Below are 67,142 nucleotides of genomic sequence, written 5' to 3'. Positions count from 1 at the left end.
CAGCACCGCGCGTGCGCCGGCCGGGCCGCCGCGGCACTCGGCTCTGCTGGCTGCGCATGTGCGGAAGGCGGGCGGGGCGGGGCCTTGGAGCGGGGCTGGTCCCGCCCTCAGGCGCCGCCCCTCGGCCCGGTCCCGGGTGCCGGTGCCGGTGCCGGGAGCTCACGGGAGCTCACGGGTCTGATTAGCGATCATCGAGTCCAGCCGCTGGCCCTGCACAGAGCACCGCCCAGGAATCCCGCTGTGTGCCTGAGAGCGTTGTCCGGACACTTCCTGAGCTCTCGTCAGGTTTGGTGCTGTGGCCGCTTCCCTGAGGAGTCCGTTCGGCCCCAGCACTCTCCTGGGGAATGGCCTGCTACCGACACCCAGCTTTAACCTGCCCTGGCTCACCGTGATTCGGCCCATTTTGTGAGGGCGTGAGCCAGGTGTGCTCCCGGGCCTGCTCAGTGACACCTGCACTGATGGATGTGGAATATAGAAGGGTTTGGGTGGAAGGAACTTCAGGCCACCAGTTCCACCCCCGGCCATGGGCAGGGACACCTTCCACTGTCCCAGGTTCATCCAGCCTGGCCTTGGGCACTGCCAGGGCTGGGACAGCCGCAGCTTCTCTGGCAACCTGTGCCAGGGCCTCCCTCACACGGGGGAATTTTCTCCTAACATCTAAACCCACCCTCTTTCACTGTGAAATGTCAGTGATGCTTTCTGGGTTTGGGTGCGGGGTTTTTTTTTTTTTTTTGTTTTTTTTTTTTTTTTTTTTGTTATTTTGTTGTTTTCACAGCCATGTGATGAATTCAGTGAGCCAGCTGCTGTCACAAGGCAATGCTTGCTTTGCCTTTCAAGCAATACTTGAGTTACATAGTGAATCAAAAATACACTGTTCAGGTCCAAGTTACACACAAAACCATTTTGCAAACATTTCCTAGGAAGAGCTTTGAGATAAATTACCATCATGACACTTTTCAAGTAGGCAAAAATGTCCCAACAGATGAACAGTTGACCAATATAATTTTTGGACATGGCCCCATTTGTTTTGGCCCCAGAACTGTTCTTTACAGTTTCCATTCAATCAAGTTTCAATAACTGAAATGAAACAGAAAAATTAATGCATTGACCTACACTTCTTATTTTATTGACACAGAATCAAGCTGATGTATAGAGAAAGAATAATTCCAGAGCAGGACATTTAGCAGCTTTCCATTACTAATTGGAAAACCATGCAGGATACACAAAGGTTAAATCAGGAAGCAGATTACCTTTATATTTACCAGTAGATGTCTGCCAGTCTCATTAGTTCTGGCTCATGTTGCACATTGCAACAGATGTGACACGGTATCAATTTTAAAATCTTGATTAAGAGTAAATTACTTTCTACACTAAAATAGGCAATATCATTACTAAATTAGGTCATAATAATAACAAGTTATCATCTGTATTTATTTGGATCTAATTATTTCATTAAATAGTGAGATTGATAAAACACTCTTTAGCTTTCCAACAAAGAAATTAGCAGATAATGCAGTTGAATACCAATTGAAGAGATTTACCAGATTTTGTCACGTGAAGATTTGGAAATCAGCTAATTATTTTGGTAGTGAAACTAAACCTCAAAGGCATCCCACACTTCCTCTTTTGATTTCAGCTCTGTCATGGTGGTAAAATCATTTTCAATTTGGCCAAAACACTGATTACTTTAGTATGCAGAAGTCCAAAACTATTGACATGCAATTTGCAGCTGATGCCTGAAGGGATCATTTTCCATCACTTTAATGCCATCATCTCACTTTTGCTTCTCAACCCTGACTTGTGTTTTTCTGTTGCATCAGAGAACATCTTTATCTTTTCTTAACTGTTCATGTTCTATTTCATTTTAGCTAAAATATCTTCTCAGGTGTTCAGATATTCCTCTATTCAAAGAAAAAATGTTGTGAGTCAATATTACTGAGTTGTTACATTTTCAAAACGTCCCCTTAAGCTTTCTTAGTGTATATCCATAATATTTAGTAGTTCCTCATAGGTTTATGAAAAAATTCCTTTTCTTGGCTCTGCAGCATGACAGAGAACAATCCTTATCCTTGAGATTAGATCTCGAGGCCTCTCTCCAAGAACTAGAAATGACACAGATAAACTGTGAACAGTGAGTGTGCAAATGAGACAGAGTTTAGGGTTATTTATGCTTACAGTTCTTTCTTTCTGGTGCCTTTCATATCCACTGCTATGAAGGCAAAAATTGCATTAACTGATTGCAAAAGCCCAAGTTCAAACAGGCATTTGGAAGAGGGGAAAAGTCAAATATTTTAGATTGAATAGAATGGAAGTTCACTTAAAAAAAAAAAAAAAAAAAAAAAAGCCAGAGAGTTCCAGCAAACCCCTTCTTGTGAGTGGGGTTTTTAGAAGTGAAAGAAACCTTGTCATCAGTTGTGGTGGCTGTCTGCTGCCACCATGCTTCCTTCCCCAGCAGTGACCTGCCAGGACACTCCCAGGCACACCTCAGAGAGTTTATTGTCCCTGGTGACAAAAGCACTGAGTCTGTGATGACATCGGGCTGAGAGCCCTCCCTCTCCAAAACCTCTTAGAAAATGATCAGCACAACACATGGATTGGCACATGACACGTGCAAGTGACAGTCACATACAGGGGACACCAGTGCCAGCAGGGACAGCTCCCACACCAGCTGAACAGTGTTGCACACAGAAACACAGCGACATTAAAAAGGCACAGCACAGGTATTTTTGATCCGTTTATTAAAGGCTAGATCTCACAATAATTCCAAATACCCAAGTGCCAGCAGTAAGCAGAAATACCCAAAAATACCCAGCTGCATCTCTTGGTAAAACAGGAAGGTGGTTGATGTATGTCACTGTTAGCCTAGAGTGTTTTACAAACAGAACAATTTTGTAATTTTTATATTTAGGAAGTGGGGAGTAAATCAAGTACCTTATTTTGAGAAGTTTTCCTCTTCATCAAAATTGTAACTTAGCAGTTTATCAGTATAAAATCACTGGGAAAAAAAAAAAAAACACTGTAGGTTTTCATACAATTCTATTTATGCTAAAATAAGCTATTTTGTATTTACTTATTACATCTATTACTCTTAAAAATTCTTCAGAATTTCCAAAAATGGTCCCAGTGAGTAATAGACTCCAGAGTATATAATCAATTTTTGACAATTATTTCTGTAATAAATGTGCATTTCTGTTTCAAGTGTTGACCATGCTACATGATGGACCCCTGGTTTTAATTTCTGGCTTTGATCTAATGCATTATTTGAAGCTGTCTGCTTTTTGTCTTGCTTTCCACCCCAAGAGAAGCTCTTCAGTTGGGATGTGAGTCACAGCTGTGCAGCATGACAGGAGGAAGTAGGCTTCTTCCCATTCCATCTGTTCTCAGACAAACCAACCACAGAAGGTTTGGTCCTTTTTTAGGTCCTAGCTCTGCTGAAGTCCGTAAGCTTGTCTGCAAGTCTGGAGCAAAACAAACGTGAAATCTTTCTAAGGAAATCGGGGCACATCACAGCTTGTAGCTGTTTTATTCATGTGAAAAATGACTGGACAATGGAAGGCAGCAAAACTAGTGATACCAAATGGGCTTAGGTCATGGTTAAACCTTTATATAATTTTTCTTGCTATTTTAAGGCTCATTTCTGTGAAATGCTTGATGTCAAGACAGAAGTTGAAGGGCACTTGCAGCTTCCATGTCTGTGTGTTTCAGCAATGCCTCTCCTCGGGGCATGATGTGATGCCTATGAAAGGCTTATTCCCATATTTCTGCTGAGGGAGTTACAGCGATAAAAAACTGAAGAGACACAGAGAGAAGTCTCAGGTCCTTGTTTATAAATATATAATGATGCCTCTATTCCAAGAAGCTCACAGCCATACACAGGGATTACTGTGTGTAGTCCCACAGCCTTCCACAACAGTTGAAGCACTGTCTGTTGCTGCTTGCTAAACCTGAGGGTAGACATCAGTGAATGCAGAGCCTTATGTGGTTTTTGTAACTGCAATTCCTGACAGAAGAGAGATTGATCAGAAGCTACCTAAAGAAAATACAGGACTTGTTTCTGTTTTATTCATATACCAGAGAAATCATCTATGCTAGAATCACATCAATGGGATGCATTTATTTTACAATGCTTTATTAATAATGTAAAGCTTTATATACTACCATTTGATTTTTATGCTCATTTAATCTGTTCTCTCTGATGCAGCAAATGCTGACATTTAAAAGTTGTGGTTCCTTTTTTATTGCTGGCTTTGGTTCCTCTAGAGCAGACTGACTGCTATATTTGAACAGTGTACATATCACATGCAAGTACAGGGTTTTTTCAACACTCAGGAAACTAATCATGCCAAAACTGTTTGCCTGGAATATCTATCCATTACTTGTGGATTAGACTATTTTCTGACATTAATTTTATGTCATATTTAACTCTCCAAGTTAGTGAAGATACTCTGAATTTCCTCCACACCAGTAGTGTCACTTTCCCCAGTTAAAAATCTGTCATTCATTAGCTTGAAAAAGAGATACCAACTAAAGAATTCCAACATCATTAAGCAAAAATTTGGAATCTCAGGCCACTGTTAGGTGAGAAGCTTTAAGTGGTAGCTCCTGTCCAAACAGCTGGAATAAGTACTACTGTCTGGATTTAAAAACAGGAGGGCAGAGGGGCTCAGAGAGTGGCAGGGCAGAAAGGTGGATAACACCACAGGTGGAACTAGAGTCCAGAAAAGAATTTTGGATGCTCACTGCTGTCTGACATTGACTTCTTTCTGCCAGTTACTCTGTACCTAATACTACATCATTAAATACCTGATTTTTACCACCAACTCAAATTAGGGTCAAGCCTTAATTACAATTTTTAAAGACAATTATGTCAGCTCTTTTAAGATGAAAAAGCATCTGGAAACCCCGTTTTCTCCAGTAAGGTCTCTCTGTTTTGTGTGAGGTTTGGGGGGTTTTGCTTCTGATTTTAATAGAAATTATCTAAAGAAAGAAGAGTGCAATATGCTGAAAACTTTATTCTACCCTCTGACACTTCACACCTTTGCTTCACATAAAATTGGCTTTTGCACTTCAGTCCAAGCTCCGGTTTCCAGTGATTGTGAATTCCAGTTACAGCTTTTCACCCTGAACAAGTTTTTCCATTATTGTTAAGGACAGAAGGTTACTTTTGACCTCAGAATTGTACATGCTGTGTCCTGCAGGCAACTGAACAGAACCACTGTCAGCTGGAGGTGTCATCTGTGAGTAAGGAGCACACCTATGAATCACTGCCAGGTGTTCTGCTTGTTTCCCTGTACAGAGTGTACACTGGGCCTTCTCTACTCCTCTGTGGCTTCATTCATGAGCTGTCAGTACAGAGCACAGTAAGAGCTGGGGATGAAAGATACTACAAAAGTGCCAATAATTATTGTCTCTCTAGTGTTGATAGTCTGTGTCATGGTGAGTAGAACTTTCTGGTATTGCATCAGCGTGATTTCCCTGCCACTCCCCATCCACAAAGGAGAATAATCCTCTCTCAGTGCCAGCACACACACAATACACACATTCAGGCAGTATCCCAAACAATCTTAAATAATGATTTCTTATTGTTGTCTCAGAAAAAGGCTTTCAACAACAATTGTAATGGTGAGAGAAGACAAGGTGATAGAGCGTGGAATAATATTAAGACTGATCTAAGCCTCAGCTGTATGATTCATGATTTTATCAGAGGTATGGAAAGATTTATAATGGGTTATTGTCAATGCCATTCATTATTTTCTTCCATCCTACTCCTCTGTGAGGTGCATTTGTAACTATTCTGTATACAACTCAGCACTGCAGTCATATGTATCAAACTGAGACTTCTTCTAATAAGTTGTCTGTTATTAACTTCCCACTCCTTTGCCCTGTGTTTCATCCTATAAGTTTCTTTTGTTAAACTAATGTTTCAGAATATTCCATGTTGCTCTCTCTTCTCACTCTCAGGGGAAAATCCATACCTGCAAAGTGTTGAGTATTTGTAGCATGATGTAACTTATCTTTTTCTCTTTAAAAACAAACACACCACTTACTAGGTAAACCAAAAAAGATGCAAGAGTAAAATAAAATGTAGCTGAAATATAGTAATGTTTCACAATAGAATAATTATCACATCATGTATTTTAAGGAGCATACACACAATTGTCTGCCAGGACAAATAAAGCTAGAGTAAGAGATATCAGCTACAATTCCAAATGCAAAATTTAAAAATATTCCAAATGGCTCTTTTATAACATTTGAGGAAGTAAATATTTACAAATGTGGAGGAAAATTGTCTAAATATGTTACCATTATCATCATCTACCCAAACTGTAATATTGTTTTTAATGACTAACAATAAGTATTTCTCTAGGTATTTTCTAATGTTGTCAATTATATACCAAATTCAGTATAAAACTGTCAATTTAAAACCTGTTTAAACCATGCCCTGTGTTTTAACTTAAGCAATTTTTGACAGTGCAAAACAATTGATCCCAAAACAATAGGGTGGATGAGCACTGAGAAGAACATATGTAAAAAGACAATGCTTGTCTCATGACAGGATCATAAAACAATTAATGCTAAAGTGTTTTGTCTGCTACAGCCTTCATCCTTGTCCTTGTGTGCTATTTTGTAATTATATTGTAAATGCTGTTGTACCCCTTTTTCACAGAAAAAGCTCTAATCATCCCTCTCTTATACACTGGATAAAAAAAGAACCGGTGAAGGAAGAGATAGGTGGTGGAAAACCAGAAGCAGTTTTACGTATCCCTGGAATCTTCCCGTGTCCTGGCTCTGCCATCAGGCAGACACTGGCGGTGCTGCTCTGTTCCTGTGCAGGATCTTGGGGGCCCCAAGGCTGTTGCAGCAGCCAGGAGCAGCAGGAGGTGACTCTGCCCACACCTCCCTTCCGCAGCTCCCTCCTGCTGGGCACAGAGCGGGTGCCAGGCATTGGCTTTAAAGGTATTGAACTTACATGAGAACTCATTTCAGATTCCATCTGTGCCATGGAACACCGACATACGAGTGTTGCAAAAATACCTTTAGGTTCACAGTGATAATTAGGATTTCCTCTCTGATGGAAAATATCTGAGAATTATATCTGCTCAATGAAAGAAAAATGAAAGGGAGTAACTGTCGTGGAATGTTCTGTCCACTGATGAAGTTGCATTGTGTGGTATCAAAATAACTTAGAAATGTTCTGGAAATAAGAGGAGATCAAATCACTGGAAAACCACCTCTGATGGTGGTTTCATTCATCCTCACTTTGCAGGAGCAGTGTGTGCATGGGTCCTCTCCTCACACTTCCTTCCAGGAACAGATGGCAACGCAAACAAAGGATACAGTGCTTCTGTGCATCAGCCCAACCAGGACATGCTCTGGCAAATAGAGCTATGGCAAGAACTAATTGCAGAAATTATGACTCTTGGGATCATCAGATCTGCTCTGCTTGACTTCTGCTTCACTATTTAATGGAAATAACTGGTTTGCTTGAGGGAAAAAAGAAACCCGAAGCTCTGTGAGCCCTGACAGTCCCTCGGTTCTCCCATCTTGAGAAGGCTGGACGTGCACTGATCTGATCTAAAACTTGCCAGCACAATTAACGTCACACACAGCATATTCAGACGAGGGAGGATGGTGTGAAGATCCATGGATGAAGGAAAACAATCTGGCTCTGCAGTGGCGGCACAGGGAGAGAGATGGTCCCATGGCAGGTGCCTGGCTGGGGAAAGTGGGCACCTGCCCACAGCAGCATTGCGGTGACCTGAGTTACACGTGCTCAGTACCTCTGGGGGGTAAACACATTAACGTGCTTCAAGAGATGCCAAGAATGAGGCTGCTGCATGATGGGTGCCAGGCAGGATAGACGAGATACATGGCGGTGTCAAAGGCAGCTCTGTGTTCAAGAGCGACTTGTTACACACGACAGGGCTGCTGTGGGACGATGCCCTGATCCCCTGACCGGGCTGCGGGCTTGTGCCAGCAGTGCCAGCGCTGACATGCCCGCTCAGAAGGGCCCCGCCATGCACGGACCGGGGCCGAAGCCCCGCTCCTGCACTGGGTCAGTGGCACAGCCCCGGCCCTCCGCCCGCTCCCGCCCCGAGCCGAGGCACCGCCCGCGAGGCGGCCCCGGCGCGGCCCGGCCGGATGTGAGCGCGGCGCCGCTTCCTGCACCCGCAGTCCGCCCTCTCCCTCCCCGCCTTGGGTGGTGCCGCTGCCTCGTCCCTGCTCCAGGCTCAGGGCGGAGGCGGCCGCCGCTCCCTGCTCCGCTCAGCAGCAGCCCCGATGCAGGCCATCAAGTGTGTGGTGGTGGGCGACGGGTAAGTCCGAGGGACCCTCGGCCGGGCCCGGCCCTGAGCCGCTCCGCCGGCCCTGGGGGTGTCGGGCCGCGGGGCGGGAGCGGCGCCCGGGCCCCGGCGGGGCCGGGAGCGGGGTGCGCAGGGGTGCCCGGGCCGTGCGCGTCTCCGGGCCGAGCCCCGCATCGCCGCCGGGCCGGTGCTCCGGGGCCGGTGGCGGTGGCCGAGTGTTTCGTGTTGTGCGGGCAGAAGCGGCCGCCGTGAATGAACAGGGTGTGCTGGGCTGTCCGGGCAGGCCGGGCCGCGTCCCTGCACTGCCACTGCTTGCTGGTGTTCTTTCATCACCCCAATGTCTTAAAATAATTACTGTGGTTTTAATTATATGAGAAAATTAATATTGGTTTGAAATACCTTTTTTTGTGAAAGTAACAAACTTGCTATCTTTTAAGATCTTGATTTTTGACTTCTGACTTTTGTAGTAAAACTGAGTGAAATGGGCTCAGCTCTATGCAGAAACTGATTTTTTGCCTGCAGACATCTGGTCTCGTAAGGTTCCTGTCTAAAGGAGAATGATAGGCCCTTGAAATACAGATAGTTAATGATATACTTGTCTGTAAAGGGCTGTTACACCTACAGTATCTTAATATGGTGTTACTTGTATGTGAAACAAGTTGGGGATGCTTTTTAGAATTAACTCATAAGTTTAGCAATTGGATTTCAGTGTGAGGAGTGCTGGAATTGAGAAAAAAGTTTGTGTTTGGTATTTTTGAATATTCTCCACAATACTCTTCTGCTTAGCTCAGAGGGATTCTCTCTCTTCCTGGATGTCAGAGCTCAGGGGAACATCCCAGTGCAGCTGGAAAACAAGACTTGTCTTATGCAGTTTGAGTTGTTGGTTTTTTTTTTTTCCTTTTAGAAGAAACAAAAATCCTAGTGTAGACTGAGCATAATTGGTATCACAGCAAACTTCTGTAGATTACAGAGGAGTGAAGTGTGGCTAAATGGACTCAGTACAGTGGCCTGTAATCTCACATGGTGCCTTATTTTTGAAGTTGTTTGGGTGGGGTTGTTGATTTGTTTTTAACAACGTAGAATCCCTAAAAAGGCAGCAAAGTATGGCTGAAAGATAAACCTTAGAGTGTGCCAAATTTGTTTTGAATCGCTGTGTAAGATTTGGGGCCATATGAGCATGAAAGTGGTATCTCAGTAAATCATTGTCATAACAGTGTAATTCTTTGATGCCAGATAGGATAACTGTGGACTGCTCTTTTGCTTCTATTGAATTTAAACCCAACAAAATTGCTTTTCTAATACATACATATATATCTATATCTATATATGGGGTTTTTTAATTCATCTGCACTCTATTTATAATGCTGTAAATAAATATTTAAACCCAACAAAATTGCTTTTCTAATACATACATATATATCTATATCTATATATGGGGTTTTTTTAATTCATCTTCACTCTATTTATAATGCTGTAAATAAACGTGATACATCATGTTTGGGTGGGGAAAAGGTTCAGTCTACTTCCTCCTCTAGAAGGGAGAACTCAGCACACACCAGCTGTATAATGTTCAGTAATTCATTCAGCAGAACAGTTCTTTGGGTCATTTGCTTTATAAACCATCCTTCCTAGCATTTCTGTAGTTCTGTCTTGGAAATAAATGTAGGTGGTGTAGTTCTACCTGACTTTTGTGCATATGTGTGACCAAAATAGTAGTTTAATTTATTTTCCTTCCTCTTTAGTTAGAAATAAATCTTTTGTAAGGTTCTTGTCAGATACTGTTGTTCATTTTTGGTGGCTTTGTATCATTCTCTGTCCACTGTTTTTAAAATACATTTAACTATTTGTCGTTCTTTGTGCTGTTGCTGCTTCAAGAGCTCCAGCACTGCAGGTATTCTAGGAAATGTCTTGTTTGGCTTAGATAAGGCCAAAGTTTTAGTGTTCCTGTAAAACAATGCAGGTTAAAGATTTGCTTATGTAATATAAAACTTGGGTATTGTTTTACGTACCCTCCACAAAGATCTGCTAGGAACAAAAATAAATACCTGTGGTTATTTTTCTAATTTGTTAATGAGTAGGCTGTTTCTCACATGTTGTAAGTCCCTTTTTGTTCTTGGCGTTTTGACTAGTGTAAGTTTGGACAGTCTGCTAGGAACAAAAATAAATACCTGTGGTTATTTTTCTAATTTGTTAATGAGTAGGCTGTTTCTCATATGTAAGTCCCTTTTTGTTCTTGGAGTTTTGACTAGTGTAAGTTTGGACAACTAGTCCAAGTTGTCCAAATCCAAGTTTTGACTAGAAAAGTGTGGCATGTGTGCTAGTTTGGGCTATCATATTCCCCCCCCCCCCCCCCCTTTTTTTTTTTATTTTGCTGTGGGGATTGTTTGGGGGAAAATAAATGACAACTGTTGCTTTGAGCTGTCATGATGGAGAGTAGGAGGAATGTGCAGGACAGATGAAGAGCAGCCGCTGGAGTAACTGCAGGAGTTGCTGTTGATTGACACTTGAGAAAAAGCATTGGTGGAAGTTATTTTTAGCAGCTTTTCTTTTCACTCCAAAAAGGCAGCTGTTAAGTGGTACAAAATCTCCAGTGATGTTGTGTAATGTTAGGAGAAGTTCTGTGTTTGGGAGAAATTACCAATTGCTAGATGCCACAGAAGTTGTCGCACTTCATGCTCTTTTGTTGTAGGCATTTTTAAATTGTGGAAATACTGTAAGAGCAGTGACTTAGGAGTCCTTGTTTGGAATTCTGCTTGATCTGAGGCCTTTGCTAAAGCTGTACTTTTTTTGTGTGTGTTTGCTTTGATGGCTCGGGGAGAAGGGGAGGGTGTGTGCAGGGTAATTGCCTTCTTACTGAGCATAGTGCAGTGTTTGTGTGAGACACTGAGCACCTCAGATCCCTCCCGTGCCATCTGGAGAAAGTGCAGTGACTTGAACTCTGGTAACTTGTGTTACTGAAAAAGTTCTTTAAAAAGTAGCTGTTTCTAAGTACTGAAGAGCGTATTTGGGAGAGGGTGTGGCACCGTGAGTAATAGAGCTTATCTGGGAGCTGTATGTAGCTAAACCTCCTATAGCAGCAGTACTGAACTCTGGATCTGAGGGTGGCACTAGGGAAATCTCAGCTACTCTTTAGTGTCTGAGCAAAGACCTGGGCTGTTGGGCATCATGTCTGCCAGAGGGGTAGGTCATGTGCATCAGAGAAAGAAAGAAATGGCACAAGCAAAGCCTTTTATGAAGGTTAGCACCTGTTTGCAGGTAAAACATGGCTCCAAGGAGCTCTGCTACAGTGGGGAAATTTCATAAAACTTGTTAGCATAAATAAAGAGAAGGTATGTTTTGTTTTTAGGAATTAATCCATATGTGGTTATACTTCAGTGATAATACATTGATTTCTGGGTGCTACTCAGAATCAAAAAGCGACTCAGTGCTGTCTTTTGTTAAGGTAGTTCTGTTAAGCATTTAAAGCTAGATTTCTGTAGGCCATGTTTTTAATGACAGTCAAATGTTGCTAGTTTCATTTATGTAATAGTGGGTGGACAGAGCTGTGATTAAGTAGTTGCTAGAAATCTTATGACTAATCTTGGTGTTATTTTAGATTCTTAGTCTCAGCCTTTATGTACAAGGATTTAAACTTTGCCAAACAGTTAGAATTCTCTTTAGAGGAGGTGCTTTATTACAGAAATTAGTAGTCCAAAAAAGTTGATAAAGCACTTAGAGGATGTACTTTATAAAGGTAGGCATTAGTGTTTATTTTTAAGACTGGTGACCATAACGATCTGATTCATGTGGCAGTGAGCCAGAAGGCAAGGAAAGCAGGAAACCTGGATGGAGTAAGTCTGAAATGGGGTTGTTGAACGTGTTTTTTCTTGTTTAAATGACTCTGGCTGATTGGTGCTGCAGAAACACACTACAGGCACTTCTGAACTTGAATGAAATCTCTCACCACCTTCCCGTGCTGTTTTGATTAGCCAGAGCAGACTCGGGAGTTTCAGTGCCAGGTGGGCAAAGGAGCCTGGCTGCACAGAATAGTTCTCGATCTGCCGCTGAAAACGTTAAGTTCAACACTAATTTGTTGGAAGCTCAAATTACCTGTAATGATCTTACTGGAAGCTGGCGTGTCAGCCCAGACAGGTTCCAGAGGCATGAGAATGTGTTGTCTCTGTGCCTCAAGAGATTTCCCAAAGCATTTGGCTGTTGTTCTGCTGGGGATCCTGAAGGTTTTCCCACCTGTCCTTTGTGAGCTGGCCCAGCACAGCCGGCTGTGTGGTGTTGTGAGAGCAGCTCAGCAGCACATCCAAACTGATCTAACTCATCAGCAGGCAGCTAAAATAGCAAGTTGTCCTTATGGGGGAGGAATAACTTTCCTTAACTCCTTGTTCTGGCTTGCTGGTGTTAGTTCAGCAGCTAAGATGGGATCTCCTCTTTGACAGCTGTTAAACAGGTAGCTGTGTGGTGAACTGCTCCTTGATTGTTTCCCACACAACTTTTTTTTTAAGGGTAAATCCATCTACTTTTGAGCACAAGTGTATCTCAGACCTTTTACAATGACAGAATGTTCAGAGATTGTACTTAATGAGAACAGAATTAAATGCCTCCTTTCATGATGCTATTATAGCTTGGTAAAGAGAGTGTGTGCTGGAAGGAAAAAACCCAGACTGTGTGTGGAGCTGGTGTCTTAGAGGCAGGTGAGAAAACCAGGGTGGAAAACTGCATGGAATGATCAGAGCTGCAGCAGATGGGGTCTTATGGCAGGTATTAGCTAAGAAACATAAGGCAAATTTCAATTAAAAATGGGTATGTGAGACAAAATCCCAAATAATTTTGCACTCTGAAGTGTCTCTTCTGTAGCTCGGGCATTTCAGGGGGTGTCAGAAGCTGCTATCAAATACCTTCTTGGGCTAAGGCAGTGAGGAACTGCTTAAAGCTGAATGGAGAGACTTCAGTTAGGGATTGAGCCGTGACTTGTGGATATGACAGGGCTCAAATTCACTTGTGAAAGATTTGGTTCAGGAGGCTCATGAGTCAAACCTCGTACTAACGACTCGATTACGTGTAGGTGCAGCAGGGATTCAAAGTTACTGCTGACTGGCTTTGAGCGAATCGCTGTGGTGATGGAACAACTGCAAGACAATGCAGTTTTCCCTGCCCAGGAGCAGGAAGGGGGATCGGGCTGGGAGGCTGTCTGGCAGCATCCCTGGAATCTCTCACAGGGTCTAAGGATTATGCACTGTAAGTGGGAAGCCTGCAAAGGAACCGGTCTGCAGTGTCACACTCTTTGCAGATACTATTTTAAAAAGAGAAATAAGACCAAATTTCAAGTTTTCCAACACTTAATTGAAAATGTAACAAAAATTGAATGCTGTCATTAATCAAATGTTTGACTCCAGATAAGATGTGGGGAGGAGGGTAGAGAGGGAATGAGCTGGCTGCCAGAGTTTTGAAGGAATCCTGGAACAGAGCCTTGTCCTGCCCCCATTTGAGGCTCTTGTGAATTAGATCAGTAGGAAGAGGTTTGCTGTTCCAAGTTTTCCAATCCTGGAATGTAATTTATCTTCAAATCAGTTAATGAAATGTTTGAGTAGTGAGTGAATGCATGTGGGGAGTCACTTGGTAATAGCAGTAAATAATGCGAGAGTTATCATTTGTATTCATTCCTTAAATACTCCAAAGTAGCGATGTGTTGAGAAACTACACTTTTCAAGCTTTCTTTAACTTCACTTATATGCAAGTATACAGTTTTCTGGAAAAAATATGAGTTTGAAATTGTGTAAGGGTATCTGGAAATACTTCTCAGGGTTTTTTAATTTCAGAGAGTTGGAAGAGGGCCATCTTTCTGAGTATTCAGTCAGGTGACTAGGAGATGTTAGTAGTCTCATTAATACATGTGGGTTTGTTGGGGGGTTTTGTCACTAAAAATTAACAAAATTTGGTAATTTGTCACTTCACAAAATGGATGTTTATACTAGGTGTGTTTTCATTGCCAGTAATTTTAAAGCTGCAGTCTGTCAGCTGTTTTCCTGCACAGTAGTGTCTGGAGATGTTCAGTTGTCCTTAGGTGTCTGCATGTAATTAGTTTTCTTCCCCCTACAAGGAATATAATTTCTTGTTATTCAAGATGAATGTGTTTTACATGTGAACTTTCTTTCTTTGCAGTGCTGTAGGTAAAACATGCCTACTCATCAGTTACACAACCAATGCATTTCCTGGAGAGTATATACCCACGGTGTAAGTACTTGTAAAATCCAAAGAACTCACTTCTGTCAGCTTCTCAGTGCCTGCTGCCATTCCAGATTCCTTAACTGAATTGTTTGATTTGGCTGCAAGCACCCCTCAGGTGTGTGTGAGGAACACTTTGAGCTTTTGCTGTGGCACAGTCACACCAGTGCTTGCTGATGGTCCCTCAGTTTTGGCTCTCTGTGCCCTCTGGGCCTGGCTGGTTACGGACTAACATTTGCTAACATTTTACCAGATGTTGTTCTCTTCCAAAATAGTGTGTTTCTGTCTCTAATGTCATTCATAATAAGCAGTCCCAAGGCTGAACAGCTTGTAAAACATTATATCATGGTCAGAAATAGTTGTCTTACATGGCTGGTGATTTTTTGTTTATTTGTTCCTTCCACTTTTTGTGCTACTGCCAATCCTGTGCTAAGCCAGCCACAGCTTTTTGGCTCCTCAGGCGAGACTGTGGAGACTCATTTATTCTGGTGCTTCCCTTTTTCTTTCACAGAAGGATTTGTCAGTATCAGTATTAGTACAGTTCTCTTTTCTAGGGCCTGTTGGGTGTGTTTTATACATGTACAACTTCTTTGCCCTTTTCAGATGTCTCTGTATTTTCATCTGGCTATGCTGCTGTCTGAAGTATTGATGAGTTTTGTCAGACAACAAAATATATTCTAATAAGGTTTATAGATTACTTTTGTTACCTCTCCAAGGCCTTGTTGCCTTAGTTACTGTTGTTTCCTTTTTTTTTTTGGTCTTAAATTCGAGTTTTTGCATTAGTGTCTTGTGTTCCCAGTGAATTTAAAACCTTTGCACCCACAGCAGTAATGAGATAAAAACAATGCCTCCACTGGCCCCTGGTTATGAGCTTTGATATTTCATTGGAGGGGGTTTTGATTAGCAGGATTAATTAGCTTTTTTTCTTACCTACTGTTGTCATTAAGGATTTCTTGGTTGTTGCTCCTGTATCTTCTGTTCTAAATCTCACACCGTGAGATTAACTTGCTGAATGTCCCACTAAGACTGGAAAGTGCTTGCTAAGTACATCACCTGCTTTCCTGTACTCGCTGGGATTAACACTTCCTTTGGAAGAGCCATGGCAGATCACTTCTGCTCAGACTGGACCAAGTCTGTTGTGTATAATTTTTTATTCCATTACCCAATGTCACGCTTGTTATTTAAAGAACAACTTCACTGTCTCTGGGGAGCCGACGGGTGCCGTGAAAATGTTCCCTTCCCCAATTTTCCAAGTTTTTCCCTCTGTGAGGGAAAAATCCTTGGGTGCCTTATTTTACTGTGAGCTAATGCAGCTAACTCTCTCTTTATTTTTAGTTTTGACAACTACTCTGCCAATGTAATGGTTGATGGAAAACCGGTCAACCTGGGTTTGTGGGACACAGCTGGTCAAGAGGACTATGACAGACTACGCCCGCTCTCCTACCCGCAAACAGTAAGAGCTGCAGGGTGGAACCCAGAGCAGCCTCTGCAGCCTTGTCTAACATAAAGCATTTTTCTTTTTGAACATAAGGCAAACATTGTCACACCTGGAGTTGTATTTATTAGTAACAGTGACCCTCTTTCGTTTCTTGTGCTGTAGCTGTATTTTATAATCTCTGGGGTGTGTGGAGTTGTAAAAAAGTTAAAATTTGCATGCCCTGTGTATTTGTGTGCACTGGTACTTGCTGGGTTTTGTGTAGTTGCAGCCTCAGAATTGTCTAGAATGCTTGATTTAAAATAAAATAAAACACCCCAAGACTACCTCAAAAAATCTTGGTGAATAGTCCCATCAGCTAATCCATTGATGTTAAGGTTAGCATGCCTGCCAAAGGCAGGGTTTGTTTTTGGTTTTAGGCGATGTTTGGCTGCAACCTGACACTGTCACTGCTAAGCACTTGATATTGTTTAGTCTGTGTGAAGATGTTCTACATGTGAAAGAGGCAGCACTGAATGAAGAGATTATTGGTATTGACAGAGGCTGTGGTGTCCCAGCTTTCCAGTGTACTTGAGCCTGTGGGTATTCCATTGCTTGCTGTAGTTTGTGCTGTGACATCGATACAAATGTGCTTCTGTCTTCCCTGTGTGCAACTGGTTAAATCCTGCCTGCATCCTGCATCTTTCCATGTTCAAGGAAAACACTGAAGTGATCTGCTTTCTTCTTTCCAGTGTGACTTCAGCTACAGTTAATCTTTGTAAAGGTGGTTTTGTAATCTGTTTAGAGCAGTGGCTTTTACCTGATGGAGCTGTGCTAGGGTAATTTGCAGGGGTTTTTTGGCACTGATTACTCTTGCTGTTGACTGTCAAATATATGTTAAATGCTGGTAATATAAAATGCAAAATTGTTTCACTCTACAGCATAACTGCTCTCTTGAATAATGTGAATCTTATTTAAGGAACTGTGGTGCTATTTTCAGTAATCTTTCCTTAATTCACTGCTCACTAACTTACAGTCATTAGGCTTCCCCATCAGTTTTGGTGCACAAAATTGATATGAACTTGCCAGCTGTGGGCTAGTATAGTTGAAATGAAAGAAATACCTGTCTATTTTAGAAGGAGAGACAATGGGAAAGTGGTTTTCTCTAATACTTAGATATTTATAGGATACTTAAAACTTCAGTTTTGCTTAACATCATAAAAATATTTTCTGAAAAGTAGAAGGTATGTTGAAAGATCTTTAGTAGGAACAGAATGTATGTGACAAAGGGACAGAATGCACATACATGTCTTCAGCCTGCCAAAGTAACTGTGGCTTTCTGGTAGACTGCAAAATAATTCCTTGTCTAAGCATCCTAGGGAAAAAGTGTTGTCTGTGCAAGGATGTGTAACTGTTCAGTACAGTTATATTTGGAGTACTTTGAGTTATTTGGATGGGTTTTGCAGCAGAAAATGAAAAAACAGGGCTGTATGTCTTCAAGTTCTTGTGAAGAAGTCTTCAGATTTCAGACTTGTGCAGTATCAAAGATTCATCACCCCCACAAAACTAAGAAAAAGCACTGAGGAAGAGAACAGTGGTGCTGACGAAACCTGACTTTTTTTAGGATCTGTGTTCAGCCTCCCTTCTCCTTCAATGTGCTATTTAAAGCTCAGTCTTTGCATGTTCTCATGGCCATCCTTTCCCTGTTTGTGCACCTGAAGGATGTTTTGGGCAAGGTGAAAGCAGCAGGTGTTGGTTACTTGGGTGTGTGCTGAGATCAGCCACCCAGCAGTTAACAGCTGGTAGCTTCCCAGTGAGGCATTAGTTTGTATCTCTTTCTCCTTATTCATATTTTTATTTTATGCCGTAAAATATACAAGAATTTAATATCTTCTTAATGCATTTGAAATCTACTACTGTTTCCAAATATTTGGGGAAGGAAAAATTGGGACAGAAAAGGTGGTCACATCTGTTCCCTCAGGGGACCAAACCAAAGAGAAATTGTTAGTTGGGTGCTTTTCGGGAGAGGTTTGATCTTGCAGGTTTCCCCTGGCAGTGCAGAACTGCTTTCTGGGGAAGGCTGGTGTCTGCTCTGGGTGCAGTTGGTTGTGCTGAATTACAGGGCAGCGTCTCTCTTAAGAAGAAAATCCTCCTTCAGAATATCTGTGAGCAGAAATTGCTGACTGAAAACATTCTCCCTTAAACCCATTTGAGGAGTAACTTTATCTCCTCCTGTTATTAGGTTGGAGGAACCAATGGTAAGAATATATCTTCCAGTCTGACAGATCAACCTATTGCCGTATGTAAAACTTTAAATAAACTTCAGTTCCAAGTTCTGTCATCTTGTCTTGCCTATGATAGTGATAAATTGGCCCCTATTTTTTGAACAAATACTTTCCTTGGAACTATCACATTGCTAGATCTGAGAGCTCTGTTACCAAATTTGTATGAGTTGCTAAGATTAAATATTTTCTTGAAAACAAATAGCTTTTCCTACTAGTGTGCAAGACACCTGAGATCTTCCAATAATTCCTTGTGCTTACACCAAATCTTTTGATCTCTGGAGCTAGTGGAGGAGAGAATCTCAAGTGCAGCCCTTGAGTCCCCACAAACCAGCAGAATTGGAAAACAGAAGTAGTGGCCATAGTATCACATTATTTGATGTTGTTTCTTTCTTCTTCTGGGACGCTGCTACGGAAACTTGTTGGGGTGATGCATGAACAACTGGGTTGCAAGTGCTTAGCAGTGAGATGTCAGCTGCTGACCTAACAAAATGCCTTGAAATGCAGCACAATCAACTAACACTCTGCAATGCCTGATTCTGTAGCGCGATTGGTACCGGAATAAGTGCGGATGCAGAGGTAGGTTGGGGAGAGTTGGGCTTGTTTGGGAGACACCTGCTGAGTTTTGGGTCACACAGCAAGTTTACATCAGCACAGACAGAGGAAATGAGTGTTGGGGTTGTTCTGAATGCCTGCAGACCTGGAGCGTGTCATCTGTGAAACCTGAATTGTATCCTGTGGTTGCTATCAACACGTGCTCTGAAATGTTTTGATCTGCTCTTACTTAGAATCTTTGTCTTCAGTTGAAAAGCAAGATGTGCAAGATCCCCAAAAAATACCCTTTTTTTTTTCTGCTTTCTCATTATTTAGAAAGGAAAGGGAGGAGTTTTGATATTTTTAAGCCCTTTTCAATCCCCATTTGGTTATAGAAAAGTTCTAAATCTTTTTTTCACTGGCATTCAGTAGGAGTGAAAGTTCTATAAGAAGTTCAACAAGCTGCTTCTGATTTGGGTATGAAAGCAATAATTGTAGACATTCTTGACTAATTTTTTTTTTTTAATTTCATACTGTTGAAATTGGCCTTGGCAATTTACGACTACTTTAGGGTTGTGTATTAATAGCTAACACTTTGCAACATCCTATGCTGATGAGGTCAGTGAAGAAGAAATGACATTTAGAGGAAAAAACCCTTGAAAGGCAGTATTGGTGTCCTAGTTGCTGGCTACTGCAATAGCTGATTATAAATTTCACTGCAATCTATTTGTTATTTTCTCCCCTTTCTCTCTGGCTGCTTGTAGCTGCCTGGGAATGGATTTCCCACTGGGAAAGCTGCCTCTGATTATCATGTGCAACTGTATTGCTGACCTGGCCTTTTGCAAGTGTGGTAGAGCTGGCAGTGTCATGGTGGTCACTGATGATATTGGCCTGTTCATGACACTCTGCAGTGGCTTTTCTGTTGGGCTGACCTCTATCACCTTGTTTTGTAGGATGTCTTCTTAATCTGCTTTTCCCTCGTGAGCCCAGCTTCCTTTGAAAATGTCCGTGCTAAGGTAAGGACGAGCTGGTACTGTTTTATTTCTGAATGTTCATCACACTGTTCACTTTACAGCAGAGCTTGGAAACTATTAGGTGCTTTTTTTTAATTGTTTTTCCCACAGGCCCCATGAAATGCAGTTTGGAAAAGCAGAAATCCATTTGCCTAACTTGTGAGTCATGGAAGTTCAGAGCACATGACACACTTCAGTACGAATTGTTCCTTGATGCATTGATAACAGTAATTGAAGTGTTCAGCCAGCAAGGTGCTGAGAGCACAAACAGGAGCTTTCCTTTTAGTACCGTTTGAAACAAAAGAGTTTTAAAACAAATGCATTTAAAACTTGGGTTGATAGCACTTGTTCCTTGCATCAGCCATCCTTCTGCACGTGCTCTGTGACTGCAGGAGTATTCCATGTCCTCAGACAACTCAGCTGCACAAGGAGGTGTCTCCGTGGGCAAGGGGGGTCAAGGGCATTTCTGGTGTGTGAGGAAATACAGCCCTTAATGGGCTACATTTTAAAGTATATGGAAATAGCTTCACTAACAGTGATGTGCCCTTTCCTAGTCCTGTCCTGATGGGACCTGGGTGCTCCCTCTGCTCCGACAGAAAGTGAAGGACTGGGAGCTTTCAGCTGTGATGTTCCAGGGCCTGCAGGGGAGTCTGCCCCCACACAAGAGACCCCATTCTTAGTTTGTCTTTTCCAGTGGTATCCTGAGGTGCGGCACCACTGTCCCAACACGCCCATCATTCTCGTGGGCACCAAACTCGATCTGCGGGATGACAAGGACACCATCGAGAAGCTGAAGGAGAAGAAGCTGACTCCCATCACCTACCCACAGGGCCTTGCCATGGCAAAAGAGATCGGTATGGCAGCAGGGGGTTGTTGTGGGCTGCATCTGGCTGTGTTTCTGGAAGACCTTGTACCTCTATTAAATGGAATGCCTGGCTCTTGTTGTGGAGCCAGCTGGGAGCAGTGCTGGAGCTGTGCAAAGCTGCTCTGTAACTGTGTCTCTGCTTCCCCCAGGCGCAGTGAAATATCTCGAATGCTCGGCACTTACGCAGCGAGGCCTCAAGACAGTGTTTGATGAAGCCATCCGAGCAGTGCTGTGCCCCCCTCCTGTAAAGAAGAGGAAGAGAAAATGTCTGCTGCTGTAAACTCACCCTCCCCCAGCCCATCAGCCCCGTGCTTTGCTCAACAATGGAGCATTCACATGCCAATTTTTTCTGTTATAAATTAGTTCTCTTCCATCAGTTCTTCAACCAATTGACAATTTCATGGTTTCATTTGTTTAAGTATGACCCTTACCTTGCATCCTTCTAAGAGCAAACTCCTGAAAAGACACACCTGTGTAAAGCCTTATTTTTAAAATCCTCTTCTTGCTCAATTAAATGTTGCCAAACTATCTGCTGAACTAAGTCGCATTGTTGTGCTACAAACACTAAGCACTAAACTGTTTTTTAAAGATTCTTGTTGAAAATGACTCTAATTTCTGGTAGGAAATGCAAAATCTCTTTCTAGTTTTTCACAGTAAGTAACAGTACCGGGGAATTAGCAGAACATTGCTCTAACGTGTTTTATTCTGAACTGTTTTCCCAGCACAGCCGTTGCCTCGTGGTGCATCCAGCACCCATCTCTGGCAATGACTGACACGCCTGAGTCACAGTGTAAATGCTTTATCATTGGTAAGGGCTTGGTTGCAATCTAGTTCTTGCTGCTGTGATTGGAAAATTAACTATTCTTACTGAAATGTATCTAGTCCTTTTGACAGCGTTGTATTGTGATGAATAAATGAAATATTGGGTTGGATCAGGAGCTAGTGCCAGACAGTATTTTGACACTGTACAGCTGACTTACACTACACTGCCAGAGTAGCTCAGCAACCATTTTCCCAGAGGTGCAGTAGTGGAGAGAGGTTGGTGTTCATGGGTAAATTCCTTTGAATTTCAAGTAGGGCATTCATGTAGGTACAATTCTGAATCAGTCATTCCCACTTTTATGTAGTAAATGCTTTTCTTGTAGAATCTCTTCTTACTGAGCAATATAACTTGTATTTTAAAACCTTCTGATTGATAGAAGTTTGCTTTTTTTTCTTTTTTTTTTTTAGAGTAGAATTTTCAAGCATATCCTCATTTTCCTGTTATTTCTGACCCAGTAAGTTATGCTTTCTGAGGCGCTTTTAGTCTATTAACTAGGTGTAAAAATCATGTGAAGCAGCTTTACACATTTTAGTAATTTTTATATTTTAAACCTCTGTAACTGACAAACCTTTCAACCATCACTATTTGCAAGGTCCCCCCACTGTACCATGACTAATGCAGCCAAGTGTTCTTTCTGTCACTCCATGTGCAGCATCGATTGCGTAACGGTAACTTGGGTCTGTGAGGTTCTGTAATTAGTGCTCATGTTCTGTACCTCCCAAACTGGCAGGAATATGATGTTGAACTACACCCTTTCAACCACTAAAGCAAAATTTAAAAATAAAAGTTGCAAAATTGTGAAGTTTTTACATTGATCTTTTGCTAATGCAATTGGCAGTATGTTTTGCATGTATGACTTAATAAATCCTTGAATCATAAGTGTGGCAATGTTTGAGTTTCTGAACAAGTGTCTCATTCCTGTGCCACTGTGAGCACACATTCTTGTTCTGTGCCAGCAGCCCTGTGTGCACGTGTCTCCTCAGGGCCAGTGTGCAAAGCCCAGGCTGGCAGTGCTCCCCTGAGAACCCAAACTAAACACAGCACTTGGCAACAGCTCTGCAGAGGCCTTGCCCTCTCAGTGCAGTTGTTACAGCTCCTGCTCTGCTTGTGCAGTGGCTTAAAGCTGCTGGCAGCGGGGGGCAGGTTCCCTGTTCCACTCCCCTCTATGTGAACAGAAATCCTTTTCCTCTGAACCAGTCAGTTTGTGCTAAAATGCCCCAGATTCCAGGCTTTTATTTCAAGCCCTGCTCTGTGTGTTGCCTCCCCTCCTCCAGCGTGGCTGCACCCAAGGCTGGGGCCCTGGGACCCCACAGGCCCCGAAAGCAGCACGATCCCTCCTGGTGCTGCCTGACCTCATTGCTCTGACAGCCAGCACTGGTACCTGTCAGTGCACAGGAGCCAAGGTTTTATTTAATTTCCTCTCCATATCAAGTATCACAGCAGGAACATCCACACAGCTAATTCTCAACCACATCATATTTTACTTACATCAATTTCTTTTAAATAAATGCTGCTGAGCCTTAAAAAGGAAAAAAAAAAAGTAAAATAGTTACACACTAGAAACAAGGAATCCACTTTTTCAAAGTCATTACAACTGGTTACACATTCTTGGCAGAATCAGAGTGCTGCTCAGTAGCTGGAACTAGAGCAAGTGACCAACATGATGCCAGGGCCTGAATGTTACTATTTTTCCTTCTCATTAAGTAGTTTTAGTTAAAAATCAATAAAAGCAGTGATGTACATCAACACATACAAAAGACAGGTAGGTTAAGGAATATTGCACATGTACATCCAAGCAGCATTTAACCACAACAAGCCCTCCCCTGCAACCCTGGGATCCCAGCACAATCTGTAAGAAAAAGTAGTGCAATCACTGAGCCTGCCCAGCCCCAGCCCCAGCCCCGCCCGGGCCGGGCTCTCTGACCCTGCAGCCCTGAGCTGCAGCCCCTCGGCTCGGCCCAGGCAGCCAGGAAGGGCCGTGGGAGCAGGAGTGGAGCTGCAGGGGGTGGATGAGGTCTGGCAGGGCTCTGCTCTGACACCTGGCCACGTGGTTCTCACACACATTCACTTTGGTCAAGCGTTCAGCTGCTGTGCCAGCACGCACGGGCTCGGCTGGAGCTTCTCCTGATCCCTCGTGGAAAGCCCAGCCTTCAGCACACAGCCTGTGCTTTCACCAGCACAACATTCCCCGAGGTCCTGCAGGGCACTAAGACCCTTGTTCATTTTATGCAATGTGAGAAAAGTACTGAAATCCACTTAAGCGTGAAAGTGGAATGTGTCCTGAATACCTGAAACCTGCAAAAAAGCCTCCCAGGTCGTCCTCGAGCTGTGGCTATACTGCACTGGGGTTGTATCCTCGTGTTTGACAGGACAGACACGATCCATGTTCCTGAGACAAGCTGTTCAGAGCTTTGAGCACAACATCTGGCATGTGGTCTGTGATCATCTTGGGACTTATTAAAATGCTGCTGAAGACAGTTTCGTTTGACCATCTTGCTGTGTATTTAATATCTGAAGAACACAACCTAGGGAAAAAACACACCACAGATACAATGGCCCTGTCAGAACTGGAGCAGGCAACCTGGAACCTCTGGCCATGGCTGGGGGAGGAACTGGAACCCTCTCACAGCTGGTCTGCCCTTCAGCAAACAGCTGGAATTGCTGCCATGAAGTGTCCCTGAGGGCAGAGCTGCACCACGTTACACTGTGCTTTAACAGGGAAAGAAGCCATCAATGATTCAAATAATTCTGCTCCCAAAAACATGGAGAAGAGCCTGAGCAAGGAGGAGGAGGGCATTGAACACTGCACATTCACGTGGTAATGTCAGATTTAGGGAATAAGTCACAGTGGTATCAATAGGAGAACAGGCAATACATTTCATGCTGCACATAGGATGCACCAGTCTGTAAAATTAAATCCCAAATACATGATGGGGGCTTTTGTGTGCTAGGCCTACTAAGAAAAACTGCCATTATTAAATGCTGTGCTGTGGAGTAAAAGAAATTAAAAGAAAATAAATTAGCTCAATAAAGGAGAAGAGCAGCCATTGGGAAAACCTGCCCAGGTCAGAGGTGTTCAAGTATCTAACCTGAGTATTAAAATTGTTAGAAATTAAAGACATGAAGCTTAAAACACTGATCTACTGAATGGGAGGAAGGAAGTGAATTTCTTCTCCAATCCTTTTTTTTCCTCTCTGTAAGGGGCAATTTCTCTTTTCTTCTGTAAGACAGCCTTGTGCAAGTTAACAATGCTCTGACATCTGTTTCAGAACACGAGAGGCTATCAGGGCCTGCCTGGCTTATGGGCTGTTTCAGGTTGCTTTGTCTAAAAAAACCCAACATCAACAAAAAAACAGACAAAAAAAAGCCCTGAAAACAACACTGCCCCAACAAAGGCACAATCCTCGTGCTTCCAGCAGTTTCAGCTTTCTGGTGTCTTTGTCTCAGCTTCCTGCATCCACAGAAAAGCAGCAAGTGACAGGAAAATCTACAGACTGTGTGGGCACACACTGGTACTGGGGCAGCACCACAGGCAGTATTGCACCTCCTTCTAATCACCAACATCCATGGGACTGCTCGGTAACGAGAGATTTTGTTACACTCCACCTCTACCAGCACACACTGCAGACCTCAGTCTCGGGCAGAAACTGCCACCTGGCAAAGCTGAACTTGCCAAGTTTGGGTTTGAAGTCCTCACTTCAGCAGCTGCAATAAATGGGCAGGACAAGGCATAAAGAGAACAGTGTCCAGGGCTTGAAGTGAAACAGACAGAAGTCGGGAGACACAGAACAGAAACTGAAAACTGGGTAATGTGCAATAACCAAAAGTGGGTACTGGAGATCCACAGAGCTGGAAATGTGCACTTTGAAAGGGACAAGGAGCTGTAAGTCGACCTTAGGAAGACAGGAGAGTGGTGTTCATCATTGCACTTACCTCCTAGAGCTGCATTCTTCAACAACATGGATAATCTTTCCAGGCAGATACAGATGAGGATACTGAGGGGGTGAATTCAAGTGTGGCTCCTCCTCAAGGGCGTTGTAGGAAGGCGACCGATGAACCATTAAGCTCTCCTCGGCCAGGAGGGGCTGCCTCAGGGCATCCTGGCTCCTTCCATCCAGCTCTGTTGGGAAGTCATCAGGATCTCCTCCGAACACCTCGTACCAACACCCCCGCAGCAGGATCTGGTACTGAAATCAGAGACAACAGCCCAGTTCAAGTCTGGCATCTCTTCAAGTAACTTATTCTAGCTGTGTGCTTGCACACACTTCATCTGAAAATAATGAAAAGATTAAAAATTACTTTATGCACACGCTCCCCAAATTTTGTTTGATAGTGATCTCCCTCCTGAATTTCCCCCACAGTAACATTAATTTCAGCAGTATGGATCCTTAGCCCCCAGTAACACTACAGAAAACATTACATCTTCACCAGCTGAATTACTCCACGTGGATTCTTGCTCTGCAGGTTTAACTTTTCTTGCACCTGTAACTTCTAACTGTCCATTATCTTATTCTGTATTTACATCACACCCTCTGCTCATCCCTAGGACTACATGGTAATCTTGGGGCATGGCAGATTCAAATGCAGATGTTCAGAAATGGCAGTTCTGAATCTTTAAGCCACACCTCTGTACCTCCAGTACCATCCTGCCTGACACCACCTGATCCAGCACATTCAAAACTGTTTCCCACTAACAGTAAAAAGGTAAAGAATTAACATTGTAACAGAGAAATATTTGCTTTTCAAATGAATACTGACAGTAATATATAAGTAAAATCAATAATTTGCTTACCTACTGGTACTAGTTATTACACTATTAAAGTAATCTTACTAATTTTTTGTAATTTTAGCTGTTTGGGGTTTTTCCCCCATTTTTGTTTTTTAATAGTTTCCTTTTATCAGCAAAACTAGCAAACATAATTTCAAGCCTTTGATGTTGTAAACTGGTATACTGAGAGTCTTACTGAGTCCTAATCTCCAACAACGTAACTTTACAGGGTAGGACACTAACACAAATGTCACTGAATTAAATGAAAACAATTTTGTTCTGAAACACAATTGTAACTCTCAGTTTTAAGATCATAAATACACACATCAGCAGTCACTTCATTAAATTTGGGGCTTAACCCAGGTAACAATTCCACAATTTTAACCAGGAACTGCATTTGGTTACCTTGGGCCTGTTGCAGTTTGCCACAATTCTCACTATTCTTCTCTTTAAATCCTCCATGTTGGGCATACTTAACCTGTTTAAACACACAGAACAAAGTAAAGCAAAGCCTCCTCTTGTCTGCTATCAAACACGTCTCCAAATATCAAGTTAAAAGTATTTTCATCTCACCTTGCAACAAGGTCTTTTCCAACAATGACTGAAACAATGAAGTGCTTAGTGTAATCTGCAAGTGATTTGCTTAAACAAAAGAAAAAAAAGAAAAAAAGCAGTTTAGATACACTAAGGAGATAAGCACACTTTAGTTTTAGGATGATCATAATAATTCAGTAAAAATACAAGCATGTGGCAGCACCATTTGCAGTCAGTGCCTCAGTGGGTGTTCAGACCTTCCTGCTGAAGGTGACAGAGTAACTTCAGTGCTGACTCTAAGGGTGAGTGGATGTCCAACAGGCCAAGGCAGACAAGTCAGGTGAGTATTTTTCTGGAACAGTTATTTTAACATCTAATTCTGACAGAATTCCCCAGATGTGTTTTATTCTGTAACACTCTGCCAAGAACTCAACTCCAGATGGAGCAAATTGATTTGAGTGGAGAGTGAGGAACACAAACTCTTCCCACAGTCATCCCACAGCTCCCAGCCAACACACCTGGCAGCTGCCTTGACTTTTGCAGCTTAGACACAGAACCAAGCAAGAGCAGCCTCTCACCTCAGGAGCCCTCCTGGGGGAGAGAAGGCGTAACACCTCAGCGTGGGGAAGGAGTTCCTGAGCATGATGGCCAGGATAGACGCTGTGCCACCACCCAAACTGTGACCAACTATCACGAGTTTATATTCCTGCAGACAGAAAGACAAACTTAGATGGGCACAGAAAAAGCTGTGGGTAATTTTGCTGGTAAGTCAAATTATTTGGGAGGTAACTTACTGGGGCAATTGTGAAAGCCTGGTTTAAAATTCCATCATTAATTAGTTTTCGATAGATGTAATTTGCAGCTTGAGTTATTCCCTACAAGAGAGCAGTTCAGGTTAGAAGGTGTCTTTAATCTGAGGTGTGATACTTGTGTAGTTTAAATACAACACCATCACAGAACAACTTTTTGCAAAGCTGGTCTTCTCTTTGACATCCTCCTGACAGAGGTCTGGTTATAACCAAGAGGTCTGCACGTATGGGTTAAAAAGGTTTTGGGATATTTCATAAGGACATTAAGTCTGACAAGAGGATTAAAAATTCTACCTTGCAGTGCCAGAGGCAGCATTTGATGCACCAAACACTGAAATAATTTGTGCAATCCATCTGGCAAGGAGAACATTTTTCTGTTTAACTAAGGATCCCAGGTGTTTTTAGCTTGCTACTGCTGAGCTGATCTACAAAAAGCCACAGGCTGCACACACCTTATGCACAAACCCATTCTCCAGAACCTCCTCCAGTGTCAGATCTTCACAGTCCGCTGACAGATCAGTGAGAATGTCCTGTGAACAAAGCCTTGGTCAGAGCTCCCTGCAGGGCTGTGTGGCTCCTGGCTCGTGCTCTGCTGCTCACCCCTGTCACAGGGACATCACCAGCTGGCTGCCAGGTGTGTGAGCAGCACAACACATCCCACCACACACCACCAACCCCAGCAAACACGCAGCAAGCACAGCTCCGAGCCTGGCAACTGTTTCCAACTGCAGACACCCCATTATGGATGCACCTCCACCCACAGTGCCTTGGAATTACCCCTGCCTGTCCTGCACTCTCTCTTCTAGTAACACAGGGAATACTGCCCATCCAAGGGCAGGGGAGCTTACAACTTAAACCTGGGAGACTCACACCTGTGAGTGAGTTATTTTAGCATGTGCCAGCCTAACACAATTTCCTCTAGGTCCTGGGAGTTCACTCATTTCTATAAAGCTAATTATTGATATCAGAATCATGATACCTCAAAAGACAAGGTTCCTCTCACAGCGACCACAATAGCTTCTTTTTTGTGATCCAAAGCAACAAAAAATGGAATCTCATAGATCTGGAGAAGAAAAGTGTAACCAGTAAAGACACCAACATTTTGCAAGGGCAAGCATTTACAAGGGCAAGCTCTTATTGAGCTCCATACTGTACTATGGAAAGCAGCTGAATTGGTCTCTTATTTAGTTAGTCTAAGTGCCTTTTTTCAATACTGAGACAGATTTATATCCATGGTTTTGTGGCTGTTCTGTTAGATTAGACAAGAAATCCACATTAAATGTTTTCATTTGGCTTTGCATCTTACACTTCATAAATGCTGAAGGCAAACTAGACCCTTCACCCCTTGCTTTCCCTGAATTAATCACTACAGCTTGCCCAGTGCCTGTCCAGATTGTTTACCTTGTTATGAAAACTGATATGAATGAAGTCTCTGTACTGCAGTCCTGTTATTTTTAGGATGGATCCAAAGTGAAAGTTATGGCGATCACTGCCCGTTATCTCAGAATCTGTTGGTCTATTTCTGCAACTAACAAACACAGAAGAGAAAAACTTTCATGTTCCAGCTTGTTAGGTTTCCTTTCAAGGAATCAAACTCAGTTAAATTTGCAGAGGGCCTTCTGCCAGGAATCAAAAGTGCTTTCTTTTTGCAATAGCACCAGTAAACATTCTGATGCAAGATGTTACCTCTGCCTGTTACAGGATCACTGGCAGAGCAAACAGTGCAGCAAGAAAAGAGTTCTTAAGATTACAAGCCACTGAGAGAAAATACAAACAAGGAAAAAGGAAATTCAAACAAAAATCTGCACAGCAATCTGATCTAATGTTTTATCCAGGGTATATAGGACAGATAAAACTACTGATACACTTTTATTTCTATATGTAAGTCTGTGCCCAAAAGGAACCTCTAAAAAGCCTCATTTTAAAACATTTTTCATTTAATTCTAATTTTTCCTTTGTCATTTTGCTACGTGATTTTTTTAATCTCAATCACAAACTTTTCCCATGGAAAAAAACCCCAATCTGTTTGAGGGTGGAAAGACACTGGAATTTTGTTTCTCTGAATTTCTGAAAGATAACTCCAGCAGTCAAGCTCATGTACATCCAAGAGTAATACACTTTAATGCAACAAAAATACTGCTATTGTAACTATTTTATTTCTGCTAAGACTACTTAAATAGAAGGCAGCTGTGTGTTTTGAAGCTCTGAGGTCAAACCTACCAGTCACCATTGAGCTTACAGAGTGCAGTATATGGGTTGGTGTACACGTAGTAGGGCCAGCCATAGGCAGCTGCAGCAAAGAGCATGTAGTGAGCAGCATTCTCCAGTTCAACATCCAAATCATCTGTCTGGAAGCACACAGGGAAAGAAAAGGAAGCAGAGAAAGGGAGGAAGTTGTGTTAGGCAGCCTCAGAATAAGACTGAACACAGGCTAGTGAAAATCAAGGCATTACGAAATACACACTACCCAAAAGGAAAACCTCAAGGTCTAAGAGGAACTAAAAATAGCCACTTGTATTTCAGGAAAAAGCCTGTGTTTATTTATGTAGCTACACAGCTCAAGGATCTTGAGAAGCTCTCACTGAAGCAGTTTCTTCCAATGCTGATACATTGATAAGCTCAATGCTGAAAACAAAATTCACTCCAAATATGCCACCTAAGGATGTCCAAGGGAAGGCTAAAGAGTCTGCAGATCTCTCTGGTACAGACTTTTAAAGCACAAGCCCACCACAATGGCTGCATTCCAAAGGAACTTGACAGGGATGCACTGGTTAAAGTAAAACTACATACATCTATGAAACACAGGCTAAAAGGAGGGGAAATATTTACAAAGGCACTTTTCCACTGAAGACCAGCAAAAATCAGTTAGGAAACTAACCCAGCACCTGCAAGCATTTAAAAGATGTTATTTTTGCTATTATCTTGTCTGGGTATTTGCAGCAAACAGCCCACAATACATACTAGAAGATTACCTTCTCAGTTGTTGCAAACAGTACCAAATATTCATTCTCCCTCTGTTCCCTTTCTCTCCCAATTGTTCATCAATGATCAAATGTCCTAAATGGTTCCTTTTTTGTACTTAATTCCCCATTCGAAGTTCTACTCATGCAAAAGCAGAAAAATATTTTTGACCACAAACTTACTGTTTTCACTGCACTTATTAATAAAGTACATTGTTATGAATTTTATTGCAGTGTTTTAATTTTATGAAAAGGATAAACAAAACAAAACCAAAAAAACCTCTCCAGAAAGAAGTGCATTTCAATGGACCTGGCAGCACTTCCCAGAACAATTACACCAGAGGCTGCACCAACCCCATCTTACCACGAGAGATGATGGAGAATGACACAGGACTTCTTCAGGCTCTTTGGGGCAATTTTCCATTTTATCTTGCTCTTGATGGAGCAGAATCAACCCAGCTGCTATGTCACTTGGCACCAGATCAGTGTCCTGCACAAAGACAGGGAAGACTCTGTAAAACCATGCCAGAGCTCAGTGCCAGACTCCGAACCCGAGCGGGGCTCCCTTACTGAGAAGTAGCTGCGGAAGAGCTCGGCGATGCTGGTGAAGGCCACCCGGTGGTCGTCGTCCTGCACGATGCAGCAGCAGAGCAGCCTGATCCTCTTCTCCCACACCCTGGTGGCAGAGCTCTTCACGTTGTACAGCAGCTGCCCCGACTGGCTGCTCTCCAGGTTGCGGCTCACACCGTCGGGCAGGTAGAACGTCTTCTTCCCCCCGAGGGGGTCGAAGACGATGACAACTCCAACGACGGTAAAAATGATGATAATCCAGCTGTCAGACAGGGGGGAGTGGGATAACAGACTGTGAAACCAGACATTCTGACAAGTGTGCAAGAAATCCCAGCTACATTTCTTGGCAGACCGAAACCGAAGCTGGGTAAGGAATTCTGTGTGGAGACCTCCTGCTGCTGTGCTGAGGCTGCAGCTCTTTGAACTGTGCTTGCAAAACTCTGCATTTTTCACTACAGCTCCATTTTTCACTACCAGCTAAGTGATCAGGTTACTACACTCCTCATATTTATCCAGTTTTCTACACTCCCATCGCCCCTCTTACCCCTTCTGACCTTCACCTCCCTTCCTTCACTGCAGGAAACGCTTTCTCTCCCAAGGCAAGCAGCTTTTTTAGGGAAGGATACCAACTCATTTTCCTTTTCCCATACACTGTTCAAGCTCAATTTGTGGGGAGGCACCCTTACCTTGCAATAACTGTCCCAATGACACCATTTATCACAGTCTTCTCACACTGCACGCTGTTGTCTGACACCCACACAGCTCCTACAACGGCCCAGATGAATTCAGGGAAATAGAGAAGCAGGCGAGTATAAAGTATTTTGGGAAGTGATTTTCTTGGGCCTGGATTAGAAATTGTTCCTGAAATTAGAAAGAGAATTTAAAACAAGAACTGTTCACGAATGCACCACAGGTACACAAAATCCTATCTGGAAATATGAACTTTCTGGGCTTTATAGAAAGTAAGAAACTTAAACAAAACTATCAAGTTCTTTCATACTAATGGAAAGCTATCACTGAAGCTATGAAAAACAACAGTGGATTTATAGCTGTGATTCTTAGGATCTACTCCACCAAAACCCAAAACAGCTCTAGCCAGAGACAGTTTTGCACTGAACTTGAAGCAGCAGTGCTGTGCCCCACATAAATTAAAGCTGCATCCAGGAGCACTGGCTTACCTACAGTTCCCCATGACTCTTGGTGCCTGCTTTTATTATTCTGTTTAGCTTTTAGCTGGTTAATATTTCATTTTCAGATCCTATTCTTCTGAGCTACAATTTTTTTTACTGGAGTTACTAAATAATAATATGAGAACAAAGGTAGGAGCATTACCAGGACAAATACTTCTCAGGCTATTTTCTGTATTGTTAATTTACTAATAGCCTCTTAGTTTCAGCACTCTAAGGCAATAAAAAAGGGAGTAACTTTTGGCCAGCTCATCTCTTAAACCAGTCTGCTGATCCCAGGGTAATGGGTAGTGGGGTGTGAGTGCTCAGGTGTAGACAAGTGATTTGTAAAGGCTGCAGAACAAAAACAGCTTTGGGAACTGTTCCAAGCACAAAGCTGTGGTTCACACCCAGGGATAAAGCTGTTTCCAAAGCCCTCCATGCAGAGGTTGCTTTTTCCCATTCCCAGGTTGCAGCCTGTCCTGCAGCAGTGAGGATGCTTACACAGACACAATGAGATGGAACTGTGCTTCCTCTGAACAACTTTTCCTTTCTCACACCACCCAGGCTGTGAGGGCTCCAGGCAGGCTCCCTGCTGGCATCAGGGATCCCCAGGACAGCACAAGGGATGGTGCAAGAGGAGCACACCCACCCACGCATTCCAGCCACAGTCCAACACACCTCAGCCTTTGTTTTCCTGGAAACTCAGCCTCAGAATTACTCAATTTCTTAGTTACAATGGCCTTGCAGCTGTACTTTCACAGAACAAGGTTCTTTTATCACTGCTGTTTACAGTGACACCTCTCACCTCTGCAGCTTTGGTCAGAGCCTGGTGCTAACAACACCAAGCACATGGGTTTGACCCCTCTATGGCCCACTCACGGCTGGACTCAATGATGCTTTGGGTCCCTTCCACCCCAGAATATGCTGTGAAACTTTGACATAAACATCACAGTCTGGCTGATCTTACTTCCCCTCCTCTGGCAACTCTAGGCAAACCAGTGGTCAGATTCAAGGCCAGGATTATCATCCACACCTCTGCTCTGTCACAGTTTCTCTTCATGCACTCTTAAAATTGCTTAAATGGAAAGAAGTATAAATACTTATTTACAGAAGCATAAATACTTACTTTCAGTGAGTCATGAGAACCAATATATTAGAAACTGTGGAGTCTCATCTGTTACTCCAGAGACCACACACATATTTCAAATTAATCTTCTTAACATTACTTTGATGATCAGGTGCCTCACCAGAAAAAAAGCTTTCCTAGCAATTTTAACCCAAAGTGAACCATTGCTAGAAAAAATTAGAAGTTGCATTGTGGTCCTTACTTCTGCTCAGCCGTTCATCTCAAGCTGTGGGTCCTGCTCTGTTTAACAGTACTCACTGTCAGTTTTATTACAACATTTATATAATTCACTTTTCTGAGTGTTTTTCCCCAGGCAGCCCACTGCAGCTAAGGGACTTTCACAAGGTTTGACTAAACCTACCTATGCAAGGCAGAACTAACAGGATAATGATTCTAAACGACTCTGGACACACTTCCCTAATTCCTGCCAGAGAGGTGGAGCAGTGCTACATCAGAGGTCACACACAGAGAGTTTTCAGGATGCTCTGATGGCAATGTACCATTAGCTGAACTAAGCTGCTGTATCTATTCGTTATGTTAGATTCCAGACTAACAAAGGCAATACTATTAAAGCAAATATGTTAATGCTGTTGGAGTTTTTCAAGTCTAACTACCATTAAAACATTTCAATTTTTTGGTAGTTTTTATGTCAGCTGCAGATTAGAACAGACATCTATTACAATCCTACTAGATAAAGACAAAGCATCTTTATTAACTATTTACCTTGCATGCTGATGTACACAAGAGCACACAACGCACATATTATGGAAGCCAGAAGAATGATGAGGCCGAGCAGGTAGCTGTGCAGCAATCCTCCCCCGGGACAGTTAAACTGCCCCTTGTGAACCGTGTAAAGGACAAAAATCCCGATCCACCTGCCGGGAAGGGAGATAACGACAGTTACAGCAGGAAGGGAGAAGTGCCTGCAGCGAGGCGAGCACCCGATCGACAGCGGTCGCCTTAAGGAAAGCACTGCACGAAGATTAACAGCGAGGCACCTGTTACATAAGGGAAGTGTCGGGATGGAAGCACGACACGAACACCCAGCAGGAATTACAATCCGGTGCCCCCCGAGCCGCAGGCTCCCTGCCCGGTGCCAGCACTCCCTCCGAGGGTCCCGAGGGCCCCGAAGCAGCGCGGCCGGGGACACAAAGCAGTCACCGCGTTAATGACGAAACCGCCCGAGCGCGACTCGCGGATGAAGCCCAGCGGTGAGGGCGGCCCGGAGCGCAGCGCAGCGCGGGCACCGCACCGTGCGCCGCGCCAGGGACCGACAGCGCCCGGGCCGCGGGCACCGCTCGTCCCGCCGGGCAGCGGCCCCGCGGCGCGCCTTACCACACCAGCCTGACGAACAGCTCGAAGGCCCCCGGGAGCACGAAGTCATCGCTGCCGATGGCCCAGCGCCGGCCGAACAACACCAACCCGGGCATGCTGCGGGTCCCGCCGCCGCTCCCTCAGGGCCCGGCCCCACACGCCTCCCCCGCCCTCAGGCCTCACCGCCCGCCGGGGCGGGCACGACCTCACGGTGCCGTGACGTCACGCGCGCCCACTCCGCCCTGCGGACATCGTCCCGCCCCCATCGGGCGGCGCCGCGCACGCGCCTGGCGGGAGCCCCGCCCCGTCCCGCGGCGCGCGCGCGGGGAAGGCGGGAAGGGCGGCGGCGGCCAGCGCGCGTGCGCAGCGCGGCCCCCAGTGGGCGGAGCAGAGCAGCGACAGCGCCGATCCGTGACGTCACGCCGCCCCGGAATAAGGCTCCGCTAGGTCCGGTGGATGACGTCACAGGCGAGGCGCGGCGGGCCGCGCGCTCCCTCCCGCGCTGCACGGGGCCGGACAGGAACAGCGCTCGGCTGGGCCAGCGGCGAGAGCCAGCACTCAGTGCGCAGCTAGAACAATACACACACCCTCACCGAACCCTCCTCTGCACCGGGCTGAACGCTTGAGCTCCTACTAAACAAGCCACAACTCGGCCATCAGTGCTTCCATCAGTGATAATGCCCCTCAGAGCCTTAAAAATTTTTTATTTCAATACAGCAATGACATTGAGCAACTCGTCCTCACCCCAACTTTTCAGCCAGTCCCAGGTAAATAGAACACTTTCACATTCAAAGAATGAAAAAAGGAAAAAAACCCCAAAATGTTTTCACCATTTCATAAAGTGTTTATTGAGGATGGTAACACAGGATAAATCATGCAACAGCTCAGTAAAAAAAGGGAATCATTTAAAGGATGAAGAATGGTAACTGGTGCTGCTGATTCTGAAAAGTTTATAAAAAAAATATTAATTGTCCAAAAGTGACATCGAAAACCACTTGAAGCTGAACATGGAAGTTGCTTATAAAGCATTCATTAATAAGAAAATGTAGATATTGTTTAAAATGATCACCCACAGATTTCTGTAATCAACAACTTACAAGTCTCCCTTTCCCACAGCTGTAAGGGTGGAGCAGGGTTGGACATCCAAGATATTTAACCTTCTCTTCCTGAACAAACAACACAGTCACAAACATTTCCCACTAATTAACACAATCACATCTCTTACCCCTCACAGCCTGGGCTGCCAAGTGCTTTCATTATTGGGATTACCTTCCCAGACATCATGGCAGAACAGACAGAGCCCGTCCTTGTGGCCTCGAGTGATTTCCTCATTACCCTCTTGCCATCAGTCTGTTTTAGAAGGGGAACAACTTCAAAATGTGACTGTTCCCCTTCTAGCACCAGCATATATTTTGAATAAGGAACTCCATGTCAGCAGATGGCACAAAGACTGGGCACCAGCACATCACATCAAACATCGGTGGTTTCAGATTTAGAGTTGACATATATTCGCCTTTTGGAAAAAAAATAAATATAGTGGAATGAAAACTGAATCAAAGGGAAAGAACAGATGACTACCATCCATCAAGGATGCACATATTTGTGCACTGAAAAAAAAAAAGAAAAAAAATCAGTCATTTCAAAGAAAATCTTGAAAATTAAAAAAACGTTTGCACTTGTTCCTGGTCATAAACAATCTCACAAAAATCTCACTTTTGGAACTATTCCAATTGAAACCATACACTGAATTTATTAATACAGTATAAGTTTCTTTATGTAAAAAATCTTTATACATAGTAATAAAAAAGATAAAGGCAAGATGCATCAAACAGAAATCTGCTGGTTGTTTTTCCTCCGTTCTTACAGAGCCGCTGATGACTACCTGCACTATAAAGAGCTGTGTTTCTGACTTTCTGTCTCAAGCATCTTCACCTTTGCTTGTGATAAGGATTGTTCTGTCCAAGCATCCAACAGGACAGATGCTGGTGATGTTTTGGCACTTACGCTGGCAAACTGAGCTTCTTTCCCTTGAGAACTGCAAGGAGAAGTGGGAAATAAAGCAGTCAGCAAAACAAAGTTGTGATGCAGGAGAATGTCACTGCTAGAATGTCACAGGGACCAAAACCTTCCACACCAAATGGGCCCACTGCAGACAGCCCTCCTAGGCTGCCTCTCTCTCTTCAATACATACTGGTAGAACTAGAATTAACAAATCTAACCTTGCCCTCTTGTGGCACCCTGGAGTTCCCACTTTTCATCCTCAAAGAACATACTAGCTCCCCCACCACAGCCCCTTAAGAATTACGACTAAAATACCAGTTTTGTGGTTACATGATGGAAACTTTCAACTCTTGGTGGTATCTAAACCACTGAGAAAGGTGTCTGTAAGCACAGGATCTGCATGTAACAGTGCACATGGTCAGGGGAAGCAGGAGGATCATGCTTACCCATGGAAGGCAACAGCAATATATATTTAGCCATAATTAAGTTTTTCCAAAAGTTCATCAGACCTCTTATATATTTATATTCTACCCATACCCAAAAAAACCCCCTCAGAAACGCCCCACACTAGCAGAAAGTGTACTCAATAAATTAAGGATATTTCTGAACTAATTGGCACACAGAATTAACGAGCTTGTAATGCTGATGTAGCAGACCCCTATGAACCTGTTAACTGCTACATTCCACAACCTGAAGCTGGAAGTTACTGTATTTCTTACCTTTTGTAACATACAAATAGAAGAAGTCACAGTACAGAACGGTCTGGACCACACCAGCAACAACAGCTATGAGGTCAAAAAATCCCTCAAAGTAGTAGCGCCAAATCCAGTTGACCAAGTACAAGGCACGGTACAGACCCAAGAAGAAAAGATAGTGAGTAGTGATGGTCTCTGCTTCCCCAGTTTTGCTGATCATAAAAAGTTGAGGGAGAATAGCAACCGATTCAAGATAGATGGAGAAGGTCCACAGTATCTGAAAGGAAAAACCACAGGTATATCCAACTGTCTTACTGGTAACAGCAGGACAGAAAACATTTGACTTGGCTCAACTTTTCACTCTCTAACAATGTTATGGACGGATGAATACCTATTCATACAGCTCCAGTATTTTGGCAAACTTTCCCTGGTACAGGAAAAACTAAGTGAAAGCTTTATAATCAGCCAGAGGATGGGAGGAGGGAATTCCCCTGGCAGACAGCAGACTCCCAAACCAGCTCTCTGTCGAGCTGGCACACACAGGTTTACTTGTGAGGGAACTTGAATGCATCCAGTTCACATTACCATGAAATGCAGCTTACACAGTCCATGCTGAGAAAGCTGCAGGGAAAATGAAGTCCCTTCCCCTGCTTAATGTTCTTCCATTTTTTATCTATTTGTTTAAAGAATGAGTTAACACAGAACAAAATTTAAAATATGTCTCAAAGTGCTGCAATTCAAATTGCCTTACCCTGTAATAAATTCATTTAACCCCAATATAAAAATGCAGCTCAGACCACACAAAACAAGGATTTAAAGCTACTCTCTATTTTGTAGGAAAAAATTACCTGTTTGAACTCTCTGCAATGACATTTTTAATACAATTTTTCTGCAATTAAACACATAGCTGCACTTTAAACACAATGCAATTTGTTTTTATAGTCTAAGACCATTTGCAATTCTATAAAATTTAAGTAGTAGTATAATTCCTTTTGTTTTCACCAGGTGGCACCAACTATTCACAAACTGCCTTCCTGGGGATTTCTTTAACAAACAGAACAAAAGGAATTCTGAATTAATACAGCTGTCATAGTGTACTGGGAAAAACAGTCTTCTGCTTAATAAAATAATCTATGCTGATAAAAATGCTGGTTTCCTGAGGTGCCTTAAATTTGTGCAGACATCTGCACCACACAGATTCATTGAAGAAAGGATTAGCTGAACCTACTAAACATAGACACCCTTCAACCATTCACTTGTCAGGCTAAAAATGCTCATCCTCACCTTCTAAATATTTCAGCGAAAAAATATCATCTCATACCTACAATCAACTCACCTCCAGTGGAGAGAAGTCATGATTGACAAGAAAAGAGAGCCCACCAACAGGAACTATCAGGAACTCCACTCGGAAGGTGTCATGGTTTCCATCATAGGTGGCCTTGAACTTCATGTAGATCAGGTACACGGTGGCGTACGAGCAAGCGATGTAGATAAGCTGAGGGCAAGGAAAGAAACAACCCCAAAACAATCCACAGAGGTTCCAGGATTCAATCACACTCCCTGAATAAGCACCAAGATGAGTAAGCGTGGTCTTTTTAGATTCTTTGCATTGTTTACGTGGTTTTGCAGGCTGTTGGTGGTGCTTAACTTTTGTCAGCAGAGTAAAAATTCAAAACAAGCGATTCTGGGCCCTACTGGTTTTGTTGCTTCAAAAGCATCACATGCCCATGGCTGAAATGACTGCCCAAAGGTGAAGACCCTTTCCATAACTAAAGGAGTGACTGGAGAAGGAATACATGTTTTGCAACTGCAGGGGAAGCACTGGCCCCAAACATTTAGGTTAAAAATGTGCAGGTGCATACACACAATAATAATGGAAGGGGCTTTTCTACATTCAAAAAGCCCAGCATGGTGTGGCTCATGTGGCAATTAAAAAAATATTCAATAATCCCCATTCAGACAACCATTTAACATATCACAAGCTAGCTGATTTGCTTTGGACCATTAAACATCTCTAAAAATCTGAAGAGTGGCAACTGGACTCTGCTCTTCACCAACCAAGAGGCCCCAAAACGTACAAGACTGAGAGCAGCAATGAACCAGAATTCAATCTGAGCTGATGCCTAGCCACTTTGAATGGTTATGGCACAGTAGACTTTATAGCTATTCCCTCTGGAATAAGCAAAAAGCTTCATTTTACAGGTGAGAAAACAGAATAGAGAGAATCTAAGACTTTCTAAAGGTCAATCTGCCACCATCAGGACAGAGCTCATTGTCCTGGAGTCAACAGAGTACAGCAGACTAGACAAATATTTTAGCTTCTGCCACTTTCAGCACAAAGATTAAATGTTCCAGACCATTTATCACATTAAAAAAGGGTTCTCTGCAACACAGAAATAACAGATTAAAAATCCCACTGTTTGCAGATGCTATTAATCACTAAATGCTCTGCTCACAGACAAAATCCTACAAATACTGTATTAAGGAGCTCAGAATCCAAAGGCTCTGCTACATGAGCACTCCAGATGAGTGGAGATAAAGAACCACAGGACAGGATACAGGGAACCTTTACTATGGGTGTAAACAAATCACAGCAGGTACGATCACAGAAGACACTGAAAAAGTGTGAATGAACCCAAATTTCTTGCAATTACAAACTTCTTCATCTCAAGAATCTCAGCTCTCTACTTCTCAGCTAAAGTTCTCTCAAGTTCTCAACAACTGTGTGACATTATATACTCCTACATATATATACATACATATAAATATAACACAAAATTGTGTTGGGACACTCAAGCAGCTTCATCTTACACTACAATAATGGGCTGATAAGACAATTATATCCAGTCTTTCTAAGCAGCAACCTTTGAAATTGAAATAGAGGCTACCATTTTGACAGTTAGTATTTCCACATTCCTTCCTTTTCTGGTTAGGAGGGCTGTAGAACAAAATATGCTCATGGCCCTGAATCACAACCAATAAAATAAATAAATGGCAAAAACCCCTACCTTCTCCTTTAGTGCACCTAATTGTACCTTCCAATCAGAAATCACATATGGAAAAAGCTTCTGTTTCAAGAATATTTTATTTAATCCACAGTTCTTCATCTATACTGTTAATATTAAAACTTAAGCATGCACATTTTGCTTGTGGGAAAGCAAGTGTGAGTTCAAGACACAAAATTTTATTTTACAGTATTATTTCCCTAATTTATCCATCAATTTTGTGTTATTGATTATTTTAGTCTTTCCTCTTGGCAAAGTTATACTGCCCTCTAAATTAAAGCAGAAAAGCATTAAAAATTCCAGAAATAAAGGAATTGGATTAAAAAAAACCATAAACATACTGCCCTATCCCAGAGCACTGCTTTATTTTCTTGTGCTCAGCACCAGAAATTGCAGGAATGAGTAAGTAAAAAACTCAAATTCAGGCTCACTGATATTCAGTGGGGAAGTGACAGGGGTATAACTCACAGAAGCTGCATTCCTTAAAGCTTACTCATGCCAACTTTTCATCAGCCTCTGACCAGACAGTAGCTGCAATTCTGGCAGTGTGTTCTGAATACTAATTTACCTTGTAGTGAATAAAAGGAGATTTACTTGAGCTTTAATGTCTCCAATGAGAAATACAGTTTATTTGAACCATTTTTCCAAAAGCTTGTACTTTCAATAACCAAAATGTCATTTGTTCTAAATGTCACAGTCCTGATATACACAGTTTTTAAAAATTGCATGTAGAGTGCAGAAAAGAAATAGGATTTCGAGTCCCTCTTCCACATTCTTAATCTAAAGTCCATCTACAGCTTTGGTGCAGTGGGCCATTAAAAATGGCTTTTATTAATGGAATATGCACTCCGCAGGCAACCTCACTAGCTTTTCTAACTCTTCAGCATACTCTACCTTCATAGATGTGTTATACAATGAAATGAATGAAGTGAAGAGGTCCAGGTAACGGGTAGTGAAGACCAGTGCAAACAGAAGCTGGCTTTTCCCAGAAATACCTAAAGTGATAAAGGAAATAATTAATCATTCAGAAAGTGATAAAGTGCTTTGAAACATTTGATGACTGGGATGAGAAAGGATATATCCTTTATTTTCAAGCAGGTTGATCACAAAATTAGGATAAAATCCAAATTCCCAAGCTGTACAAACAGAATTCTAAGCCCATATAGCTCAGCAGTGTGAACATAAGTTACCCTGTACTGGAAGAGGTGCTGGCACTACACAAGGTTTAGAAGTTACTCACAGCAGGTAGTGTCATCTCCAAAAATATCACCTGCAAGCTATCTGTTCTGTATTATCACTGGGCAAGGCTGCATTAGCTTTCAGTTCTCAGAATGCTGTCACATGCCTCAGTACAATCTTTAGATGCTGAATAGCTGGAAAGGTACAAGGGCAATACAGAACAAACCCAGTGACAAGCAGAAGGTATGATGGCACCAATAATGGGATTTTAGAGGAATACATAGATTTTAAAACGTAAGGCAATTCAATTGACAGATTCAATTGACCACATGGTGAGAAAAACATCAAACAATCAAACCCACATGTTATTATGTACTAAAACAAAACTTTAAAAGGGAAGAGAAGTGAGATAAAATGTCAGACATCTACACTGCATCTTCAAAGCAACTTTTGATTCTAGGTCAAAGCCCCAATGTCAAAATGTTTGTTTGTACTTAACTTCAGGCACTAGAGCACAGTTAGAAGCATAAAAGCTTTGCACAGTCAGTCACTAAAAGCTTCCGAAAGCTGAGGTGAAGCATCGCTCCATAATACTGATGTGGTGGTGTGTCACAGCAGGGGACAAAACAACCTACTCCGTGCCTCTATCTTGTTATTCCAATTATTCTTGTTTTAAGTCATCCAGGGCGAAAATAATTGAATCTGTTCAGCTAAGCATGCAAGTCTTCTTCAAAAAACAAGAGGGAAAAATACTCTGCAGAAGAGGCTGAAAATCCTTGTCCCTTTATACAGAGATATTTCTAGAAAGGCTTTTATTAACAGTGCCATAAAGCAATTAGGAGAAGGCAATCTGCTATGGCCATTGAAGTCCTTTCTCACTCCAGCTTAAGGAACATGGAATGAACTGCTCCAGATGAAGGATTTTAACCTATGAAGTATAAGAATGGCTGAAACAGTAACAATTAGAAAGGCGTGTGTTTGCAAATTTCATATGTGAAACGTCTGCAAGGTGAGCCAGATGTGCCACCTACAGAACACCCAAGTACAGTACAGGGAACATAAACCACTCAAAACCTGCAGGCTGCAAAGCTGTAAAACACAAGCTGCAAGTATTACAAACAAAACATGCCACTTGCCCCCCCCAAAAAAACTCCAAAACAAAAACAAACCACCTCCCAAAATTTAGGAAAAAAAAATTTTGACATTTCTTGAACTACAACTGCATTGTAGCTGAAGCAGCAGTCTGGGCTCATCCCAGGTGTGCTCGTTGGCATCACAACTTGCCAATAAAACCTCCCAGCAAGCAAAGCTATCCTAAGGTCAGAATCCACAGGACAAAGAAATCCACCTGGACAGATCACAGAACACATGATATAGACTATAATACAATAATAGAATATAATTAGGCTAAATTATTTATTTTAGCATGCTATTTTCTTTTTAGCAAATAACTGGGAACAGAGGGAGGAAAAAAACCCAAACAAACAAAAAACTAAAAACCATCAGCATATAAGAGACATTAATTATTGATAACAGCTATAAATTTGGATCTAGATATTCTGTCATAAATACATATAACATACTTGACAAATTGTTCTAAGCCATTGTCAATCTTGCCTCCTCAATCCCAAAGCTGTAATTTCTATTAAGACTTTCAATACTCTCACTGATTTTTGAATCTAGAATAGTTGTGAAATCCTGAAACCCACCCTAGACTCAAGATTAAACTATTCAAGTAAAAGTAGGCTAGACTAGACTAGGCAAGGTTTAAATTGTAAACCAAAGGCCTATGAAGGGATGGGAGAAATATCTTAACCACAAACAAAACCAAGGCGAGGGAACAGGTAAACACAACAGTTGTAGGACTTTGATGCATTTTAAGACTTTAGGAAATGTATCAATGTATGGGTCACAGCACTGACCCTGCCTCACCACTGGCAACTGCAATACACTGAGGCTACAATTATGCTAAATCTCATCCTTCTCCCTTTCCTTTTACTCCCACAAATGTTACTTAGTTCCTGAACTAAATAAAAATGGTTTTATTTCTTCTTCCAAAGCTCTGCGTTCAAATTTGGAAGAGCCAAACCTCTCCATTTCGTTTCATCCTTACACATGGAAAAACTCCTTCAACCTCTGCACTCCAGCTTGGCTGAAAGCCATAGCATGAAACTTTAATTCAGGTGATTTTCACAGCCAGGCAGGAGGGCAGAGCTGAAACTGTAGTAGTTTCTTATCAACTTCATTTTGCTGTGGTGAGTCAGGTAAGGAACAACAGGCAGGAGCTGTGGAGTGTGTACAGCACTTACCAACTACAAACTGCACATCGCAGCCATAAAACCTACAAACAAAAATTCCTCTAAGGAAGGTCAGTCCATATTTTGCCATGGAAACTTCACAGACTTTTAAAAACAAAGTAGTTCAGTTCTGTAACAAGTGCACACCACCCACAGAACCACAACTTCTTTGGTTCTGCTAATAAGTACCAGCATTAAGACTGCTGGCTTCCAATTTAAAAACCCAACCTAATTTTAAAGACAAATTTTCCAACTGAGAAAGAGAATACTCTCCTTCAAAGGGAGAGAAAAAATTTCAAATCTACCTAAAGCAGCAGTTTTTGTGAAAATACAGACAAATTAGCAGCAGCCTATGGCAAAGTACTGTCAGAAGTCTTCACCTTAGCATATTATCTGTTCCACAATAGACACATAAAATTGAGATACAGCTACATTACCTAGCAAAAGTACTACACATTTACTATCTATAGTACTTTTTTAGGGTATACAGCTTATAATTGGACAGCACTGCAACCGCAGGTCACCTTTAACACTTGATAAATGGCACAGAGAAATGCGAATCAATTTTCAGACAGTAATTTGCAGTGCAAACAACCTAATTTGACTTTAAATGGGTAAGAAAATACAGTCTGAACAGGACAATGTTTGAAAGCACAAGATTTCTCAAGTCTCATGAATTTCCTAGTTATGACATGATGTCGATAATGGAGTTACCTACTACATTCTCCATGGCTCTTCCTAATGATTTTTGAACTGTTATTTTGAGTGGCAAACATTTTTCCAAATTCTAAATTTGGAAACTTAAATAACCAGACATGCAAAAAAAATTGTTTCCCTGCCAGCTCTAAAATTCTGAAATCAAGATTTGATTTGCTTTCCCCTTGTTATCTTTTCAACCTATTGACTAAATAAAGAAAAAAAAAAGTTTCTCAAACACAGACTGCTTCGAAGTGCAGATCAGCCTAGCCTTACCCATCTTCTTCAATTAGAAGAAGAAAGAAAGAAAGAAAATGGGGACTAGGAGTGTTCAAAAAGCAGCAGGTTGCAGCAGAGGTGTGCACAGGCTGTCTCCCTTCATTTCCAGCTGCTTTTACAGGCCTCTGAGTTCTCCTGGAACAAAGGCCTCAGACACACACAGACGCAACCAGAAGAGAGGAGTCGGCACCATGTGGTTTGCCAGCTCTTCATGGATCACAGCCTGCAGTTAGAAGCCCTTCTTTATTTTCCAAGCCTCTACTGCTGCAAAAGTGCACGGTTAAAGCAGCAGCTGGTTTGCCTGTGTTTCCTTAGTCACCAATAACCACGAGGTATAAGTTTATTTAATTTATAAATGGTTCTAATAACTATGCAAAGAAATGGCAGAAAGCCCTCTAATAAGTGGCTCTCTGTAGATGCTTAACATTAACTGGTAACTACTTAGGGGTTATTGTCATTAATGACTTTACAAACATATGCAAATGTATATTTACAACAGTTTCATCAATAGAAACCTCAACTGACAACAATGAGCCACTAGGAGGAACAAAATAGAGCCCCAAAAATAAAATTCTTTGCTCGTATTCCTCTGAGATATTCATGTTCTCATTCTAGACAAACTTGTTAGGCCTCAGACACCAATCTCACAGCAGCAACACAAATCTGGATTTACTCCTGAGGACTCAGGCAGAACTAGAAGACACCAAAGAAACAACCCTAGACAAACACATTTCTGCTTGCTTTTTTTTCCTCAGGAAAATGAATTAAGCAAGTATTTTCTACTGAAAGAGCTCATGCATGTGCATTTGTGTCCAGGGACACTGGCTAATTTGGGAAAGGGGAGATCTGTATCACCTATGTGATACAGGCCTGTTTACTTTTCTGTCCTGGAGAAAGCTGTACCAATGACTGGTGTGAGGCTGCTTTCTTATCAATAAACCCCTAGTAGCAGAGATTCTCAATCACAATTGGCCTAAGGAAAGCAATATCAGACCACTTTTTAAGCAGAAAGATGGGACCAGGTCACATTGTACTATACTATGCAAATAACCTCACATCCAAAGGTCACTTAAGAATCTCTTGGCTCAAACCCTATCTGAATCTCAGCCCTGCAATAGAATTTCACATTTTCTTTCTTCAGATATTACATGACATTCAGTTTTTAGATCATTAACCCTCCTGCTGTTTGTAATCTCAACTGCATTTCTCAAACACAGGACAAAGCTTTACTCAAGATCTGGAGGAGGCAAGGCCCTCTCCTGCCAGATCCAGGCAGGATTCCTGCGATGCACTAGAGCCCGAGCCAGGTAAGTTCATCAGGAAGGTGCTCTTGTGCTCCATGACCTCAGGAACAATAGTTCTGCACTGCTGCTGCATGTGGGCCATGGAGTCACTCGCTTGACCTCTTTTGTAAAGTTAAGAACAGTTTTTACTTTAAGTCTGTTTAAAGCCAAAGCCATTTGTTTACTTTTTAAAAAACAAAACTATCCATTTACTGGTTTTTTTTGGTGTGCTACCAAGTGATTAGCTGGTGATTTGACATGACAACATAAAGAACCTGTACTTCCTCCTACCTGTGGTGTAAATCTCTTTCATTTCCCCATTCTCAGTTATTTCAGGTTACAACTTAAACTAATCCTTCATGCTTTTAACTGAAAACTTTACAGATTCATCTGTTCAACAGTGCTAACCGGGTATTTGAACAGTATCATCAAAACATGGCAAACTGATTTCAAGACAATTTCCCTCACTAAAGAAGGAGAAGCTCACTGGAGAGAAGGCAAAGTCAAGCTCACAGCCAAACTCCCGTGCACAACAAAACCGACCCACGTAACACACACCGCAAGGAAATGCCCATTTTGAATGACAACAGCTCCCAGTTTTCTGAAAGAAATCAGCTACGCTGCAGCTATGGGAACTGCCTGCAATTCCCTGCAACCACCACACCGTACAGCCGAAGGGAGAGAGCGAAGCACGGCACAAAGAACTGGAGCACGCCCGTTCCGAACGGGGGGGAAGCGGCGGCGGGGGGCGGCGGAGCGGGGCTCGCCGGCCGGGACCCGGCGCAGCTCCCGCTGCCACGTCACACAGCCCCGCGGCTCCCGCCGGGAATCTCCCTCCTGCCGCTCCCCACCGCGGGCTGGCCCGGCCGACAGCAAACCCGCCGCCAGCCCTAAGAGCGGCACGAAGCACAGCTCAATTCCTGCACAAAAGCGAAGGAGAGGGGGAGCGTGAGGCCGCCGCGGAGGGAAGGGGAGAGCAGGGAAACTTCAGAGGCTGCGAACCGCGAGCCAGCGGCGGCCGGCGCTGCACCAAACCGGGCACACCGGCGGCCCAGGGGCCGGGCGCGGCCAGGGCAAGCGAGGGAAGGGATGGAGGGACGGAGGGATGAAGACACGGCGGCTGCTCGCCCCGCGGGGGACGAACTGCTCCCCCCCGCCCGCCCTCCAAACCGGCCTCCCCATTCATTCGCCTGCCGCCGGGCAGTTACGTAAGGAAGGAGCGACCCTCCCGGACACAGCCGGAGCGGCGGTACACAGGGATTAAAGTACAAGTAATGGCAACCACAACACCTTCCAGGGAAATGCAGCTGCCGCCGGCGCACCCCCACCCCGGAGCGGGGATGCGCCTCCTCCTTCCCCCTCTCCCGGCTGCTCACCGGCTGCGCCAGCGCTGGATTTGGACGGGGCCGAGCCGCGGGGAGGTCAGGAGGAGGGCAGAGCCCCTTCCCCTGCGCGAACGACCATCCCTTTTCACCTGCCCGGGCCGAGTTCTGCCCGCCCGCCCCGGGGGCGCTCGGGGGGACCCAGCGGGGTCAATGCCCTCCCCGCCTTTCCCCGCTTCACCAGGGCCGCCTCCCGGGCCACTGAGACAGGCGGGACCCCCCCGCCGCACCCGGCTCGCTGGGCTCTCCCTGGGGCGCGGCCCTTCGGGGGCGATCGCAGCACCCCGCGGCGAGCTCGGGGCTATGCCGCCCGGCCCCGGCGCGGCTCCCGCGGGGCTCTGCGGCCCGGAGCCACCCGGCCGGTCCCGCCCCGCGGCCTCCGCACGCACCCGCGCAGGAGCGGCTCTTCCAGATCTTGAGCAGCAGGATGATGATGGCCGCCAGGTGGGACAGGTCCCCGGTGAGGCGGAAGATGTTCATGGCGGCGGCAGAGGCGGCGGCGCAGCCGGAGCCGGGGAGCGAAGATGGCGCAAGCTCAGCGGGCACCGAACGACGTGGCCCGGGGACGTGGCCAGGCAGCCCCGCGCCGGTGCACGCCGGGTGAAAGTCATTTGGGCTTTTAATTTTTTTTTTTTTTTTAGTACGTTTTGGAGCCCAACAGTGTGAAAATCTCCATCAGCTACTAGAGAGAGTCCAGCGGAGGCCATAAAGGTGATGAGTGTCTCTTAGGAGACTGTGAGGGCTGGGCCTTGTTAGTCTGGAGAAGAGAAGACTGAGGGGGATCTCCTCGGCACGTATAAATACCTCAGAGGGGAGTGCCAAGAGGGTCACAGAATCATGGAGTTACAGAATAGTTTGGGTGAGAAGGGCACTTAGGGATCATCTGGTTCCACCCCCTGCCATGGGCAGGGATGCCGCTCACTGGACCAGGGTACTCAGGACCCCATCGAGCCTGGCCTGGAACACTTCCAGGGGTGGAGCAGCCACAGCTTCTCTGGGCACCCTGTGACAGGATGGTGCCAGAGTCTTTTCCATGGTGCCCAGTGACAGGACAAGGAGCAATGGCCATAAACTGAAACACAAGGAGTTTCACCTGAACACAAGAAATTTTTTTACATTGAGGGTTGCAGAACACTGTGACAAGACTGGGCAGTCAGGGATTCTCCCTCCCTGGAGACATTCCAAACCCACCTGGACACGTTCCTGTGTCACTGCTCCAGGTGACCCTGCCTTGGCAGGAGGGTTGGACTGGGTGATCTACAGATGTCCCTTCCAACACTAACAATTCCATGATTCTGTGTAAACTTCCAAGAAAAAGAAAAAATAGCAATTACTTCTTCAAAATCATGCCTTGAGAGTCAGCACACTGCCTCTTCAGAGTCCTTAATCCCTAAAACAGGACATGACCAGCAAAATTCAGTAGGCAGTTCAAAAGAGGTTTCTCCTCTTAATAACTCTCCAATGTTCACTCTAAAAAAATCCAACAATCCAAACAAGAGCAAAGAAAAATAGGAGTAGCCGTCCAGGAATAGGATTTCCAATGGTTGCAGAAAATGGGTAACAGCTTATTCCAGGTAAATAGTGGTGCTTTGCTGGGTAGCTAATTTCTTTAAAATCTCTTGGATTACATTGTTTCACAGCCCTTTTGAGGAAATAGCATAAGGACTTTACTGTTACAGATTTATACAGTGAAAAGTTCCCACAGCAGAAGGTTATGGACTGTTTGAAATTTAAGAAAAGGATCCTAACTAAAATATTTTAATTTTTCTGTTTAAAATGTGGCACAAACACTGAAATCTTTAGATTTTACATAATCCTGAGAAGGGAGACCTGATTAGTACCTGCTATTGAATTTATCTTTTTTAGTAAGTGTCCACTGTATGACAAAAACAAATTTACTTATTTTCAGAGATTAGGAATCAAAGTCTGTCCTCTTACAACACTGTGTTTACAAGCAGAGCAGTGCAACTTCTTGACAAGCTCCATAGTATCTCTTACCACTTCCTAAGAGAAGAGGTTGGATGTTGCATTGAAAAAGTTTTATAGATCTGGACTCTAACAGAATAATTATTTTAAACAGATATTGAATAATTTTTGGCATCAAATAATGTTTGATGTAACCACCAGTGAGTTGCCTACTTGGGGATACATGTTAAAAACCCAAATATAGTATTTGGAGAATTTGTACTGAAGACGACAGCGTTTGGCAGAACTCCCCAAACCTGTGTACAACTGCAACAGGAGGGGAGAAAGTGCAAATTCATAACCACAACATCAGCAGCTGCAGTGCTGAGGCACCTCCATCACTGCACACACGTGTGAGGTCTGAAAACACAGACATGTCTTACAGCACTGGCTGGACCAGCCTGTTTGACACAGGCTTGATTGAAATGTGAACACTTAATATGTCAGATCTCAACAATTCTGAAAGGGTGAATACTGAAATAAAAGTAGCTAATAAAAACTGACAGATGCATATCTGGAATCTATTTAATAGATACATTAAAGCTAGAGAGCTGACATCCATGCTCTCAACTCCTGCTCAGTTAATGCAGTTCATATTCAGGACTTGTTTGTGATCTAAGTTGTTTTCTGACATCTGATTAAATGTTGAAACATGCCAGGCCTCAATTAAACATGACCTGGGGCAGTTTCAGCTTGTGCATCAAACCAATGTGATTTTAACTACAGCAATGGCTAGTCTTTGATAAATCAATACAGTTCACTTCCACATACAATGGTTAAAAATTATCAAGGAAAGGAGAAAATATTCCCCTGTTGTATCTGTGACAGATTTGCATTTTCCACTGTTTTCATATTTCCCTACAGGAATTTACTTTTGTCTTCTCTCCTTTTCTCTTTGTCCCTCAAAGAGACGTTTACAGATATTAAGTGAGATGTTAACTATTTGTAAGGCTAATTATACCAGCTAAAACATTAGAAAATAAATGTTATACTGTTGCCAGCAAAGCAAGAAATCCATCAATCACAATTCCTCCAGTTAATACTTCAATGTTCAGTCACTTGGACTATGAGCTCTGAACATGCCTGTGTTCCTGCATCATCAGGGCAAGAAAATCCTCTCATTAATCCAGATTGGAAAAGCAGACTGATGCTGAACAGAAAAGGGCAGGAAGAGACAGATGGACATTGGTTGCTTTCTACTCATTGAAGAAAAAATGTAATACATTTTGTGGCTATCTATTTTTGGGTACAAATAAAGAACCAGATGTGAGCTTTGATAAAAATATCCTATGGTGCAAATGTCCTACTTGTCCTGATGCCAGGCAAGATCCAGTGGGGTCTTTGAGGTTGTCTCATAATTTCTGTCTAAGGACTAGGTAGAAAAATATGGAAAGATAGACTGATAACAGATCACAGTCTTAACTAAAATATGAAATTATGGATACCTGGATAGCACACAGGTCTGTTTTGCTTTATGACAGATTTGTTATTTATCTGCACTTTCCAACAATATGCTATATAACAATGCAGAAAATACTCTTTCTGAGGACCAATTCCAAATGTTCTGGGGTATCAATAAAATAAATTTAACTTAGAGTGGAGTTTTTGTTTATTCTTTGCAGACCTGTCTTTTCTATGCAGTTTCCCTCCTGCCTCACTGGAAAAGGAAGTCAGATCCCTCCCTTCCAACAGCACTGGAGTAAACAGTCCCTAAGGCTGTCCCACATCATATGGCATGAATGAAAATATTTTGCTAATCAGGACTATAAGGTTCTTAGCTCTCCTCATCCCATGCCTAGAGATCTTGTTTAAGAAAACCCCAAAAAAACAACCCAAACCACACACACCAAAAAATCCCACAAACTTATCAAAAACATGAAAACATTTTCACTGAAATAAAGAGACACCATTGCTTAAAGTTGGGTACCAGCCTGGAATATCAACCTCTTTAGAGAAAAGAAAAGAAAAAAAAAAAAAAAAGAGGAAGAGATTATTTGAAATTTGACTTTTAATTCTGAGGAGAACAGAGTATGACAGAGGAATGAGGTACTGCAATTTGCTGGCTGTTCCTCGACTGCCATGGGGAAATTAGCAGTGTCCCACTGGGAAGCAGTGTGTGGGATCTATAACCACAACACAGCATGAGCCAAAATACCAGCGGTGCACTATGGCCAGTTACCTGCTCAAGTGACACATTCCAGGTGACTGCTGATTCCTTGCTTCTTTCTGAGTGTCACTGGAGTGAGTCAGGCCTCTCCCTTGGCCCCAGGTGTGTTAGGCTGGCACACCTTGAGCAATGTCTCACATCTGCTCCAAGGAGGCAGCCAGTGGGACTCTGACAAGGTCCCAGCCTAATATGATGGGGTTGCAATTTGTGTTACTGGAAAGTAAATGAGGGGGTGATGAGCCCTAGGCACAGCAGTGAAGTGAGAAGTTAAATCTGCCATAATGCAGTATGTAATTGCCTCTGGAATATCTGAGCAGATTATACAGAGGCATAAAGGACTTCTTAAAATTAAGGAAGGATGCCTTTTTTTTTTTTAACTATCTTTAGAGCCTCACACTGAGGAGCTGGTTAGCTCTGATGTGACAGATTGAGATCACTGGGAGTCAAACATTCCATGCACTGTACAAAACCTGACAACAGGCATAATGCCAGCTTTAACAGGGACACTTCTCAGACCCTGTGGATGGGTAGTTGTTTTCTTCCTTTTGGGGATTTAGAGATACCACAGATGTGCCATTTACCTCAGTACCAGGTCATAGGGATATTTTCTCTCCTGCTGATCCAGAACCAGTAGCTCTTTTTTCTAAATACAATTCTGAACATCAAGGTATGTTCAACTGAAACAATAAACCAACAAAAGTATTTCTTCCCATTTGTTAACTTCTGAAGGATCCTACATTCAATCACAGGAATGAAATGCCTCCTCTCACATTCTGCTGGACAGGGTCATCTGTCACAGGGCTCAAAGCACCCAGAGGAGCCAGGCCTACACCAGAGCTCTGTCACAAGTGGAGAGGAGAACTGCAGTTCTCACAATAAGCAGATACAATTATTATCATGGTCTATATTCAACAGCAGATTTATGCACAAATTCAATTTTTTTTTTTCTTTCTCAAAGATCTCAAAGAACTACAAAGAATGTAGGAAAAATTAGGCTTGGTTTAAATAAATGTTACCCACATCTGAAAAGAGCAACATTTCTCTAAGAATCAAATCTTTATACCACATTTCTCTGTAGTATATTCTTCCCCAAAATCCTGATCATGCAAAAAGAGAGGGAGTGTGAGACATTTTTCCCATGAATGCATTCCAGTCAAAGCGATCACGTGCATGTTGTATGCAATACACATCTGCAGAGGGGACAGATGCCTGCACTGAGGGGTTCTGTGGTTTGGTTCATGGAAGTAAAGTGTACAAGTTTCAGTTTCCTCTGGCAGCGTGCAGGATTGTGAATGGATGGCAGGTCACACACACAGATTACATACCATGCATACTTGTGCTCTCTATGCCTTTCTCCCCTTTCCATCTATTCTTTCCACAGAAATTCAGTTTCAACAGTTTTGATGGAAGTGTCTAATGAATCCCAGATTTTGTAGAATGGGCTTTTCCATCAGTGACCTTTACAAGAGGGACATTGTCAGGAGTAAAATTGCTTTTCTACAATACTTGCCATCCAAAATACTCACACCATCTCATGAACCAAACAGCATTCACAATCTCATAGTGAAATCAGTACAACATTAAGTCAGCCACATTTACCCCTCCTACACTACTCTTGTAAGAAATAGGTAAGCCCTTGACCAAACGTAAATGCAATGCCAAAGTTCTTAATGTAATTATTAATTTAATAAAATATATAAATAATCAAGCTGTTCATCTATTTAAAAGCACTTGTGCTTGAAAGAAATTACAGCACAGATGGCACAAAACAAAGAACTCACTCCTGCTCCAATTAAAAGCTAAACTCTGACTCACATAATTGCAAACAGAATCACTCCCAGGTATATTGACAGAAGAAGATCACTTTCAACTCATATAGATTTTTGAAGGGCTTGGTAGAGCTAAGTCACGTATCTGACCTAAGCAGCTGAACAGGAAATGCTGACTGTCTTCTTGACATGAAAACACTCTCCTGCATCTTCAGAAATGCACACAGAATTCAAGTCAGGCAATTTCTAGAAATCAAAAAACCTTTTAGTACTTTCACATCTGAGTGAGGCAGAACTTTCTAATGTGAAAACACAGATAAATCTTTATAATGCATTTGATCCACTTGGTTTTAGTGGACATTTGCGTGTATTTGCTGGGATTAACAAAACAAACTTCTTTCTATTTAAATATACATCTCAATCTCTTGTACCCATGCAGAAAAGGAAACACAGCTGGAGAAGCTAGAATCTTACCATGAAGATTAGAGAAAAAAGTGCCAGCCAGTTTGAAGCAATGGTAATTCTTTGCTTATAAAATGCAGAACTAAAGCATGTAGTATTATCTATAACATCATGTCACACTTGCCAGGGTTAGTTATAGGCAAAGGCAGTTCCCAAAGCAGCAGATTGCTGAAGGGGGAAGAGGGAAAGGAGGGGGCAAGAAATGGCTCTCACTGCCTACTTTGCCAATAACAAAGCCCTGAGAATCAAGTTAGCCCCGGCTGCTGCAGGAATTACAGAATATATGGGACTGTGGTGGAACTGTTACTCCCAACTACAGCACGAGCTCACTTTCAGCTTGTCCCAGCAGCAGCTGGGCTCTTCCCTCCAGCTCTCCCTCCCTCCCACTCCTATTGCTTCCCCACCTGAGAAAAATTTAAATTCTACTTTCAGGACTGAGAAGCCAGATGTAATGTTTGCCATAAAGAAATACAAATTACAGTTTGAAGGGCATTTGCTACAGTACAGCCCTGAACAAAAAAGGTAAACTTTTCAGTCCATGCATTGCCTTTTTCGGTCTAGAAAAAATAAGACTTTTGCAATGGCAAAATGGAAAACTGTGCCATGTGTCCATGATCTAAAATCATATTGAACAACATCAAAATATACGTTCACATGAAGAATGATCTAAAATCATGTTGAACAACATCAAAATATACGTTCACATGAAGAGGATTTTTAATATACCTTTTTCCTCCCATTGTTAAAAATACTGAGAAGCTAATTATTGAGAAATATTGAGGCATGAGAAGCTCATATTAGACACTTAAATCATATGCTGATAAAACACAGGAAAATATTTATGGTTTATGAGAAATGCCTTATTCTAGGTCTTGTGGAAAATACTGGATTGACAGTCCTAGTAGTGCATAGGCCCACTGAACAGTTTCCCCTTAGTATTCCCAGGTGCACACTTCAACCCCACCTGGACTGAAAGGACTGTCTCTTGATGAACATAAGCAGGTTTCCATGGTGTATTTTGTCACATTAAATACTCACAGTATTGCCAATGCCCCCAGTGTCAACAGTTCTGTATTGAATACAAACAGCCATGGGGAAACAACATTTTGTAGAGGTGCTTAAATTCTAAGAGCCTGTTACCACTTCTTGTCTGAGAGGATTAAACCAGCAGCTCCAAGATGAAGCTATTTTATTGCAACAGCAGTAACTTTTAGTGTAGTTTCTACTACACCACACAGAAGGATAGCCCCTCTCCAGGGAACGTACACTTGAAGTAAAAGAAAACCCAACAAAAGGACACAAGAGTGTGACCAAATTAGCCCATGTAAAAAGCACTGGGTATCAGACATCAGCCTCCAAATAACAGTCCCCTGCTACCTCTCCTCCCTATAATTCAAGTTCCTAGCTAACACACAATCCTATATTTCAATGATTTTCTCATGAGACAGATAAGCCATTTCTAGTTTTTAAACTCGAAGTATTTGCAGGGATACTCTGTTACTCGTTAATGGTAAAGCTATGGAAAGGAGATAGTTCTCATAATGATGGCAGATAAGGATCTTGCTTGTAAGAATTTAACCACTCTGCACTCAGAATTCTCAGAGCCTCTTGATTTTACAGTTCAAGCTGAGCTGACACTCTTTTATCTCTAGCATCTTTGTTGTAAGCTCCAGGACACTGAAAATCAAAGCAAAGAAAAATATTAAGCCTTTTGACATGCCTTGCTTAAAGACTTAGTAGAATACTTAAGCATTTAGTTTGCCTAACTGGAATCTAAACTTCAAGCCCACCAGTGCTCCTCTTAAATATTAGCCTGTCAATATGTTAAAATCCCATGAAAATTAATGGCAATACTCTACTAAACAGAATTGTTTGTGGAATAAAATCTTATAAATAGCCTGGAACAGGCAAAACACAGAGTAAATCCAATAACATGTTCCAAATAACAATGCAGTAACAGACTGGTGTTACATGGAGTTTTAAATACACCTTTGTTATGTTTGGCTTTACAATAAAGATAAGATAAAGTGTTTTCCCCTTGATTAGATTCAGAGATAATAATGTACCAAAGTACAAGACACCTTTGTAATACAGAACAATTATTCAAGAATTGTTATCTTTGTATTCAAAGCAGGAAGAGGATCCCACAGTCCTTCTTCCCTGTTACAGGTGATCTGTGCTTCTGTTATAAAGTCACCTCTAATTGAAAATGTAACTTACCTCAAGCTCAACCCTTGAGGGTTCAGAAAGGCAGGTGCAGTGTAAACACAGCACACAGCCAGATGCCAAAGCCACTCAAACAAGGAGCACCTGGAAAGCAGAAGGTTTTATTTCTTAGTGTCACGCTACAGCTCAGGCCTAGAAGTCTTCTTTACACCACCACAGAGAGGTGCAGCAAACTGCAACAGTTGAATCCTAGTTACATTCAGCTCTCCAGAGATGTCACTTCCAGTTTAACATACACAGCTCCAAAGAGAAGCATTTCATAGGGAGCCAGGAACAATGGACAAGAAGCTCAACAACTCAGGTGATCTTTACCCGGAAAACTCCTCCCTTTGGCAGACCTCCAGAAGGAACAGGTCATATGTGAGAGGGAGCTGGGCTAAGAGCACTTCCAGGTGCTTCTGGGAAGGCCTGCTATAATTCCAGCAAGGGCATCATAGCAATTTAGTTCCCCTTACTCCTGTTTCAGCACTTCAGCTTCCCTCTCTCTCCTGCAGCTTATGTCTTATTGCTGGTGTCACTGGAAACAACAATATTTGCTGTCTGATAGGGATAAGTTCTCAACATTGTATTGACTATGTGCAAACTCTCTCACTGTAACACATCCATTGACATTGCCCCCTATAAACTGAAATATGAAGAAGTAAAAGATTAAACCACTGAAGTATAGGTACTAATAGGCTTTAATTCCAAATAGGATGGGAATGGCAGGAAAAACTATTCAATGGCCCTACAGCCTAAATAAAGATGCTATTCCACCCCAGTACTACCTCCTTTCCCACTTGCAGCTCTGCCAACTACATTCTGCTGCACATAAAGGCTCTGACCTGAAGGTCCACAGATGGAGACCCCTGCCTTAAATTTAGGCAAAAAATATGGGAAAGAAGGAGAGGGAAAAGCTCACTGTTTCAGACTACCTTTTACACAAGCTAGTGCCTAGCACAGTGTAATGCTACTAGACAGCTGCCAATGCCATCTGACAGTCTTCCTCCATTACCTCTTGCTGTGGATAAATCCAGCATCCTCCTGGCTGTTTGTCTTGGTCAGGCATGTGATTTGAGGCACGACTGTAGAAGCTGATTAGCAAAGCCACTGTAACCCACCCTCAGAACAGAGGCCTGCCCCTGGTGTGTGCTGCGAGACCTCACACCCCGCTGGTGTGTGCCCTCCCCCGGGCAGGAGCAGGGATGACTCCACTCACCGCCGGGAGCCGGGGTTTGTCCCTCCTGGGCAGATCCTGCAGTGCTCTGTGTGCCGGGGCTGCTGGTCCTGGCTCCATCCAGGGCCAGCCCCAGGCTCTGGAGCTGTGCTGCATCCAGATGCTCCCGCTGTGATCCTGTAACCATGGCGGCGTTCTCAGGGCCCAGGTTTGCTATTTGCTCTGGGGACAATGCCTGAGAGGAACAAAAGACAGAAAAATTGGTTTAGGCTGTCAATTATAGAAGGCAGGTAAGGAATCAGAAGTCAGCACTGCCTTGCATTTGGAATGAGGGACATTAGCCTTCAACATTGTGTAGCTATAAAAGAGCTCAATAGAGCTTAAAAGAATCTTCTGTATTCATTTACTTCCCTGACCACTCATCTAGCTGTCACCTTTCTCTTTGATGCTGGAAGCTGGCAGCTTGAGAAGCTTTCTATGCCAGCACTTCTTCAATATATTGCTGGAGTTTAATTTTCCAGCCATTTCTTTTCTGATTTGTTCAAAGACTGATGGTATTGTGCAACCTCTTGTGTTTTCATTTATTTCCTCTTATATCTGCTCCCAAGCAACCTCACTTGAACTTACATTTGACCTTTGATTATAATTAGCAGTAGAGCAATGAGATGAAAAGACCCCATGTTTAATCTTATTATTCAATTTTCTCTTTTAGATTGAAAATCTTCCCAGTTTGTTCATATTAAATTTAAAAATTAAACATGGCAATCATAATCTTACAGTAATTATCTTATATCGTGTAGCAATTAAGCAGTTTGTAAAGCCTGTATTATTGAGCAGGCTGGTTTGCTTTAGTTCTAGTTAACATTCTGCAGTCACAAGCATTTTAACCCTCCTACACAACAAGCCTTTTTTCTTGCAACAGTTCTGCATCCAGGTTCTACTTTGGAAAGACAAAATTCCCCTTGCAAGCAGGTCAGATGATGGAGCAAACCCTTGCCCATTTTTCGTTGTCTACCAAATGGTGTGCTGGTTTAAACTCATGGAAATGCCTACAGGTTCAGACATGTTGAATTGAACATCTTAACTCACTTGAAGTCCATAATACAATGTAATTTTTCATAAATCAAAATCTGAATAATTCATACAGCTGCAAAATGAGCAGCTGTTATTTTTTACACATAAAAAACCTGTGTAAAACCAAAGTCTTCTTTGTATCTTTCAAATACAGAAAACTCTTCCAAAGAGGTACCCTGCTTTTTATTAATCATTTTTTGTAGCATCATTACTACTTTTACTAACAAAAATGTTGTTTGTTAGAAATTCTACAAGACAATATAGAGCTGTTTTGCAAAGAAACAGTTTCTGTAATGACATTTTAGGCTTATCTGAACTGTCAGTGGTACTGTGCACAGTTAGTGCTCAAGGAGTTTCTCTTTTTTATGGGAGCTGACACAGTTAACTCTCTGTTTAACTCAACTGTCCATAAGTACATTGCTTGCCTGAGCATCTGAAAGAGACCGGCCCAGGCAGAGTATTAATCTTGTCACTAAGTCAAAGAAAGTCAGGAGCAATGATCTCTGGATCCCTGTTCTAATTTCTGGTCCACATTCAATACTGCTGTAATTAGATGTAATTCCTTTCTGATCTGTATCTGCCTGCACAATCTGTTTTTCAGAGCTAACTTGGGAGAATGGTGCCAGATTTTAGGTTAATAAAGCAGCTCTTGCACAGTCAGCAGAGAAATCTGTAGCTATTACAGCATCCTTGCAAATGTTAATAAACAGAGACAAAAATTCAGATTTGAATCAAATGTTGGAAGATACAGTGTCCATTCCCTGTTTTGTGATATTTGCTATTTCTTTGGCATGCATTCTGAAGGATGAACAAAGCTTGTCTAGCATACTTCATGGGCATCACAAATACAGATGATACAGCTGAAAGTTAATGTTCCAGATCCTTGATGGTCTCTCACTTAACAGACCATAGAATTTTTTTTTGCCAAAACCCAAAACCTATAAATCAGTGCTGCAGTTTATTTATACCAGAGTAAAAACAATAGAAATTTAGTAACTTCTTCAGTAATCAAGCTCTTACTTGGAAAATTTCAGGAGGTATATGTCTTACAGCTGATGGCTGGAAATATGGCATCAAGCTTTTATCAAAAGCTTTTAATTCATCCTCATTCAAACCACCTAAAAAACCCACATAATAGAAACAAAACTCGATTAATGTTATTTTTATTAAATTTATTTTTAAGGTAATATAAACTTTAAGCACTTATAAAAGATATATAATAAATGGTTTATTCCAGGGTGTTATATAGAGAGATGCTGGTTCGTTCTGTTTCTTTCATTATATTTCAGCATTACAAATCCTCTGACCTTAGCCATTGACATGGAATGTACTCTACCTGAATTACTTTATCTTGGAAAAGAGAATTATAAAAGCCTATAAAATCATAAGCAATGTTATTAGGGAATGCTCATTCACAGTCTCTTCTGATCCATGGTTAGGGAGCATAATCATGCAGTGAGAGTGACTTCACCACCTAGGTGGTTATGGTGGGGAATCATTGCCACAGGCATTGGGGATGCTAAAAATTATGAGAGCTCAATGTGCAGTTAAATGATAACAGGGAAACAAATCCAGGAACAAAACTGGGAGTGACCTCTGGCTCAGGAGGTCTCTGAGGCTGCAAGAGCACTCTGGGGAAGTATCACTCCAGGCCAGTCCTGCCCTTGTGCTCTTTCCCTGGGCAGCCCACTCTTTCCAGGCAGGATACCTGGGTAGCCAGAGCACAGCTCCTCCCAGGACAGCCTGGTTCACAAAGAGTGACTGGGTCTGGAATCCTGATTGGTTTTGCCTTCCTTGATTTACCCTTTCCAACTTACAGGACCCAAGTAACTTCAGGCTGTGCTTCCCAAGGTCAGTTTGACCAGATCTACAGAACCTTACAGAGAATACCACGACTTTTCCTTAGTGCTTCTGAAATTGCTGGATGCCTGTCTCTGTAGGTGACTCCCCTCTGGAAGAAATGTCTTTTGTCAGTTTAGAAAATTCCCCGGCTAGGTGAACCCATCTCTTAATAGCAATGCTTCACAACCATTACCATCTGCAGCTGTAGCTTTGTTACCTGCTATAGTACCAATTTCCTGTAAAACAGAGCCATTCCAGCTGGTAGCAGCACCAAACACAGATTCTGTCATCCTTTTAAACTGCCTCAGAACAGGGGTGCTACAAAACAACAGGCCAATTCGTGCAATTGCAGCACTGCAAAAAGCAACAAGGTCATCATTACAAGCTGCATTTACATGGAGTACTAAACAGGCCTGGAATATACCTAAGCCTGCTGTAGGAAGACTGCAAAACCCATTTTCAATTTAAAATATATGTGCACAAATTGCATACAAATATTTCAGGTTTTAAGCAAAAACCTGTATTTCTTGATGCAATACCTAAATGGTGGGATATAAATGGAAGAGGAAAACTATAAAAGAACACGTTTTAAACAACTGCTGCATGCCTTCTGCTTTTGTAAAAGCACTTAAAATGTAAAAGGTGTCCTTTAGGCTCTGAAAATCTTGAAGGAACAAAAATGGCACAATAAATTTTATCAATAGAGTTACTAACAAATATTTCATTAGCTATCAAATGCAGTACCTGAATTCAGCAGTCCTTATGGATGTGATTTCTGTGGAGTTCAAAGCACAGAGAACAGGTCCTAATCCAACTAAATCAAAACTTTTTAATGTGCTGATGGTCTGGCCAGAGTCATCTAGAAAACCTTGCAAAATAGCTCTTGCCTACAAAAGCAATAAGAGAGTATGCATGAACAGGGCAAATATAATTGAAAGGTTTGTTACCAGATGATTAAAATCTTACCAGAAGCTATGGAGCATAAATATATATCCTGAGCCTCCCCAATGCATGGCCATGGCCTTCAGGAGGAGCACTGTCACCACCTACATGTGACACTGAACCAGGGCACTGTTACCCTACCACTTGCTAAATGCAAATGGTGTGAAAACACTCTGTACTTCTTCTGCCAGGCCACAAGGAAAGCCTTCACCAGAAGAAATGGTGCTGGGTTGCCTCACAGAATCAGTTAAATGGCTACAGGAAAACATAAAATACCTAAGGGGATCAATATGTAATTTTACTATTTTTAATACTCAGGATGACTTGCCTTATTTAAGTGCCATATATGAGTGGTGACCTGTGTCAAGGATTAATTTTCAGATATGAATGGGATATTGGTACCAAAGTGCCTTTGCAAGCCAATTTAGGGTGGTGCTCATTTTAAACTAACCCTTTAAAAACTGAGTCCATCTCAAGCATGTCATCAAGGCATCCTCCAAAGCCAGTGAAAGCAACAATCATCTTCCAAGATTTCCTAATCTATCCACAATGCTGAGCTTCAAATAACTAGCTTAACTAGCTGCCTAAGTTTTAGATAACTGAAGTTCAGCAGGATGAATCTCTTTTAACTAACTACTCTTACTGACAGCAGGAAACCTCAAAAGCAAACTGGTTCTGTATAAAATCCCCCCAAGTGCTTCTTCTTATGTGCCCTTCACAACATGAATCTATTAAACAGATTTGTGACATTCTTCCAGAACTGCCACCATGCCAGCATCTGTGCAGCCACAGAGCCCTGATGGGCCACAAAGTCAGAAATATGCTGCCAATTGCATATATAAATAAAAGTTTTTAACTCTTTTTATGAAAGTCCCACTGACATAACTAGAAGTTATTCAAGGAAAGGAACATGAGAGGAGTGTTATCTCTAATAAAGAGCTTCTAGGGCAATGGATGCTGGGGTTGGGGCACACTACCTATTCTGTGATTGCCCTTAGGAAGGACTAGTACTCCTAGCAGTAATGTCAATTCCAGGGACAGTGTGAGAGGAGCTGCTGACCTCCTTCTGCTGCTTAGTGGACAAGTGCTAAAGAACACACTCATCCCCACCCCAATTAACAGTGATTGATGCTGTCTTGGCCACCTCCAGGGAAGCCCAGCCAGGCAGACACCAGTGCTGACCTATCTGCCACTTTCACTGGGGTCACAGCTGCAGAAAAGCAGCAGGGAGTAGTGTGGGTCTCTGGATCTGTTGTCTAGGCAGTTCTAGGACTTGAGTCCCAAAGGGCATGAATCCAGAGCCTTTCACCAGGAGTACCTTCAGTAACTCACTCACCTGGGTAAGAGTCCACCCTGTTTGCTGACTGAGAACTGAAACGGTGTCGATGGAGCGCAGGTCCAGCTCTGTGATTTCCTGTGCAGTGAGTGCCAGAGCAATGCGGCCCAGGGAGATGATCTGGTAACTCCTCCAGTCTGGCAGCAACCCCCAAACCTTTAGATGAGAGTCATTAATATCTGTTAGACCATTATGACTCTTCCTCTATACACACCATTCTCAAATCCCTTGGTTCTAAAGTCCTAAAATCTGAATATTTCTCTTTGCACACAAAAACCAGAGCTTAGGTATCGTGAAGGTTTTTGAAGTTCTACACCAATAATTATTAGTTCATCTAAAAATGCTGCAATTTTTACAGCTTGGACTTCTTGATGAGTCAGAATATGAACTGCTGGAAGTGTGGCTGTAGGAGCAAAACCACTAAGAACAATAAAAATGGGGATCTGTGCCTAGATCCACACTGTTATACTGTCAAGAAAGCAGCACCTGCACTACCCAGGCTTCTTCCCAGCTGCAATCACTCCAGGGGACTGACTTTAAGTTCCTTTTGTGACTAGTCACCCTGGCTCAGCCACTGACAAGGAAAGACAAAGTAGAGAATCAAGTAATATAGACAAAGAACCAGCTCCTAAAGTTCTGATTTCTAGATTGTCTTCATACAATGTTAAAATAAAAAAATAATTCAAAAGTGTTTGTACAGATACAGTTAAATTTGTAAAGCTTTGTAAAAAACCCAAAGAAATAAGCAGGGGCTCTTCTAAACCAGTACCAATGTATTTAAACTGACAACTTCCCCTGCTTTTAACTTTATTTGTGATAAAGTTACAGCGATTGAAAAGCTGTCACTGAGCAGCCCGAAGGAAATTTTGGTATAAGGCAAAGTTCTGCCAGAGTAAAGAATAATAAAAGTCCATCAAGAGCTGAATTTTCAGAGGCCAGAACTGTCAACTACATTTTCTTGACAACAGTAGAAGACTGTAGACAGTGGTCAGTATCTCCCCGGATGTGGCCAATTGCCTTTACAGAAAAAGACACTGGGTTTTGGTTGGAGGAAGTGACTTGAACAAGCCAGGAACACATTAAAAAAAAAAATACTCACTTTTAAGCTCTCATGTACTTCAGCAACTCTGCTTCATGTCAGCAAATACATGACAGGTTTCTAGTATAACTTCATGCTGCTAACTCCACCTAGAAAATTAAAACTAATAGCCCAGGGCTGGGCTCCTGTCTGAGTCAGAAAAATATTTCCTCCATTTCTGAGATAGCTACAATTTAAGTTTTGTTCAAAAAGTTAGAAAGGACAAAGCTAGTGGGGACTTGCTGAAGAGCATCTCTGCAGTTGCCTACTAAATAGTGTTTGTACTATCAGATAGACATGGAGCTGTACAATCTCCAGAAAATATAAAAGTAGAGCTCAGGAATCCGGATCTCTGAAATGAAGCACTCCTTACACAGAGCTGCAGGCTCTCTGCTGTGCACATCCAGCACAGAGCAGCCTCAGCTGCCAGGGTGCTTTTCCCAGCTATGACCCTCAGGTTAAGGATTTGTTTAAGAGATGCATTGCTGGACTTGTACCTCCCAACTGAGCTTCCACCAGATCTTTTATGTCGGTTTTACAATGTCATAAAGGGTCTAAGTCTGGGAAACTTCAATCTTTTCCAAAGCAAATAGATAGTAAAAAGTATTAGCCCAATTTTAAAGCTTTTAATTCTCTAGCTTAAGAGATACATAAAACACATGCAGGCAAAAATGCCAAGTGTCTGTTTCCTGATCTAGGCCATAAAGTACAGAATTTGAAGTACTTCATAAATAGTATTATCTGACAGGGCTGGGTGAAATCTCAGGCAGAATGATATAAATAACACAACACATGAAACTAAAACACTCCTTTGTCCTCATTCACCTAGAACTACAGATCCATACAGCTGTCACTGCTGCAGAGCTGGGAGACCTTCCACTTACAAGTGAGCTAAGCTTCTTACTTTCATTAAGATACAATCTGATAACTAGACTTTTTGAATTAGTTTGGAACAATGACTAGCTCAGGCTTAATGAAACTGTTAATCAAAGATGTTAATAACATAACAGCATCTATGCATATAATTTCAAAGAGCTTTGCCTGTCCTGTCTCATTTCTCATGCTTCATGCTCAGTGTAACACCACACAGCATTTTGAAATTAATATATAGGAAGTCTGTCTTTGTCTAGCAGAAATCTGTACAAACACTCACAGACAGAATATACTGCCATTCAGTGCACTACAGATCTGTGAGTCTTTGAATATAGCCAGAAATGTGAGTGTATCAATCTTGTTAGCAATTTCCCTACAACTGATACCACTCTGTATGTACCCCAATATATTGCACTACTGTAAAGAATAGTAATTTTCACTATGTCAGGAGAGCACTGGTTTTATTTTCTTCTAAGATTACATTTTTCCCCCTTTTCCCGTGTCCATGCTGACAGAGGGAAGCTGCCTTGGGAAGAATACATCTTCTACAGTTGTTCTCCTGCAACAAGGCAGCAGAGACACAACTGCAGAGCCACCATCTTCTTTCAGAAATCTGTGCAGTGCCACTTCTCTTCAAGCACCTGCAGTCCCACTGCTCTAAAAGCTGAGCTTCACTGCTAAAAATTGCACAGTTGGCCTTATTTACCCCAAATCCCTGGTCAGCTCCACTACTGGCTGCAGCTGCTGGCTAAGGAGATGCTGCCCAGGCCCATGTGGCCCCCTGCTCCTGCTTTCCTCCACAGGTCACAGCCCTCAGGTCTCCAAGCCTCTTGCACTCTGTACTGCTTGCTGCCAACTGCAACTTGTAGATGCTTCCCAACCTCATTCTGTCAGAACGATCTGATGGAACCTAAAAAGGACTTTTACATGTTGGATCATTTTGACAGAAGGGGATTATAGAGTAGCCATGCAGAGATGGAAGCAGAGAACAGATAACCTCCAGCAGATGCTGCTGACAGGAAGCTGAAGCCAGGCTGGGGCAGTACCCTCTTCACCTCTGAATTTTCTGCAACCAGAACAATTTGTCTAACTGCACCCTAAAGCTTTTTCTTGCTGCACTCAAAGTATGTTTGGGAATTTGCCCATTCCCTGCCAGTGCAGGCCACCACAAAGCAGCAAGAGGAGGTCACCCCAGGGAGAAGTGCAATGGCAACAACAGACATGGAGCAAAGTCTGACTTCTCTGGCAGCCCACTCTGTCTCAGGCAGGGCTGCTCAGAGCTCTGTTGGTGCCCCAGACCCAGCGTGCTGACCTACCCCAGCACAGTCCTCTGTCCAACTGTGCTCCTGGTAAGGACAAAATGTAGGTGGGATTTTTCTTCCCTAAGATTTCCCACTGATGGGTCTGTCCCTGCCTGTGAGGAGGTGGGAAAAGGAGCCTTTCAGTCAGTTTGGGTTTACCCCATTGGAAGCTATATTTAGCATTCATGTAGACAGTTTAGCATGCCAAGCTTAATTCTCAGCAGGGCAATCAACAGACCCTAGTACTGCTTGCTGATTTTTCATTTATGAAAGGAAAGTGAGAAGCAAGCAGAAAGGTAATTCAAAAGTAAAACCACTTCACTTTTCCAGCTGCCAATAGCTCAGAACTACTTGCCTGCTGACTCCAAAGCAAGGGCAATAGTCTTCTATCACCACCTCACATTATTTTTCCAATAAACCATAGATATTCTTGTGGCAGTAGTGACATTGACATAGCACAGTTATTTTAGAACTGCATAGTTCAATAACACCAAATCAAATTACAGAATTAATTTTCCTTCACAGACAGGATAGTTACCTGCTTGGCTTTTTCCTTCAAGGCAGTCAGCTGGGAGCTGTTAAAACCTGAGACACCCCCAAGAAGTTCCACATTTTTGTCAAAAGTCCCGGGATCCATGCATTTCAGTTCCTGAACTGACCAAAAGACATTTGCTTCTCCTAATTTAATGATTTCATTCGAAGAAGGAGCTCTGGTTCTCAGGCAATCTGAAAAAGGTCAAATAGCAAGAGTTTTCATCAAAGAGACAACAAAATAAATCAAAACAATATTGATATTTAAGAGAGCAACAGACTATGAAAATATAGTGCTGCTGATGTGATATTGTTAAATTAATTAATTTGTAATTGAAGAATTAAAAAAAATCATATTATTAATGTTCTGGATAGAAAACTATCAGTATCTTGCAAACTTCTTTCAAGTCTAATTCTCTAAAGGCATCAAAACCTAGGCAAGGGCTCGTTCTAAATTTAAGCCACCATTTTCTGGGAGCCTTGATTCAATAGGAGTGAAATGCAAATGTTTGGGGTGACCCTGGTGGAAATTCACCAAAAAGAGCTTCAGCTGAATAAACATCACATTCAAACAGTGGATCCAGCTCAACAAGAATGTAACAGACATGAGAGGTCCTTGCACTCTGAAATGTCTGATAGAGATATATGTCTTGTAAGACTTGCCTGACATTTAAACAAGGTGAAGACAGAAGCTGGATGTGTCAGAGCAGCACAGTGCTTGTTGGTTATGTCAAGCCTGTTGTTAAAATGTCAGGATCTAGAGAGGGCTGTACACTTACCACAGCACTGTTTGGACAGACAAACTGCCTTTAAAAATCTTATTTACAGCCAGGTTCCAGGCCTATGCATTATCAAACGAGACAGTTTCCATTGTGTGTTTTAACAAATCCTAGTCTTTGCTGA

The 67,142-nt window shown here is 42.6% G+C and overlaps 4 protein-coding genes across 4 annotated transcripts in view; 1 reads left to right on the top strand and 3 right to left on the bottom strand.

The window, feature by feature from the left end:
- The first annotated feature begins 8,149 nt into the window (after positions 1 to 8,149).
- Positions 8,150 to 22,329, top strand: RAC1 (Rac family small GTPase 1). The gene is made up of 6 exons (XM_041401333.1): positions 8,150 to 8,315; positions 14,457 to 14,528; positions 15,855 to 15,972; positions 19,703 to 19,765; positions 20,457 to 20,616; positions 20,777 to 22,329. The coding sequence occupies exons 1-6, from the start codon at positions 8,281 to 8,283 to the stop codon at positions 20,905 to 20,907; spliced, it is 579 nt and encodes a 192-aa protein (XP_041257267.1). The 5' UTR covers positions 8,150 to 8,280; the 3' UTR covers positions 20,908 to 22,329.
- Positions 22,330 to 22,828: 499 nt separating this feature from the next.
- Positions 22,829 to 34,936, bottom strand: DAGLB (diacylglycerol lipase beta). The gene is made up of 15 exons (XM_041401332.1): positions 34,722 to 34,936; positions 34,110 to 34,261; positions 31,778 to 31,952; positions 31,092 to 31,353; positions 30,886 to 31,011; positions 29,782 to 29,909; positions 28,963 to 29,089; positions 28,541 to 28,624; positions 28,014 to 28,091; positions 27,547 to 27,627; positions 27,331 to 27,458; positions 26,792 to 26,860; positions 26,624 to 26,696; positions 25,384 to 25,637; positions 22,829 to 23,975 (listed from the first exon to the last, which is right to left on the bottom strand). The coding sequence occupies exons 1-15, from the start codon at positions 34,814 to 34,816 to the stop codon at positions 23,783 to 23,785; spliced, it is 2,025 nt and encodes a 674-aa protein (XP_041257266.1). The 5' UTR covers positions 34,817 to 34,936; the 3' UTR covers positions 22,829 to 23,782.
- A 585-nt stretch (positions 34,937 to 35,521) lies between these two features.
- On the bottom strand, positions 35,522 to 48,112 carry KDELR2 (KDEL endoplasmic reticulum protein retention receptor 2). Its single transcript, XM_041401644.1, has 5 exons — positions 47,907 to 48,112; positions 41,296 to 41,396; positions 38,733 to 38,891; positions 37,421 to 37,673; positions 35,522 to 36,735 (listed from the first exon to the last, which is right to left on the bottom strand). The coding sequence occupies exons 1-5, from the start codon at positions 47,995 to 47,997 to the stop codon at positions 36,701 to 36,703; spliced, it is 639 nt and encodes a 212-aa protein (XP_041257578.1). The 5' UTR covers positions 47,998 to 48,112; the 3' UTR covers positions 35,522 to 36,700.
- An 8,010-nt stretch (positions 48,113 to 56,122) lies between these two features.
- OTOA (otoancorin) overlaps positions 56,123 to 67,142 on the bottom strand; it is a 32,268-nt gene continuing 21,248 nt past the window's right edge. Inside the window, exons 22-28 of the mRNA XM_041401796.1 lie at positions 66,247 to 66,434; positions 62,457 to 62,612; positions 60,923 to 61,065; positions 60,396 to 60,532; positions 59,357 to 59,454; positions 57,305 to 57,497; positions 56,123 to 56,190 (exon numbers count right to left, since the gene is read on the bottom strand). Of these exons, the coding sequence (XP_041257730.1) occupies positions 56,123 to 56,190; positions 57,305 to 57,497; positions 59,357 to 59,454; positions 60,396 to 60,532; positions 60,923 to 61,065; positions 62,457 to 62,612; positions 66,247 to 66,434 (983 nt within the window). The remainder of the gene's footprint in view (positions 56,191 to 57,304; positions 57,498 to 59,356; positions 59,455 to 60,395; positions 60,533 to 60,922; positions 61,066 to 62,456; positions 62,613 to 66,246; positions 66,435 to 67,142) is intronic.

Source organism: Onychostruthus taczanowskii, unplaced genomic scaffold, assembly GCF_017590055.1.
Source record: "Onychostruthus taczanowskii isolate IOZ18803 unplaced genomic scaffold, ASM1759005v1 scaffold19, whole genome shotgun sequence".
Taxonomy (NCBI): domain Eukaryota; kingdom Metazoa; phylum Chordata; class Aves; order Passeriformes; family Passeridae; genus Onychostruthus; species Onychostruthus taczanowskii.
Note: the sequence above shows the minus strand (reverse complement) of the source record. Positions and strands in the feature narration are given on the sequence as shown.

Excerpts from the sequence above, each read along its gene's own strand:
- RAC1 (XM_041401333.1), top strand. The coding sequence starts at position 8,281 with ATGCAGGCCATCAAGTGTGTGGTGGTGGGCGACGG. Across the intron at positions 14,529-15,854 it reads GGAGAGTATATACCCACGGT|TTTTGACAACTACTCTGCCA; the intron begins GTAAGTACTTGT and ends CTTTATTTTTAG. Across the intron at positions 19,766-20,456 it reads TTGAAAATGTCCGTGCTAAG|TGGTATCCTGAGGTGCGGCA; the intron begins GTAAGGACGAGC and ends TGTCTTTTCCAG.
- KDELR2 (XM_041401644.1), bottom strand. The coding sequence starts at position 47,997 with ATGAACATCTTCCGCCTCACCGGGGACCTGTCCCACCTGGCGGCCATC. Across the intron at positions 41,397-47,906 it reads GAAGAGCCGCTCCTGCGCGG|GTATTTCTGGGAAAAGCCAG; the intron begins GTGCGTGCGGAG and ends TTATCACTTTAG. Across the intron at positions 36,736-37,420 it reads CTATTTGTATGTTACAAAAG|TTCTCAAGGGAAAGAAGCTC; the intron begins GTAAGAAATACA and ends TTCTCCTTGCAG.
- DAGLB (XM_041401332.1), bottom strand. The coding sequence starts at position 34,816 with ATGCCCGGGTTGGTGTTGTTCGGCCGGCGCTGGGCCATCGGCAGCGAT. Across the intron at positions 28,625-28,962 it reads ATATCAGTTTTCATAACAAG|ATCTATGAGATTCCATTTTT; the intron begins GTAAACAATCTG and ends TTTCTTCTCCAG. Across the intron at positions 27,628-28,013 it reads AGAATGGGTTTGTGCATAAG|GGAATAACTCAAGCTGCAAA; the intron begins GTGTGTGCAGCC and ends GCTCTCTTGTAG.